General features: G+C 42.1%; 1 protein-coding gene across 1 annotated transcript; it reads left to right on the top strand.

The window, feature by feature from the left end:
• The first annotated feature begins 21,178 nt into the window (after positions 1 to 21,178).
• On the top strand, positions 21,179 to 56,417 carry LOC122564357 (uncharacterized). Its single transcript, XM_087978438.1, has 7 exons — positions 21,179 to 21,208; positions 23,731 to 24,110; positions 32,905 to 33,001; positions 38,723 to 39,141; positions 53,975 to 54,153; positions 55,738 to 55,834; positions 55,944 to 56,417. Exons 1-7 carry the CDS (start codon positions 21,179 to 21,181, stop codon positions 56,098 to 56,100), a joined length of 1,359 nt encoding a protein of 452 aa, XP_087834564.1. The 3' UTR covers positions 56,101 to 56,417.
• Positions 56,418 to 72,089: the final 15,672 nt, after the last annotated feature.

Below are 72,089 nucleotides of genomic sequence, written 5' to 3' on the forward strand. Positions count from 1 at the left end.
GCTCTCCACCGCACCTCCGCCCTTGAACCCCCCCTCCAATTGCCACCAGGACAGAATCCCACTGGTCCTTACCTTCCACCCCACCAACTCCGGATACATCGTATCATCCACCGTCATTTTCGCCACCTCCAAACAGACCCCACCACCAGGAATATATTTCTCTCCCCACCCCTCTCAGCGTTCCGGAGAGACCACTCCCTCGTCAGGTCCACACCCCCCACCAACCCCACCTCCACTCCCGGCACCTTCCCTGCAACCGCAAGAAGTGCAAAACTTGTGCCCACACCTCCCCCCGTCACCTCCCTCCAAGGCCTCAGTGGATCCTTCCATATCCGTCGCAAATTCACCTGCACCTCCACACACATCATTTACTTGTATCCGTTGCACCCAATGTGGTCTCCTCTACATTGAGGAGACAAGCCGCCTACTTGCGGAACGTTTCATGGAACACCTCTGGGACACCCGCACCAACCAACCCAACCGCCCCGTGGCTGAACACTTTAGCTCCTACTCCCACTCTGCCAATGACATGCAGGTCCTTGGCCTCCTCCATCGCTAGACCCTGGCCACACAACGCCTGGAGGAAGAGCGCCTCATCTTCCGCCTCGGAACCCTCCAACCACACAGGATGAATGTAGATTTCTCCAGCTTCCTCATTTCGCCTCCACCCACCTTATCTCAGTCCCAACCCTCAGATTCAGCTCCGCCCTCTTGACCTACAATCTTCTTCCCGACCTCTCCGTCCCCATCCCCACCCCCTCTCCGGCCTATCACCCTCACCCTCACCTCATTCCACCTATCGTATTCCCAGCACCCCTCCCCCAAATTCCCTACCCCCTACCCATTATCTCAACCCGCTTGGCACACCAGCCTCATTCCTGAAGAAGGGCTTATGCCTGAAACGTCGATTCTCCTGCTCCTCGGATGTTGCCTGGCCTGCTGTGTTTCCAGCACCACATTTTTCAACTCTGGTCTCCAGCATCTGCAGTCCTCACTTTCTCCGAGGAGAAATATAGACTCTAATTTCAGCCTTCCATACCCTCCCTATCTCTCCCACCACAGCGCTCCAATAAGCACTGAGCCTGTGGCAAGTCCAGAAACAGTGAGTAAGAGTACTTACACTTTTGGGGCACATTGGAGATGCCCCTTTTTTTAAACTTTGCCAGATAGTCCAGTTCCAAGTGAATCCTGTGCAGAACTTTTAACTGCATAGCACGTGTCCTATTACAGATTGAGATCTTTCGCGCATTCTCCCATGTGCAGAAGAGATCTCCACTCCTAGCTCTTGCTCCCAGTCCTCACATAACAGGTTAATATCCTGCCAGGCCCTGCCACCCAGCAGGCAATAGAGGGCACTAACCAAAAGGGTGCTTGTGGAATGTAGCAACAACCTCTCTGTATCGGGCTTTTAGGGCTTAGTGAGAGGCATAGTCTTCTGGTTGAAATCCCTAACCTGACAAAAATAGAAAAGATCTCTGCTGGGCAACCCATATTTACGACTCAATTGCACGAAAGGCATCATAACGTCCTCCTCAAACAAGTCTCCCAAACTGGGAAACTCCTCTCGCTGCCCATAGTTTGAACCCTGAGTCCATCACTTCTGGTCGAAAACCTGGCATACCAACTATAGGCATAAGTGGCAAAGTTTCGGATAAGCAACCCTCACTGATGCATCACCCTCCATTGCATGACCGCACTAATAACAACGGGGTTCCAACAGTGGTCCATAACTGTCCTCATCTTATCCATGGACAACAGGTGAATAAGAGGGCACTTTGCCAGGGACGCCTCGATAGACAACCATATAGAGCCCGGATCGTTACCTACCCAATCGCAGACAACGGACAGCAGGGAACTCGGTTGATACCTCCTGGTGTCAGGGAAATCAATTCCTCCCCATCCTTGAGGCAACTGCAATTTAGTAAGTTTGAGGGGCCATCCACGATGCCAGATAAAGGAACCAAACCACCCCATAAGCTTCCACAGCGTTGACCTGGGAAACATTATAGGGAGCATACGCATGGGATAAAGCAAACGAGGAAGGATGTTCATCTTAATGAGAGATATTCGGTCTAACTGTGAAACTGGAAGAGCCTCCCATTTCTGGAGATCCCGCCTAATATTGTCGAGCAGGTGAGCAAAATTAGTCTGAAATAACCGATCAAGCTTGGGGGTAATAAAACTGCTTGAGTATCGGAACCCTGCCCGTGACCACTTAAAAGGGAACCTAGGGCCATCTTCAACCTCCGGCACTTCCTTGCGGTTCCCCAAAGACATAGCCTCCAATTTTTGCAAAGTTGATCTTCTATCCTGGAATTGTCCCAAATGAATTGATACATTATCAGATGGGGTATGGAGGTCAGCGGGTTCGATTTAAAAGCAGCAGGACATCATCCGCATACAGTGTAATCTTGTGTGCTCTCGATCCCACTTCTGGAGCGGTTATGTGGATGTTCTGACTAATGGCCTCTGGTGATGGAACCGCTGGCATTGTAAACCACAACGGTGAGAGGGGGCAGCCTTGCCAACTACCCCTACCAATCCTAAAGTTCCCAGCCTTCACCCCGTTGGTGATGACCGCGGCCAGATGGTGGTGATATAAAACCTTCATCCAACTAGCAAAGACCCTACCCAACCCAAACCGTTCTAAGACATAAAAAGATACGGCCATTCCACCCAGTCAGATCCATCCTCTGCATCTAAGGAAATCACCAACCCCTGAATCGATTGTTGCTGACAAACTTGGACCATTTTCAGCAACCTTCTAATATTATTAGAGGACCTACAGCCACTTATAAAATCTTTCTTGTCCTCTTTAACAATATGGGGCAACACCTTTTTCCAATCTCAGCGCCAAGATCTTAGACAGAATCTTGAAATCTGAATTTAATAGAGAGATGGGCCTGTATGAGGCACAATCCTCAAGAACCTTCCCCTTTCTTAAGAATCAAGGAAATATTAGTTTCTCTCAAAGATGGTGGTAAGCATTCATGCGTGTAGGAGTGATTTTACATCTCCAACATCAGCCCTGACAGAATCCCTATCAACCCCTTATAAAACTCCCATGGGAGACCATCAAGATCAGGTGCTTTCCCACTCTGACATTGCCTAGCTGCCTCCTGTATTTCCTGAACTGTCAAGGCGGCATTAAGGAGAGAGGCCTGTTCCAAGGTTACCCCTATGAGGTCCAGGTTCTTAAATGTCACCATTTTAGCCTTCCTGTCCTTGCAACTTCAGACCAAGACAATTCAGAGTTTAAAACCTCTGAAAAGCCTCATTAATCATTTTTGCATCGTGTGTAAGGACCCCAGCGTGATCTCTGATTGCAGTAATGGATTAGGGAGCACACTTTTTCCTAGTCAAGTGTCTAAACACTGCCCTGGCCTATCCCCATACTCGAACAGCCTTGTCTAGCAAAAACAAGTTCATCCTTTGCGTTTGTCAGTATTGAATTCAAGACAGCCTGGAGGGCCATGATCAGCTGCAGCTTGGTTGCCGAAAGCTGTGAAAAATGTGCTGCCTCGGCGGCTTTGAACTGCGCCTCAAGTAGACACTGCTGTTACCCCTTCTGTCGTTTCTGGCCAGCTGAATAGGAAGTAGCTCATCCCCAGCAAAGACCTTAGCAGTGTCTCTTAGCACAGACTGACTATTAGCCATGTCTAAGTTGATAGTCAAGAATTCCTGAATGTTGTACAATTTAAAAAGCATCTGGATGAGTATATGACTAGGCAGGGTTTGAAGGGGTATGGGCCGGGTGCTGGCAGGTGGGACTAGATTGGTTGGGTTATCTGATCAGCATGGACGAGTTGGACCAAAGGGTCTGTTTCTGTGTTGTACATCTGACTCTATGACTCTGCTCTTGGGGTAAGTGTCATCATTACCACCTTTCTATGAAGTTTGCACCATTTTTGTTTATAATAGATGTTAACCAAGCCATATTTGTTTTATCTATAGTTTACAAAGAAACATTCATAGTGAAAATGTACTGGGAATATTTATTGATTTGAGGTGGGTAAAAATTCCATTTTTTTTTGTAAAATAAAAAGGTTCGAGGTACCTTCTCATTTCCCAGCAAGTCATGGATAATGTTCCTCCAGTGGTCTTTGTTAAAGACCAACAGCAAGCAGTGATAGCTGAAGTGGGTAATAAATGAAATGCAAATAAAAGCCAAAATGGCAGAAAATAAGTCTTCATATTTTATTCCAGCTGTATAATCTGTCCTGAACAAACTTGTACCTACAGTTCAACAATAACCTAATAGGTTTTTCATAAATGATTTGACAAGACAGTTTTAAAAAAGTTAAAATGCTTAATTCACTTGTATTCCTTTTAATATACAGAGTTTTAAGGTACACCATATCTAAACCTATTTTACTTGGTATTACAGGTTGAAAGATTGTTAGAAATTGCTGATTATGGGGGACGGGTTGGACCGAAAGGTCTATTTCCATGCTGTACATCTCTGACTCTATGGCTCTGAGGAAGGGACTGTGGACATTAAGCGATTTGGAACTCAGTCTTCTGGGTAACTGCCATTATGACATTATGAAGAAAGGTATTTCTGTCCTGAAAATTTGCGTGACGATCTTTTAAACAAACATGATGCAACGACAAGGGTATTCATAGTGAATGATGTATAAACTTAATCACATCAATGGGTTTTTGTAAGGTTCACAAATGCAATGAACACTGGCATGTGACAAATTTATTTTGGGCACGATATTTGCAACAATTAAACAGTTTTGCCAGGTTGACCTAATCAGTATTACGCTATACCATGTTGGCAGTGCAGCATTTCATTCTTGGTGAAAGGGAATACCCTTTAAAAACTTCCCAAAGCACTTATCTTCGACAGTGATCAGAGCAGATCTCTAGTGGGACTTATTTTCCTTCATGCCATGTGCTCGAGGTAAAAGTGTGCATATTGCCTTATCACTGCCCCAAATGCTTTACAAGTGAATGGCTTCCTCGTGCCATTTCAAAGGGCATTTAAGAGTCCACTACATTTTGTTTTATTCAAATCATCTGTACGCACATTACAAAACAGTTTAAGTATGAAGTGTGGACTAAAGTCAGAGTCAGATGTACAGCTCAGAAATACACCCTTCTGTCAAACTTGTCCATGCTGACCACATGTCTAGTCCCATTGCCAGCATATCCCTCTATACCTTTACTATTCATATACCCATCCAGATGCTGTTTAAATGCTGTAAATGTGCCAGTCTCCACCACTTCCTCTGGCAGCTCATTCCATACACACACCACCCTCAAAGTGAAAATGGTCCCCCTTAGGTCCCTTTTATTTCTTTAACCTCTCAACCTAAACCTAAGCCCTCTACTTCTGAACTCCATCCACTCCGAGAAAAGACTTTTTATTGATCCTATCCATGCCCCTCATGATTTTATAAACCTCTATAAGGTCACCCCTCAGCAAGGATCTAGCACACCTTTAGGTGATTACAGGCTTGGCAGAAAGGAGCTCAGAAATAGACTGAGGAGAGCCAGGATGGGGCACGAAAAAGGCTTTGCAAGAAGGATTAGGGAGAACCAAAAACATTTTACTCATATGTGAGGAATAAGAGAATGATCAGGGAGAAGGTAGAGCTGATCAGGGATAGCAGAGTGAACTTGTGTGTGGAGTCTGAGCAGATAGATTAGATTAAATTCCCTACAGTATGGAAACAGGCCCTTCGGCCCAACCAGTCCACACCGACCCTCTAAAGAGTAACTCACCCAGACCCATTTCCCTCTGACTAATGTGCCTAACACTACAGGCAATTTAGCATGGCCAATTCACCTGACCCGCACATCTTTGGACTGTGGGAGGAAACTGGAGCAAACCCATGCAGACACGGGGAGAATGTGCAAACTCCACACAGACAGTCGCCCGAGGCTGGAATCGAACCTAGGACCCTGGTGCTGTGAGGCAGCAGTGCTAACCACTGAGCCACTGTGCTGCCCTCAGCCCTAAATGAGTTTTTTGCTTTGGTTTTCACCAAGGAAAGGGAACTTGTTGTGAATGAAAACTTTGAGGAGCTGGGATACAGTCTTGACCAGATCAAGATTGATTAAGTTGATGTGCTGGAAATTTGGGAAAACGTTAAGATTGAAAAGTCCCCAGGGCCAGACCAGATTTATCCTAGGCTGCTCCAGGAAGTGAGAAAGGAGGTTGCTGAGCTGTTGGCGACGTTATTTGCCTCATCATTCTCCATGGGAGTAGTACCAGAAGATTGGAAGGATGCAAATGTTGTTCCTCTTTTCAAGGAGAGTAATAGGGAAATCCCTGGCAATTACAGACCAGTTAGTCTTACACCTGTGGTTAGCCAAGTTTTGAAAAGAATTCTGAGTGACAGGATTTATGATTATTTGGCAAAGCAGAGTGTGATTTAAAGGCTGTCAGCATGGCTTTGTGAGGGGCAGGTCATGCCTCACAAATCTTATTGAGTTTTTTGAGGAGGTGTCAAGACTGGCCGAGCAGTGGATGTGGTGTATGTGGACTTCAGCAAGGCATTTGATAAGGTTCCCCATGGTAGCTCATTCATAAAGTATGAGATACACTGAGATTTGGCTATTTGGATTCAGAATTGGCTGGCTGACAGAAGGCAGAGAGTGTTTGTTTGTAGATGGGAAGTATTCTGCCTGCAGGTCAGTGTTGAGTGGGGTCCCGCAGGCCTCTGTTCTTCGGCCTCAACTCTTTGTAGTTTTTATAAATGACTTTGAGGGGGTTGAGGGGTAGGTTAGTAAATGTGCAGATAACACAAAGGTTGGAGGTGTCGTCTATATTATAGAGGGCTACTGCAGGTTGCAGTGCGACATTGACAGGATGCAGAGCTGGGCTGAGAAATGGCAGATGGAGTTCAACCTGGATAAATGCGAAGTGATGCATTTTGGAAGGTTGAACTCAAATGCTGAATATAGGATTAAAGACAAGATTCTTGGCAGTGTGGAGGAACAGAGGGATCTTCATGTGTGAGTACATAGATCCCTCAAAGTTGGCACCAAAGTGGATAAGGTTGTTAAGAAAGCATATGGTGTTTTGGCTTTCATTGACAAGGAGATCGAGTTTAAGAGCCATGAGGTTTTGCTGCAGCTGTACAAGTCCCTGGTGAGACCACACTTGGAATATTGTGTCCAGTTCTGGCCGCCCTATTACAGAGGCTTTGGAGAGGGTGCAAAGAAGGTCTACCAGGATGCTGCCTGGACTGGAGGGCTTGCCTTATGAAGAAAGGTTGAATAAGCTTGGACTTTTCTCTCTGGAGAGGAGGAGGAAGAGAGGAGACTTGATTGAGGCATACAAGATAATGAGTGGAATAGATAGTCAATAGCCAGAGACTTTTCCCCAGGGCAGGATTGGCTGGTACAAGGAGGCATAGTTTTAAGATATTAGGAGGAAGGGATAAAGGAGACATCAGAGGTAGGTTCTTTACGCAGAGAGTTGTGAATGCATGGAATGTGTTGCCAGTTGTGGTGGTGGAAGCAGAGTCATTGGGGACATTTAAGTGACTGCTGGACATGCATGTGGATAGCAGTGAGTTGAGGGGTGCGTAGGTTGTTACTATATTTTATATTTGGATTAAACCTCGGCACAACATCGTGGGCCAAAGGGCCTGTTCTGTGCTGTACTTTTCTATGTTCTATGTAACCTTCGCTGTCTACTACACATCCAATTTGGTGCCATCTGCAAACTTACTAACTGTACTTCCTATGATCACATCCAAATCATTTGTATAAATGACGAAAAGCAATGGACCCAGCACCGATCCTTGTGGCTCATCACTGGTCAGAGGCCTCCAATGTGAAAAGCAACCCTCCATCACCACTGTCTGACCTTCGTGCCAATTCTGTATCCAAATAGCTAATTCTGCCTGTATTCCATGAGATCCAACCTTGCTAACCTGTCTCCCAAGGGGCACCTTTATTGAACACCTGTGTGAAGTCGATATAGATCACGTCTATCGCTCTGCCCTTGTCTATCCGTTTTGTTACTACTTCAAAAAACTCAATCAAGTTTGAGAGACATAATTTCCCACACGCAAAGCCATGTTGACTATCCCTCATCAGTCCTTGCCTTTACAAATACATGTAAATCCTGTCCCTCAGGATTCCCTCCAACAACTTGCCCATCACCAGTGTCAGGCTCACTGGTCATCAGTTCCCTGGCTTTTCCTTACCCTCTTTCTTAAATAGTGGCACCACGTTAGCCAACATCCAGTCTTCCGGCACTTTACCTGTGACTATCTATGATACAAATATCTCATTAAGGGGCCCAGTAATTCCTTTCCTAGCTTCCCACAGAGTTCTAGGGACACCTGATCAGGTCCTGGGGATTTATCCACTCTTATGCATTTCAAGACATCCAGCACCTTCACCACTGTAAGGTGGACATTTTCTAAGATGTCACTGTCTATTTCACCACATTTTATGTTTTCCATGTCCTTTTTCACAGTAAACACTGATGCAAAATACTCATTTATTATCTCCCCCATCTCCTGTGGTTCCACACATAGGCTGCCTTGCTGATCTTTGAGGGGTCCTATTCTCTCCCTAGTTGCCCTTTTGTCCTTCATATATTTTTAATATTTGTTTGGCAAATAGAATCCAAAGCTATCTCATGCCCCCTTTTTTGCCCTCCTGACTTCCCATTGGAATATACTCCTACTACCTTTATACTCTGTGGGTTCCTTTTGATCTCTGCTGTCTGTACCTGACATATGCTTCCTTCTTTTCTTAACCAAAAGCTCAATTTCTCTTAGTGGGTGGTGTTGTCGAACAGTGGGACCGAGGGGTTTCAGGTACATAGTTCTTTGAAGTTTGTATCACGTGTATACTGGGTGGTTAAAAAGGCATTTAGCATGCTAGCGTTCGTTGCTCAGACCTTTTAACATGACATTCTGACTCCTTTACATAATGTTGTACAGGATATTTGTGAGGCCTCTTCTGGAGTACTGTATCCAATTGTGGTTGCCCTGTTACAGGAAGGATATTATTAAGCTGGGAGCGGTGAAGAAAAGATATACCAGGATGTTGCCAGGTATGGACGGTTTGTTTTATAAAGGTTGAGAGCAATATAGAATGATAAACAGCAAAGATACTGAAAGCTCTTCTCCACTCAATTTTAGAAAACAGCATCAGTGAAAAATCAACTTGGAATAATCTCTTAATTTCTTGAACATTGGTTATCTCTAAGTTTAGGAGAAAGTGAGGACTGCAGATGTTGGAGATCAGAGCTGAAAATGTGTTGCTGGAAAAGTGCAGCAGGTCAGGCAGCATCCAAGAAGCAGGAGAATCGACGTTTTGGTCATGAGCCCTTCTTCAGGAATGAGGAAAGTGTGCCAAGCAGGCTAAGATAAAAGGTAGGGAGGAGGGACTAGGGGGAGGGGCATTGGAAATGCGATAGGTGGAAGGAGGTTAAGGTGAGGGTGATAGGCCAGAGTGGGGGTGGGGGCGGAGAGGTCAGGAAGAAAATTGCAGGTTAGGAAGGTGGTGCTGAGTTCGAGGGTTGGGACTGAGACAAGGTGGGGAGGGGAAATGAGGAAACTGGAGAAATCTGAGTTCATCCCTTGTGGTTGGAGGGTTCCTAGGCGGAAGATGAAGCGCTCTTCCTCCAGCCATCGTGTCCTTGTAGAGGGAGGAAGAGATGTACAGCATGAAAACAGATCCTTTGGTCTGAGTCATCCGCACCGACCAGATATCCTCACTTAATCTCTAGTCCCATTTGGCCCAGATCCTTTCCAATTCATATATCAATCTAGATGCCTTTTAAATGTTGGAATTGTACCAGCCTCCTCCATTTCCTCTGGCAGCTTATTCCATATATGCACCAATCGTGATTTGGTGCAAACTGCCCTGGTGTGAGTCCGGCTGCAGCATTTAAACACTCAGCCCAGACTATCAAGTAGTGCTTTTAAACGGAGGGCCATACTGCCCTTTCTTAAATTATAAAAATAAAGGGGGGTGGGGCAGCATGCTGGCTCAGTGGTTAACACTACTGCCTCACAGCACCAGGGACCCGGGTTCGATTCCAACCTCTGGTGGCTGTCTGTGTAGGGTTTGCACATTCTCCCCCGTGTCTGCATGCGTTTCCTCTGTGTGTTATGGTTTCCTCTCGCAGTCCAAAGATGTGCAGGTCAGGTGAATTGGCAATGCTAAATTGCCCATAGTGTTCAGAGATGTGTAGGTTAGGTTCGTTACTCTACAATTACCCCTGACTAATAGGGTATCTGAATGGGTCAGGATAGATTACTCTTTGGATGGTCAATGTGGACTTGTTTGACTGAAGGGCCTGTTTCCACACAATAGGGATTCTATCAAACAATCAACCCTCTGTGTGAAAAAGTTGCCCCTAAGCTCCCTTTTAAATTCTTCTCCTCTCACCCTAAACTTATGCCTGCTAATTCTGGATTTCCCCCACCCCAGGTAAAAGACCTTGTCTATTTCCCCTATTCATACACTTCATAATCCTATAAACCTCTATAAGATCACCCCTCAGCCTCTGACACTGGAGGGAAAACAGCCCCAGCCTATTCAGCCTCTCCCTATAGTTCAAATTCCCTAACCCTGCCAAAACCCTTGTAAATCTTTCCTCAATCCTTTCAAGTTTCACGACATCCTAGGAGGGAGACCAAAATTGCACACAGTATTCCAAAGTCCCCGAAGCAACATCTTGTACAGCTGCAACTTAACCTCCCAACTCCTACACTCAGTGCTCTGACCAATAAAGGAAGGCATACTAAACTGTGTTGCTCTTTCTTTGTGAACCTTTTTTGTAGCCATAACTTTGGGTGATTGAATAGTGCAAGAAATACAATGCTCTTTGTATGTTATGATCTGCCTGTGCTGCACACAAAACAAACTTTGTCATATGTACCTACGTGAAATAAATCAAATGAAAGATAAATATTTGAAACTTCACAGCATACAAGGCTAAGGGCCAAGTGCTGGGAAGTGGGATTAGAGTCGTTAAATGCTTGATGTCCTGTATGGATCAAAGGCTGCCTTTTCATGGTCTAAATACTCTGACTAAATGTATTTACAAAAAGAACACTGACTAAAAATATTAATGCTGTTTAATAAATCCATGTATTTTCTCTCTGAATCTCTGACCCAACCTAATTATTACACTTTGCAAGTTTTGCTGCAAGGCATGACTATTAATTGTGCAAAAAGATCAGTTTCCATAAATGTGTGATTAACTATTATGCAACTGCACATCACATAAGACAAATTGTCGAAATGGTGAGCTACCTTCTTTAACTACCATAGCCCAGTCGGTGTAGGCAGAGCCAGAATGCCATTATGAAAGGAGTTTCAGCATTTGTGGCACTGAAGGAACAGTGATATTTCCATGTCAGGATGGTGACTGACTTGGAGAGAAATGTATAGATAGCGGGTTCCCATGTATCTGCTGCCCTTGTCCTTCTAGATGGTTGAGTTTGGAAGGTGCTATCCAAGGAACCTTGATGAATTTCAGCAGTGCATCTATAGACAGGGCACTACTGCTACGAAGCATCAGTGGTAGAGGGAGTGAATAGTTCTGGATGTGGTGCCAATCAAGGGGGCTGCTTTGTCATGCTTCCTGAGTATTGTTGAAGTTCCACTCATCCAGGCAAAATGGGGAGTATTCCATCATAATCTTGACTTCTGCCTTGTAGATGGTGAGCAGAATCACTGAAGTGTTATGCCACAGAAGGAAGTGATTTAGACTATTTTATTAAACAATACAGTTTACAGAACAATTAACATTTATAGTTGTGAGAAACAGCAATTTTACAAGGGAGAGGAATGGCAAAGCCAAGCCCCAAACCCTGACATTCAACCAGTTTTCAGGGAAATGAGGACAAACCTCAAATCCCAAGTTATTTGGACTATTGTGCTTGCACTGGGTCATTAAACAAGTATAATTACCTCGTGCCAATTTCCTAGTTTTTCCCCATAGCCTTGCATTTAGCGTCATAGAGATGTACAGCATGGAAATAGTCCCTTCGGTCCAACCCGTCCATGCCGACCAGATATCCCAACCCAATCTAGTCCCATTTGCCAGCACTTGGCCCTCTAAACCCTTCCTATTCATATACTCATCCAAATGCCTCTTAAATGTTGCAAGTGTATCAGCCTCCACCACATCCTCTGGCAGCTCATTCCATACACGTACCACCCTCTGCGTGAAAATGTTGTCCCTTCGGTCTCTTTTATATCTTTCCCCTCTCACCCTAAACCTATGCCCTCTAGTTCTGGATTCCCCGACCACAGGGAAAATACTTTGTCTAATTACCCTATCCATGCCCCTCATAATTTTGTGAACCTCTATAAGGTCACCCCTCAGCCTCCGATGTTCCAGGGAAAACAACCCCAGCCTGTTCAGCCTCTCCCTGCAGCTCAGATCCTCTAAACTTGGCAACATCCTTGTAAATCCTTTCTGAACCCTTTCAAGTTTCACAACATCTTTCCGATAGGAAGGAGACCAGAATTGCATGCAATATTTCAACAGTGGCCTAACCAATGTCCTGCACAGCCGCAACATGACCTCCCAATGACCTCCCAGCCCTAACTCCTCACATACGTCAGTCACCGGCTTGGGCTGCAAAGAAATAGTTGGTGGCCCACAAGGCATCCTGTCCACTGTTGCATCCAAAAGACAATTAAAATCCTCCCCTATAATAATGTGCCGTGTTCCAAGGGCACTCAGCTTCGAGAAAGCACTAATCAAAAATTTGAGGGGATGCACCAGAGGACAGTAGACATTTAAAATACCATATTCCTCCCCATGTATCAGGGCTTTAAGTATCACAAACCATCCCTGCTCATCTTTCACCTTCTCTAATAATGTGAATGGAAGATTTTTCTGGATAAGTACTGCTACTCCCCTACTTTTAGTAGTGAAAGATGAAAAGAATACCCGGTCATAACCCCCCTGTTGTAGCTTCAGGTATTCCCCATCATCAAGACGGGTTTCCTACAACAAAGCGATATCACCCCTTTTTCCCTCTTAAGGCTAGAAAGCACTTTTTTCATTTTAACAGGCGAATGACTTCCCTTGAAATTCCAGGTGCACCATTTAATAAGACACTTAGCCATATCCCCTTTCAGAGACCCTTGAACCCATGGGAGGGAGAACCCTGCTTACAAAGTGCCGAGCACAAGTAAATAAAGACTCATAGAGTCAAAGAATTATGTTTACAAAAACTACTCTATCATAACTGAACACAAGTAATTTTAATAGATTCCCTTAATAGAATCCACTATAACATCCGTTTCATCCAGTCATCCTTGAAAACCCTAAAAATTCATTCCCCGACAGATTTAAAAGTCCAACCTGAAAGAACATCTTCAGTACAAATACCCTAACAGACAAAGTTGGTTGCCATGAATAGTGCCTCAGAATAAATTGCAAACTCTGTCCAAATATCAAATTTACTCTATTCTCAAGTTTATTGGCAGCCACCAAACTCTGATAATTGTGAGGAGTACTGATTTTAGTTCTGTTTCCTGATTTTTCTGTGGCCTTTATTTCTTATCTAATTGATTCAAGTTGCAGCTTATACTCGCATTTCTAGACCTGTTGAAGTTCCTTCATCCTCATTCTTATGGTATTGAGGTTTCTTTCTCAAGTTTGTGATCGTTTTCTAATGTAAGGTCATTTCCAGATTTACTTTCTCATCTTCACTCAGCTTCTTATTCCCACTGTTTCATGCCATTTTACTAATCCATTGGCCTCATTTCTTGTCCATCATTCTGAACACTCAACGAATATTTCAATTTATTCATAGGTTCTTCTGCAAGTCCTCTGCCATATCCATCTCTTTATTGGATCCCTCTGGAATATGTATGTCACCTGAATTAATTTACAGTTGCAGAATCTTTTAATGTGATTTCTTGTCTGTTTACAAATCTAATAGATACTTAAAGGATCAGGATTTTTCTTTTTCCTTAAGTTTTATTTTGGTCCATATCAATGATAGTGAATTTGAATTCAGGGTTTTCTGAGATTGTTAGAGGTTTATAATGTTAAAGTAATTGTTATTACTGTCACATACTTCCTAAGAACAGCAAATGATGCAGAGATTCTTGAAAACTGCACAAACGAGGTGGAGGAAAGATGGGCACAGAGGTGGCCTGAGATGGCATAGATAATATGAGGTGGCAAGGAACCCTCAAGATAGTTGAGAACTATTTGGATGAACACTTGAAATACCGTAGTATACAAGACGATGGGCCAAGTTCAGGAAAATGGGATTAGAATAGATGGATGTTTGATGACGTGGACCTGATGGGCCAAAGGGCTCTTTCAGTAAAAAAAAAAACTATATGACGCTATTACATGGGGACAGAGGTGACATGGGGGAATAGCAGAGGACATGGGTTTCCTGGGGAAATGTGGCAGAGTAGAGGTTTGCACTGAGGCATAGAGGGGTTGCACAGACGTTGGACAGAGAGGTGAAGGGGCATGAGGTGAGGCTTAGGTGGCCTTTAAACAATATTGTGTGGAAAAACAAAGCCAGACCTCTAACTGGCCCGCCTACCAAACAACATTCCTCACCCACTTCATCATTACCTATAAAACACACTACAAGCAAATACACCTTTGTGCAAAAAGACACAAAAGTGCACAGGTTGAGTTTTTCCAAGTCAGGGCAAAAGTTTGCCCATCAATGTAATTACAATGTCTCTCATCATTTAAGGCAAGTTCCCTTCAAATAAAATTAGGAACTTAGAAATAGTACATCAACACGCCCCAAGCATTGCATTCCAAATATTACACATTTTTGAGATGAAAACTCTTGTAAAAAGGGGAAATTCATTTTATTTAATGCTGGGTATTCTTTGCTCAGAGCCAAAATTGTTATGCACTTCACTATTTTTAAAGATCCCAGGAAAAAAAAATCATAATGTTCTCTCAATAACCAAATAACTTGACATAATTGCATCTGAGGTACAGAGTTCTACTTCAGCAGAATAAACTGCACCACAGTGTAAAATAACGCATTAATATATTTGAAACATAGTTGAAGGGGAGGAAAACTCTTCCAAAAGAATCTTTAAGGCCCAAAAAAACAGAATGAGTATTGGGAACAGTGAAAGAACTGCTTTTATTTGAGCAAGGGATCTACACATTACTTGTTACACCTCATTCACTCAGCAAATATTCAGCCAGTAACACTCTCAAGACCAACCTGCCGATGTTCAGTCTCTTTTCCATGAAGGCCTTGTTAGCATCTGAATTCTGTTTAAGAAGGTACTTGAAGGAAAAAAAAACCTCCTGTCCAAATATTTTATCTCAAGCATCATTGTCGGCATGGACGAGATACTGAGAATGAACTCAGCAGAGAGAGGATTACATTATTTTCCAGTTATGCTGAGCAGGACAGAGATGGATTTCAGTTTTATATAAAAATGCAAGCTACTTACCTAACAAAGCAGACAAGTTACTGGGATTCCTGTCAACAAATTTCAGCACCATGTTGCAAAGTTTGAGTCATTTTCTAATTTGCATGGTGTAATTTCCATGAGTTTGCATTCTGCCCTGAAGAATCTGACCAGCTCCAAGGATGCTGCAGCTGATCTTTCACAGGAAGATTCAATTTTACTCACTTTCCCAGCTTTGGTAGAAGCTCAAGTGGTGGAAATGTAAGTTTTGGGCTTCATTTTGGTGAGAAATCATGTCCTTGGATAAATTGGTTGACAAAGTTAATAGGGGCTTTCAAGGAATCACAAAACTTCTGCAGTTGCACAATGAGAATGACACGGGTTACCCCTTGCAAGAGTCAAAACATTTATGCCTTTCTCATCTCCCAGCAACATCCTTCTTTGTAGCAATATCACAAAGGTGCCTGCCTGCTTTGATAGCAGCTGAGGAAGAACAGTGTGCAGCTGAGCTTCAATCGACTTTACCATCTAAAAATCGCTGGTGATGAGCAGGAGGAACAGTATTTATCCACAAGTTTTGTTGAATCAGGAGAGCATCTCACAAAACTGGTGGACCAGGGAAATCACTTTTAGGAATGGATAATCTTTGGGTAAGAAATGAATTAAAGACAAGGTTGGCAAGAAAAAGGTGTGATGACACAATGGTTTTGAGAGGTCTACTTTGTCTTTTTTTTTACTGAAGGTTGTAACAGGGGTGTTAACCGGTATGCTTCAAAGCCCATAAAGTAACAATTTGTGAAGCCTTGGGGTTCTTTTCTAAGACTGGGACAATACAACCAGTCTGAGTGGGTGGAGTCATGCACCCACAGAACCAGGATTTTTAGTTTTAAGTGATAGCAGTTGCTGGGGTCTTGAAGATGGGTTTAGAACCTGCAGTACATCTCTCCCTGCTACTCCCTCCCTCTCTCTTACTCACAAAATATATTAAGAGGGTAGCCCAAACACACACATTCTCTTGATGTTTTTTCCTCCTGAACTGGAGATTTGCCTATGAGACAACCTATTTTACTTAATTTGTCTTTGCCAAGGATGTATTCACAGGATGTTACATTTTTGGAAGAGTTACTGTTTAGTCGTTAAACAATTTATTATTCTGTTAAGTTTTCCAATTGAATTAAGTTATTCCCAATTTCTTCTATCTGTTTTTACAATTTAACTCTGTGTCTGCATAAAGTGTGTTTTGCTTTAAGACTGGAACTGAATCCAGAACACAACACCTGGCACTTGCCTTTAAAGTGTTTTGGGCTATCCTCTTAATATATTTTGAAGGGCTTTGGTTTGATCTATAACAGTGTGAGTAAAAACATTCATGGAAAGAAGCTCTTGTTTTAACAAGTTGTAGTTTATTGCATGAGATCATCTAAATTACATAAAATAGACATTATTACAAGTGATGGAGGTCTTGATAGGTTTTACTCCTCAGGAGAAAATCTAAAACACTATATAGGACAAAGAGGAAGACAGCTAACGATCCGCATCCACGAACATCAACTAGCCACGAAACGACACTACCAGCTATCCCTAGTAGCCACACACGCAGACGACAAGCAACATGAATTTGACTGGGAGAACAATACCATTATAGGGCAAGCCAAACAAAGAACAGCCAGGGAATTCCTAGAAGCATGGCACTCATCCACAAACTCCACCAACAAACACATCGACCTGGACCCAATATACTGGCCACTACAGCGGACAGCTGAAACTGACAACCGGAAGCGGCAGGGACAGGCCACTATAAATGCCAGAGGAAACACCACAGAAGCGCTTCACAAGAGGCTCCCAAGCACTGAGGATGTCACCTAGACAGGGGGCGAAACGTTTGCAACAAAAATTTCCAGCTCGGCAAACAGAACCACAGCAACGAGCACCCGAGCTACAAATCTTCTCACAAACTTTGTCTAGTATTATCTCTATTTCCTAGAACTGGTTCTGTTCCAGTTTCGAAGATTGGTAGGTCTAAGTGTCGAAGACTGTTGACTTTGATTCTGTTTATGATAGAACAAGGTCCAAGCCCTTTAAAATGAATGCCTTTTCTCGCTTTGGATTTTCTTCACTGAAAGTAGTTCCTGCTGAAAACAGGTGTTGGTTTACTGGAGACCATTAATCACGTGAATTTTCTTCAGAGGTCAGATATCCTCTTGGAGGTGGTACTCATGTTTTTCAAAACAAAAATAGAATCTGAGTTCTTGAGAACAGGGTTTTTTTTTGTTCTTAATAGTATCCTGGATCTTTGAGCTAGGAAATTTCTTCTTGAAAAGCTGTTCCGAATTGTTGGACACTGTTTCTCCCAGTCAGTGGTGACTTCTTTGGAGTTGTATGGACTACATCCTCAAATTGTGTGCGAACATTTTTATTATCAGCAAAGAACAAAGAAACTTTACAGCCTAGGAACAGGCCCTTTGGCCCTCCAAGCCTGAGCTGATCCAAATCCACTAACTAAACCTATCGCCCAATTCTTAAGCATCTGTATCCCTTTGCTCCTCACCTACTCATGCATCTGTCTAGACGCATCTTAAATGAATCTACCATGCCTACCTCTACTACCTCTGCTGGCAACGCGTTCCAGGCACCTACCATCCTCTGTGTAAAGTACTTGCGGCATGTATCCCTCTTAAACTTTTCACCTGTCACCTTGAAACCATGACCTCTCATTATTGAATCATTCACCCTGGGAGAAAGCTTATCTCTATCTACCCTGTCTCTCCCCTTCATGATCAAGGGTGTAATACGGATTGTATTTTAGGTGACCAAACAACTGTTTTGATTTTGTTGCAGGTAGAGGGGGATGAGTGAATTGTTAATAACTAATGACTTGGCATGAATGGAAGAAACTACTGAGTGGTGAAGCTCGGATGCTGTGGTTGCTCCGCATTCTGGAACATGAGGATTGGAGTTCAGTCAGAAATGTGTTTTTGCTTGTGGGTCTGTGCTATAGGAGATGACAAAGTCTGATTGTGTAGGTACCACTGAATAACAAATGCATACAGTAGGTAGTATTATTGTTGATTCACAATTAACTAATTAACCACAGTGGTGGCTGTGGAGGGAGATTGAAATGAAGGATCCTGCACAGTACATAGTCTTAGCTTTCATGACCACTGCAAAAATGGGTATACGAACAGGCAGGATTTACAGGAATATGGACCAACTGCTGGCAAATAGGACTAGATCAGATTGGGATGTCTGGTCAGCACAAACAAGTTGGACTGATGGGTCTGTCTCTATTCTATATTACTCTATGAATTCTCACTGTGCAATAAAGATTTTTCCCACCTCGCTTGTTTCATTTGCACTTCACTTTAAATCTATGTCCTCTTATTCTTTTTTATTTTGCAACACTATCTAGTTGGAGGCACAGATAGAAGTTTCTGCGGCCAACAACATGATAAAAAGAAATGTGTTGTCTCCCTGGTGCCAGGATCAAAGATGTCTTGGAGAGGGTGCAAAATATTCTCAAAAGGGAGCATGACTAGCAGGAAGACATTGTACACAGTGGTGTCAACATGGAAAGTGAAAGCAACTAGGTTCTTAAGGGAGAATACATGAAACTAGGCAGGAGCTTAAAAAGGTCCTCAAAAGATAGTAACATCTGGATTTCTCACAGTGACACATACTCGTGAGAGCACATAGAACATAGAACATTACAGCGCAGTACAGGCCTTTTGGCCCTCGATGTTGCGCCGCCCTGTCATACGAATCTGAAGCCTATCCCACCTACACTATTCCATGTACGTCCATATGCCTGTCCAATGACAACTTAAATGCACTTAAACTTGGCGAATCTACTACCGTTGCAGGCAAAGCATTCCATACCCTTACTACTCTCTAAGTAATGAAACTACCTCTGACATCCGTCTTATACCTATCTCCCCTCACTTTAAAGTTGTGTCCCCTTGTGTTTGCCATTCCCATACTTGGAAAAAGGCTCTCCCTGTCCACCCTATCTAATCCTCTGATTATCTTGTATGTCTCTATTAAGTCACCTCTCAACCTTCTTCTCTCTAACGAAAACAGCCTCAAGGCCCTCAGCCTTTCCTCATAAAACATTCCTTCCATACTAGGCAACATCCTAGTAAATCTCTGCACCCTTTCCAAAGCTTCCACATCCTTCTTATAATGCGGTGACCAGAACTGTACACAATACTCCAAGCGTGGCCGTACCAGAGGTTTGTACAGCTGCAGCATAACCTCATGGTTCCGGAACTCAATCCCTCTATTAATAAAGGCCAAAACACTGTATGTCTTCTTAACAACCCTGTCAATCTGAGTGGCAACTTTCAGGGATCTGTGTATATGGACACCGAGATCTCTTTGCTCATCTGCACTCCCAAGAATCTTACCATTAGCCCAGTACTTTGCATTCCGATTACTCCATCCAAAGTGTATCACCTCACACTTGTCCGCATTAAACTCCATTTGCCACCTCTCAGCCCAACTCTGCATCCTATCTATGTCTCTCTGTAACCTTCTATATCTTTCAGCCCAGCTCTGCATCCTATCTATGTCTCTCTGCAACTTACTATGTCCTTCGTCACTATCCACAACTCCACCGACCTTAGTGTCGTCCGCAAATTTACTAACCCACCCTTCTAAGCCTTCATCCAGGTCATTTATAAAAATGACGAACAGTATTGGACGCAACACCGACCCTTGCGGTACACCGCTAGTAACTGGACACCAAGATGAACATGTTCCATCAACTACAACCCTGTGTTTTCTTTCAGCAAGCCAATTACTGATCCAAACTGCTATGTCTCCCACAATCCCATTCCTCCGCATTTTGTATAATAGCCTACTGTGGGGAACCTTATCGAATGCCTTGCTGAAATCCATATACACCATATCAACCGGTTTACCCTCATCTACCTGTTTGGTCACTTTGTCAAAAAAGTCAATAAGATTCGTTAGGCACAACCTACCTTCACAAAACCGTGCTGACTGTCCCTGATCAGATTATTCTTTTCCAGATGGTTATAAATCCTATCTCTTATAACCTTTTCCAACACTTTACCAACAACTGAAGTGAGACTCACTGGTCTGTGATTACCAGGGTTGTCTCTACTACCCTTTTTGAACAAGGGAACCACATTTGCTATCCTGCAGTCCTCAGGCACTATTCCTGTAGACAATGATGATTTGAAGATCAATGCCAAAGGCTTGGCAATCTCTTCCCTTGCTTCCCAGAGGATCGTAGGATAGATCCCATCCGGCCCAGGGGACTTGTCTATTTTCACTCTCTGCAGTATTTCTAATATCTCTTCATTGTGAACCTCAATCTCTTCTAGTCTAGATGCAAGTATCTCTGTATCTTCCTCGCCAACATTTTCATTTTCTATAGTGAACATTGTCGAAAAATATTTATTTAGTGCTTCCCCTATCTCCTCTGACTCCACACACAACTTCCCACTATTATCCTTGATTGGCCCTAATTTAACTCTCGTCATTCTTTTATGCCTGACATACCTATGGAAAGCCTTAAGGTTAACCCTGATCCTATCCGCCAACAACTTCTCATGTCTCCTCCTGGCTCTTCTGAGCTCTCTTTTTAGGTAGGACAAGGAGGATAGAGCAGATGAATGCATTGTTGAGGAACTGGTGCAAAAGGCAGGCTTTTACATTTTTAGATCATTGGAATCTCTTCTGGGATAGAAGTGACCTGTTTCAGAAGGATGGTTTGCACCTGGACTGGAAGAGGACTAATGTCCCAGTGAGAGGTTTAGCACTACTCAGAAGGCTTTAAACCAATAAGGGGATGGGACCGAAAGAGATAGTCAGAAGAAAGGTAAGTCTGAGACTGGTTCAGCTGAGAAGAGGAGCAAGTCAAGTAGTCAAGGTAAGTAAGAGCAAGGCAGAGAATGAGGTAAGACTGATAAACTAAAATGCAAGAGGCCTGACAGGTAACGCAGATTAATTCAGGGCATGGTTGGGAACATGGAACTGGGATATCATAGCAATTACAGAAATGTGGCTCAGGGAATGGCATGGTGGCAGCTTTCCATGCAGGAAGGATAGAAAGGTGGCAAGAGAAAAAGGGGAGTGTTGTTTTAGTTTGAGATAACATTACAACTATACTTAGGGAGCATATTCCTGGAAGTACATTATTTGTGTGGAACTGAGAAATAAGAAAGGGATGATCACTTACCACGGTGTACTAAAGGCCCCCAATAATCAGCAGGAAATTGAGAAGCAAATTTGTAAGGAGATGTTAGATATCTGTGAGAATAATAGGGTTGAAACTTTATTGCTGGAACAGCACAGCAGGTCAGGCAGCATCTAGGGAACAGGAGATTCGACGTTTCGGGCACAGGCCCTTCTTCAGGAATCAAGGGCCTGTGCCCGAAACGTCGAATCTCCTGTTCCCTAGATGCTGCCTGACCTGCTGTGCTGTTCCAGCAATAAAGTTTCAACTTTGATCTCCAGCATCTGCAGACCTCACTTTCTCCCAGAATAATAGGGTTGTAATGGTAGGGAATTTTAAGGTTCCAAACATAGACTGGGTCAGCCATAGTGTTAAGGGCTTGGGTGGCAAGGAATTTGTTAAGTGTGTACAAGAGAATTTTATTATTCATTGTACAGATGTTGGTTAGGCCACTTTTGGAATACTGTGTTCGATTCTGGTCTCCCTACTGTGGGAGAGATGCTATTAAGCTTGAAAAGGTGCAGAAAAGATTTACAAGCATATTGCTAGGATTGGAGGGTTCCAATTAAGGATGGATAGTGTACCAGAGAGATGAACCATCCATAGAGATCCAGTTCAACTTCATTTTATTGCAACTACAAGTTTAAGCACAATCTTTACTTCACGCTTCCCAAACATTCCTCTGAGTGCCACTTAAATAGCCGATCTCGATAGAAACCATTGAAACAAATAAATGCTTTGATTTTCCTCAATTTATCTCCTCTTTCAAAGACCATAAACCTGGCAGCTGATTGCAGCAAGGCAGAAATTAGTAGCAACAATTCAGCAGTCTCTCCACCACCACCAGAACATGTCCTCTCCCTGTGGCGAATATGGTTGGGATGCAATTAAAACTTAGATCACTATCAGCTCACAATGTGGCTGCTTAATTTCACACATTACTGGCTTTATTTATTTAACTTTCATAATTTCTGAGATTTGATGGTTTCATTATTGCAGTTGCCGGATAGATTGTAAATCCATTAACAGCAGAGAACAGCCAGCAAAGCTACAAAACAACAGAAATCAAACTGTTGCTGTGGTGTGAAGTGACTTGCACCATGGATCAGGTGTGCTGTTTCCTTTCATTTTTCTAAAGTTTCATTTTAAAAATCCAAATTTGTGCAGAACATCAATCCTCCAGCATTATCCTGGAATTAAAAATGAATCTCATAAAGCCATTCCAACCAGCCTGGAGAAAAATCATTGAATTTTTTAAAAAATTGGTTTTCATTTTTCTTCGAATCTCCACCTTGTGGTTCTGTTCGAAAGTTACTTCTTTCCCCCCTTGCCCTGTATAGCGTTAAGAAAACAGAAAATGTACGTACACTAAATAGAAGTCGAAATAAACTGAATGAACAAAGCAGTGAAATTAAAATGGTAGTAAAACTAATTTACTTTGCAGGATTAGTTAGTTAATCCAGACACTCGTTGGACAGTATATTGTGGGAAAGAATTTTTCCATCACAGAGAAGGATTTGCCCTGAGCTGACTCACTTCATGTGTCATGAATTCAACAAATCAGTCACCAAATAACACATGTTGGACGGAATCACCTGCCTTTTGGAAAGTTTCATGAATAGAGTCCATTTCTGGCCCCCAACCCTGTTCAGGTCAGGGGTACTGGACAGTTGCAATCTTCTAGGAGGCTAATGAATAGGCTGCCTTCAAATTCAATATCTTGTGAAAGACGATGGGTGGGCTCCCAAGACAGGAAAGCCTTTAGGGAGGCTTGCAACAGTGGAAAATAGAAGTTCCACCAGCTGAGGTGGAGTTGTTGAGGTAGATGGGAGAGTGTGAGGTTGGCTCAAGATGCAGGCGCTCTCAGAATCTGTCCAATATTTTTAAAAATGGAAGACCTCTGTGACAATAGTGCTGCCTCTGGCAAGAGTGCTTGAGGGTGGAATTGTGCCAACCAGAGTTGCAAATTTCCAATTCTGCCCTTTGACTTGTCTCCAAACCTGTGTGTGTGTGACCCAGGAGGTTTCTACATGTTGGTGGCTCAATCCATTTTAACTCTATCCCTGGTGTTTGCCTACATGGTGCATCAGAAGTGAAGGATTATGAGAAGAAAATGTAGCAACAAATTTACAGAATAATGCTTTTTCATTTCTGCTCTTCCACAGACAATGAACAATCAGCCTCACGTTTTAGCTTATGCGCTTCATGAAACTGAAGGTATTCCAGAAAGGTTTGCAGAACTCACCAAGAAACATTTCAACATCATCTACTATGAAGAATTCCTGAAAAATGAAAAAGAACTTGCTGAGAAAATCCAGTTTATTTTTGATTGGAAACACTATCCCATAATAGATGAAAAGCTTCTGAAATCTCTACCTCATTTGAAGGCCATCACAAATTATGCAGTTGGTGTGGACCATCTCGACTTACCTCTGATCAACAATTCTGGGGTGAAGGTGGCCAACACTCCTCATGTGGTGGACAATGCTACTGCTGAAATGGGCATGGCTTTGATGTTGGCATTCTGCCAGGAATATATTGGAAGGTAAGATAGGGCTGAAAATGTAAACTATTTTGGCAAAACAGATGATGACTTGGAATCTATAACTTTGAACTTTAAAACCAAGGAAGGAATACAGCATGTGGTATTAAACATTCAAATTAACATATAATAATCAGAGTAAACAGAGGTTCAAATCATAAAATTATGCACCACAGAAACACGCTGTCAGATAGACTAACTGCATTTACTGACTGTTTGAATGACTAGATCAGTGTGCTGGAGTTGCTGAATTGAGGGACTTTAATCTCTTTCTAAAAATCTAAACTCGCTTATATCTAATATTTAGCTAAAAGTTATTCCGCAGATTTGCAGACCAGGGCCTAAGTAGATGTATGCAAGTTATCACTGTAGGATAGCTAGGTTAGTAAATTGAGGAAGCTAGTTTGAATTTTCTTTCAGTAACAGGGGCTCAGCTATCTGTTCAATTTCAGAATTATTACATATAGCACCTCAGTGCAACTTGAACGAAATGCTGGGAGTTTGGTGAATTGATGGAGTTAGATGAAGGAGGTGCTTCTTTGGCTTTTTTTCACATTTTCACCCTGTAGGAATTACTTAATTTCACTCATTTCTTGTGTATCCAATTTATAGGCAAAGGAAGAAGCACTGTAAGAATGGGTAATCCTACTTTGCACTCTCTAGTCTCCAGTTTACAGCAAATAATGCTGAAGTTCGAAAAGACACAGGTCAGACTTGGATTGGAATACTGTCTATAGTTCTGGGCATCAGGCTTCAGGAAGGATGTAAATACGTTAGAAAGTGTGCAGGACAGGTTTACAAGGATGGTTGCAGGGTGAAAAACGTGGTTTATGAAAAAAGACTGGAGAAATTGGAATCGTTTTCCTTGGACAAGAGAAGGCTTAGACAAGATTTAATCAAAGTTTTCAAAATCACAAATGTCAATAGGGAGAAATTTTCTACTGCTAGAAGGATCAAAATGAGAGGGCACAAATTTAATGTAATTTACAAAAGAATCAAATGTGATGTCAGAAAAAGGTTTTTTATACAGTAAATAGTTAGAGGGTATGAAATGCATTGTCTGGAAGTGTGGTCAGGTTCAAAGGAGGCATTGAAGCAAGGTTTAAAATGATTATTTAAACAGAAACAATAAATGAAGTCACAGTGCTATTCTCTTGCCTTTTTCAAAGTCCTAATTCTCAATCAGCGAGCTGGTCCAGATTCAATGGGCGAAAAAGCCTCCTTCTATTCATAACAATTCTGTGGCTCTCTGATCAACCTATGGGCAGAATTTAATGCCCTTCCAGGATGCAACTTCTGAAGTGAGTAGTGTTGTTTGATTGAACTCTGGACTGTAAGGTTTGATATCAGCTTTCCTGCTCAGAGTCCAATTAAGTGAGCAGTTTATACTCATAAGAGCCTCATCCAGCCACTGCGCCAAATGAAAGAAAAGACCTGTTGCTCAAATTGCAGCTTGGCAACTTCAACCCTGCTCGTTGTTGGAGGTGAAAGGAAAGGTGCTTTCTTTCCTGGTCTCTGCTGCCAAATGGAGGCCATTCCACCAAAGACAGTTTTCTCACCCCACATCCAGCTTTCTCCCATTGGTTATTAAAGAAGATCTTTCCACCCATTACCCCACACCCCCAACCCCACCCCCGATCATCGCAAGGGCCTGCCTGAAATCATTGGAGGTCAAGATGCATTATTGAACATTTTCTTGGTGGCCTAGCTGCAGTACTGGTAATACCCACCAATTGCATGACACCTCCAACACTGTAGAGCTCCTGGCCTTGATTGGCTGGCAACTCTGAGACATCTTCTTGGAAAGAGGCATGTTGGCTGAAAAAGCAGGATAGGCTGGCGAAGCCCAAACCCACTCCTGGCATTTACACTGCAAACAGTTTGACTCAGCGAATAATCCAGCCCATCATTCTGTTTTTAAACAAATGCTGAAAATCTGCATTCACAGTTATTTATTATCTCTGAGAACAACTGCTGTCAGCATTTCTTAAAGGTTTTGTTGGTCAATTATGAATTCCTACATGAGATACACTTTTTAAAAATATATTGTGTAATCATAATATATTACAAATCACACTCCTGACAGTGCTGAGTATGGTGGCCATCACAAAGGAGCAAGGTGCTTGAAAAACTGAATAGCCTAAGGTGAATAAATCTCCTGGACCAGATGGACTATACTCCAGAGTTTTAAGGGAGATAGCTGAAGAGATAGTGGTGATCTTTCAGGAATCACTTGAGTCAGGGAGGGTCCCAGAAGACTGGAAATTCACTAATGTGACACTCCAAGTTCAGAAGGAAATAAGGCAAAAGATAGAAAATTACAGACTGATTAGCCTAGCCTTGGTCATGGATGAGATCTGGGAGTCCATTGTGAAGGATGAGATTTCTGAATACTAGGAAGTGCATGGTAAAATAGGGCAAAGTCAGCATGGTTTCATCAAGGGAAGGTCATGCCTGACAAATTTGCTTGAATACTTTGAGGAAGTAACAAGCATGTTAGACCAAGGAAAGCAAATGGATATATCTATTTGGACTTCAAGAAGGCCTTTGACAAGGTGCCACACAGTAGGCTGAGTAAGGTAAGGGCTCATGGTGTTAGAGGCAAGGTTCGAACAAAAATAGAAGCCTGGCTGTCTGGCAGGAAGCAGAGAGTGGGGATAAAAACATCTTTCTCAGGATGGCAGCAAGTGACAAGTGGTGTTCCACAAGGCTCAGCATTGGGACTACAACTTTTCATTTTATGCATTAATGATCTAGTTGAAGGAACTGAGGGCATACTGGCTAAGTTTGCAGACAATACAAAAGTAGGTAGAGGGCCCGGCAGCATTGAGGAGATGGGGAGACTGCAGAAGATTTGGACAAGGGAGTGGACAAAGAAGTGGCATATGGAGTAAAACCTGGGAAAGTTTGAGGTCATGCGCGTTGGTAGGAAGATTAGAGGCATGGACTATTTTCTAAACAGGGAAAAAATTCAGAAATCTGAAGTGCAAAGAGAATTGGGAGTTCTAGTTCAGGATTCTTTTAAGTAAACTTGAGGATTGAGTCAGTAGGAAGGCAAATGCAATGATGGCACTTCGTTTGAGAGGACTTGACTGGAAAGACAGGGATGTACTTCTGGGGCTCACTAAGGCTCTGGTCAGGCCACATTTGGAGTATTGTATGTAGTTTGGGGTTCCATTTCTCAGGAAGATGTACTGGCTCTGGAGCATATTCAGAGGAGGTTCAGGAGAATGGTCCCAGGAATGAAAAGCTTAACACATGAGGAATGTTTGAGGACTCTGGCTCTATACGCAATGGAGTTTGGAAGGACGAGGGAGAATCTACCTGAAACTTGTAGAATACCGAATGGCTGAATAGAGTGGATGTTGGGAAGTTGTTTCTACTGGTAGGAGAGATTAGGACCCGAGGGCACAGCCTTTTATAATGGAGATAAGGAGAAACTTCTTTAGCCAGAGAGTGTGAATCTATGGAATTCACTGCCACAGAAGGCTGTGGAGGTCAGATCATTGAGTATATTTAAGACAGAGATAGATAGGGTCTTGATGTCAAGGGGGTCAAGGGTTATGGGGAGAAAGCCGGAGAATGGGGTTGAGAAACGTATCAACCATGATTGAGTGGTGGAGCAAACGCGATGGGCTGAATGGTCTAATTTCTGCTCCTATGTCATATGGTCTTATGGACAGGAAAAGGAATATACCTTGTAAAAATGTATAAACCATGAGAAGATTGGGTTGCTTATCTGATTAAAATTATTAACTTCTGAATGTTCCAGTCTTCATAAAAATAACATCTGAAAACTGAATTCAACAGAATTGATCTCAATTTAACCATGCAGTTCACTCAGGGACTCCACGTCTTACCATATGGGGATACTACATTTCACAATATGAATTGTTTCTCTTGTGGATGTGGTATTATATACAGTAGGCATTTATGATGTATGGGTTATAAAAGGAAAGTCTTTACATAAGCCCCCCACCAAAATTACTGAAAATTGATTTTCAATTTCGCACATGAACCTATAGGTTATCGATTGGTAATATCAGATCTGTGCACACTTCCTCCCTGGGTTTCATATGAAACCAACTGATGTTTGGAGGATGAGGTTTGCTGGTGCTAAGGTGCTGAAGATTTGCACTAAGCTTCTTAGTTTAATTGTTGCAGGTTTAAAAGTTAATTAACTTCAAACTGCACTGTAGCGAAATCCTGCGAGCAGTACTGCAACAGATTGTTGACCTATTTATTGCCAGGCGATGAGAATGTTGTACAATATTGGCCTTCAATTATCACCTTCTTCCAGCTTCTGAAAAACATTCTGTTTGAACGTCATCGCCTTGAAATGATAACTCTGTTTCTCTCTCCACAGATGCTGTCCGACCTGCTGAATATTTCCAGCAGTTTTATATTTTTATTTCTGAAAGCATTTATTTGTCTGCTCCTGACGAGTTTGCTCTGATTTACATTTGGGACACATTGGAGATGCTCCTGCCCTAAATTTTGCCAATCGTTCCGGTGCTATATGTGCCCGATGGAGTATCTTTAACTGAATGGCCTGGGTTCTGTTACAAATGGAGATTTTTCTGGCATTTTCGCAGATGTCATCCCACAATTCCTGATCCCATGTTCTAAGCAATAAATGATTATGTAATAAATGAAGAGTGCTGACCGAGGTACACCCATTGGCCACAACACTCTACGTTCTCTGTCTGATTTATAAAGGCTATCTAATAGCGTATTCTACTTCTGTATGTAATCTCGAATCTTGAAAGAGGTCTACATTAGGTAGTCCAAATTTCTGATGCAGCTGTTCAAAAGACATCAGGACCCCCTCCTCAAACAGATCCCCTAAACAGGAGATACCCCTGGACCTCCAGGATTTGAATGTGGCGTCTGTGAGCCCCGGTTGAAAACCCCATGCCCCACTATAGGAGTATAGGGGGATGTTTTATGTGAATTACCCTTGTTTTGCCGCATTATATTCCAGGCTTTAATTGTGTTTAATACTATAGGGTTTTTACAGTGGTCCATAATGATTTTCATCTTATCTAAAAATAAGAGGTTAATAAGAGGGCACTTTACTTGAGAAGCCTCGATGTCCAGCCAGATTGATTGCAGGTCAGACGAGACCCTGTCTCATCTTAACAGGGAACTCAGCTAATACTTCCTAAATTCTGGAAAATGTAGCCCTCCCCTTGCATGTGGAAGCTGTAGCTTCCTTAACTTAATGAGGGGCCGTCTATAATATCAGATGAAAGAACCCAGCCAACCATACAGTTTGTGCAGTGTCGGCCTCGGCAGCATCACTGGGAGCATTCTCATAGGGTATAAGAGATGGGGCAAGACATTCATTTTAATTAGGGCTATTCTACCTAGCCAAGAAACTGGAAGATCCCCCGAACGTTGACGGTCCTGCCTTATCCTTTCCAGTAGATGCACAAAATTGACCTTGTATGGCTAGCCAAATACTGGGGTGATAAAAATGCCTAAATATAAGAAACCCTCTCGAGACCACTGAAAGGGAACGTGAGATCCGTCCAATAAGTGGGACATACTAGCAAGGCCACCCATTGGCATGGCCTCTGATTTTGAGAAATTAATTTTGTAGTCTGAGAATGCACTAAATATATTAATATCTTGGATTATGCGAGGCATGGACATCAGAGGATTACTAAGGAAAAGGAGAATATCTGCATCTGCATAAAGGGTAATATTATGTTTACTTGAACCAACCTTCGGGGCCGTTATGTTAGAGTCAGCCCATATAGCTTCCGCTAGTGGTTCAATTTTTAGCATGAATAGCAATGGTGAGAGAGGACATCCCTAATGGCAGCCCCTACCCACACTGAAGCTAGCGGAGCCTAATCCATTGGTGATCACAACTGCTTTGGGATCATTATACAATGTTGAGACCCATTTAGCAAATACCTTTCCAATGCCAGACCTTTCCAATGTATAGAACAGGTATGACCATTCAACCCTGTCGAATGCCTTCTCTGCGTCCAATGAGACAACTATTCCCGGTACTTTTTCCTGATGACAGACTTGAATCACATTCAAACCCTTCTAATATTATTAGATGATCTACGGCCCTTGATAAACCCCGTCTGATCCTCTTTTATGATATATGGCAATACCCTCAATGCTAATGTTTTTAGAAAGAACTTTAAAATCTACATTTAGCAAGGATATTGGTCTGTATGATGTGCAATCTTCTGGGTCCTTTCCTTTTTAGAGAATAAAGGAGATATTCGGCTCTTTCAGCGAAGGCAGGAGGCAGCCCTGACTATATGAGTAATTGTACATGTCCATAAGTGGACCAGCTAATACTCCTATAAACTCTTTGTAGAATTCAACCTGAAATCCATCTGGGTCAGGTGCCTTTCTGCTCTGAAGCTGCCTGATTGTGTCAAGTATTTCCTGGGTTGTTAGGAGAGCATTCAGGACCGATACCTGTTCCGGGGTTAAGTCTGGAAAGGCCAGGCTTTTAAAAAAGGACTGCATCCTCCTGGCTCTATCATCACTATCCTGTGATTTATACAAATCAGTATAAAACTTTCTGAAGATTGTGTTGATCCTTTGAGGATCGTGAGTCAGAATACCAGCATTTTCACTGATGGGCATGATAGCTTGAGGGGCCTTTTTTTTCCTTGCGAGAAATGCTAAGTATCTACCAGGTTTATCACAAAATTCATATAATCTTTGCTTTGCAAATAGTATTTCCCTCTTTGCCGTTTGGGAAATTGCGATATGCAGGGCTGTCCTAAGGGCCGCAATCCTTTGTAATTTTGTAATAGAATGTCTATCAACATACGTTGTTTCAGCTGCTTTTAAGCGAGCCTCAAGTAGACGCTGTTGTTCTCCCTTTAGTTTTTTCTGGGTCGCCAAGTATGAAATGATCAGACCTCGCGCATAAGCCTTAATGGTCTCCCACATCATTGATGGGTTACTAGCCGTACCTGAATTAATTTCCAAAAAAGTTTTAAATTCTTGAGAAAAATATTCATTAAGAAGGAATCCATACGCCAATGTCGGGGGGATGTCTCATTGTTCCGAGCCTTGATTTCCATATACACAGGAGTGTGATCAGAAATTATTATATTACCTATTTTGCAGGATGATATGGAATTCAAAAAAGTCGAGGGGGCAAACAACATATCAATTCTAGTGTGACATTAAAAAGAGAAATCTCTACCTTGCGGGTGAAAGCACCTCCACACAAACCCACCAACACTCTCAAACAAAAACTAACAAACTTAAAAGACCCAGTACAACCCATGGACAAAACCAACGTCATCTACAAAATTCCATGCAAGGACTGCCACAAACACTACGTAGGACAAACAGGAAGAAAGTTAGCCACCAGGATACACGAGCACCAGCTAGCCACAAAAAGACACGACCTCTCTCCCTCGTAGCCCTACACACGGATGAAATAAACCACCAATTCGACTGGGACAACACATCTGTCCTGGGACAGGCTAAGCAAAGACATGCCAGAGAATTCCTAGAGGCCTGGCACTCCAACCACAACGTCATTAACAAACACATAGATCTAGATACTATCTATCAACTCCTCAGAAAACGAACAGGAAATGACATCACCACAAACCCCAGGAACCTATCCAGGACAAACATATAAATAGAAAGCAGGAGACAACAGCTTCGCTTCACTTGGAGGTCACCACTGATGATGTTACCTAGCCAGATAATGAAACGTCTGGATATCAAACCTACAGCTCAGCGACCAAAGCTACACCCTAAATATTTGGTAATGTTAGTACCACGTATAAACATATAAAACTATAAAATTACAGTCTCAGCAGATAATAATTAAGTATAGTAACACAAAATAATAGGGGGAAACAATCCCGCTCTAAAAGAAAGATAAGGTGAGACAAGGCAGACACCCCTCCTCATCTGAATCAACTAGACCACCCGGCCTATATATTAAAAAAAAAGGAAAATTGCAAAGTGGAGAACAAATAAGCCCCCCTCCCTATCCACCCCACCCCCCCCCCGAGATAATAAGCAATAAAGGTAATAAGATAAAAAAAAAGATAAACTGGGGAAGGGGGGGGGGGGGGGGGGCGGGGGCGGTGGTTGCAGAACAACATCATTCACCACACGAATTAACTCTTACAATTTTTTTAAGAGAATCCAAAAATTCCTTGGCCTTCTCCAGAGATCCGAAGTTATAGATGGACCCTTTGTGGCTAAAACGTACCATCGCTGGGTAGCACAGGGAGTATTGAATGTTTAAATCCCTTAAATGCTTCTTTGTTTCATCAAACACCCTTCTCTTGTGGACCAAAGCTGGGGAAAAATCTTGAAACAGCATTATGTTGGATCCTTTGTGAGTCATGTCTTGGGGATCTTTCCCGAGATTTCTGGAGGCTTCCAGGAGCATTTGCTTATCTCTATAGCACTACAGCTGGAACAGGACCAGGCAGGTGCGCTGATCCGACCCGGGCCTGTGTATTGCAACCCAGTGGGCCCATTCTACCCTTACCTGGCCTGATCCAGCCTCCAGCTTCAACATCTGAGGAAGCCACTGCTCCAGAAACACTGCAAGCTGGCCTTCCTCTTCCCATTCGGGAAGGCCCAGCAAACGAATATTTTTTCGATGACCTCGAGAATCGAGGTTGTCGATGTGATCGTCTGAGGCCCGGACTCGCTGTTCGAGAGTCCGGACCCGACCCACAGCTGATTCTGCAGTAGCCTCAGAGGCCGCGGCCTTTAGCTCTGCCCCTCCGACTCGATGTTCAATCTTTTCTATGTCTCAGTCGTGATTTTGCAGCACGACCGACAACGATTCCCATCTGCTCCTGGACTCTTATATAAATGCGTCGATCTTCTCTTCAAGCCTGGAAATCACTGCAACAAGGCTCGCCAAGGTAGGTGAGTCCCCCGGGGTGGCTGCGGACGCCTCTCCTGCAGCTGGGGAGGGTGGGGGAGGGGTTCCTGTGTGCTGCGAACTGCGGGCATTCTTTCCCTTAGTCATTTTAACAGAATAGTTTGGTGCAAAATGACTAGCTGTATTAAATAAAAGTCATTTTAAATGATTTGGCAGGTGTAGTGGAGGTGGGCAGCCCACTTTGCCTGAGTCTTGGGCAGAGCACCACAGACTCAGACTTGCTGAGTCGCCGCCATCTTGGATCTCTCGGCCAATATTCTTTTGAACTTTTCCAATCCACGTATTTGTCAAAATGCCTTTTAAATGTTGTTAATGTACTTGCCTCAACCACTTCCACTGCAGCTCATTCCATTTGTGTACCAATCTCTATGTATAAAAGTTGTCCTTCAGGTTCCCATTATTCTTTTGCCTCTTCCTCAATTCCCCAACCCTGGTAAAAAGACTGAATACATTCACCCCATTCATGCCTTTCATGATCTTACACACTTCTATAAGATCCCCTCTCAGTCTCCTAAGCTCTGAAGAAAAATGTTCTAGTTTGTCCAACCTCTCCTTATAACTCAGTCTCTTGTGTTCTGGCAACATCCTTGCAAACTTCTTCTGCACTCTTTCCAGTTTAATAACATCCTTCCTATAACAAGGTGACCAAAACTGAACACAATACTCCAGTGCGCTCATCAAGGTCCTGTACAACTGCAACATAACTTCCCAATTTCTATACTCAATGCTCTGACTGATGAAACCCAGTGCGCCAAAAGCCTCCTTCACTGCACTGTGTACCCGTCGTGCACCTGATCTCCAAGATCCTTCTGTTCCACTACACTCCTTCAGGCCCTGGTTCAATTCCCGACTCAGGCGACTGACTGTGTGGAGTTTGCACATTCTCCCCGTGTCTGCGTGGGTTTCCTCCGGGTGCTCCGGTTTCCTCCCACAGTCCAAAGATGTGCAGGTTAAGCGAATTGGCCATGCTAAATTGCCCGTAGTGTTAGGTAAAGGGGTAAATGTAAGGGTATGGGTGGGTTGCGCTTTGGCGGGTCGGTGTGGACTTGTTGGGCCAAAGTGCCTGTTTCCACACTGTAAGTAATCTAATCTAATCTAATCTCACATTTATCTACATTAAACGCTACTTGCCATTTCTCGGTCCACTTCCCCATTTGATCAAGATTCTGCTGAAATTTCTGAAAACCTTCCTCACTGTCCATGAAACTGCCTATTTTAGTGTCATCTGCAAACTTACTAATCATGCCTTGTATATTCTCATTTAAATAATTGACATAGATATCAAACAGCAATGAGCCCAGCATCGAATCCCGAGGCATACCACAGGCCTCCAGCCCGACAAGCAATCTTTCACTTTTACCCTCTACTTCCTACCATCAAACCAATTGTGTCTCCAATTTGCCAGCTCCCCCTGGATTCCATGCGATCTGACCTTCTAGTGCAGCTTACCACGTGGAACCTTAGCAAAGTCCTTACTGAAATCCATACAGACTACATCTACCGCCCTGCCTTCGTCAACCTTCCTGATCACTTCAAAGAACTCTAACAAATTTGTGAGGCATGCTCAACCATGCACAAAGCCATGTTGACGATTCTTCATCAAACCCTGTCTTTCCAAATGCACATACATCTTATCCCTCAAAATCTTCTCAAGTTATTTACCTACCACAGATATTAGACTTACTGGTCTATAGTTCCCAGGTTGATTCCCGTTGACTATTTAGGGGCCTATAGTACAGCCCCAATAACATTATCATCCCCTTTTTTCTTCTTAGCTCCACCCACAAAATCTTACTGGATGATCCCTCAGTTATTTCATCTCTGACGACTGCTGTGATACTCGACTTTGTCAAAAATGCAACTCCCCCTCCCCTCTTTCCTCCACCTCTATCCCTCCTAAAGTACCTGTTCCCAGCACATTAAGTTGCCAGCCCTGTCTCTCCCTTAGCAATGCTTCTGTAATGACTATATGATCCCACGTACCTATCCATACCTAAGTTAATTGGCCTTACCTGTCAGGCCTCTTGCATTGAAATAGATGCAATTTAATCCAAGAGGCATTCCTCACTCCCTGTCATGTTCCACCCTGAAGTGTCTCTTCAGCTTGCTATTTCTGATTACTATATCTCCTTCCAGCCTCGCACTTGCCTCCCAGCTGTTGAGGATCCCACCCCACTACCTGGCCAATCTAGTTTAAACCCTCCCTTGCAGCATGAGCAAATCTGCCTGGCAGAATATTGCTCCCACTTCAGTTTAAGTGCAACCCATCCCTCTTGAACAGGTCTCCTGTGCCCCAGAAAAACTCCCAATGATCTAAAAATCCAAACCCCTGCGCCCTGCACCAAGTCTTTAGCCACACCTTCACCTGCCATATCCTTTTGTTCTAAACCTCACTAGCACATGACACGGTTTATGGGCTTCAAGAAATTTTTGAAATTATGCTTTTATAAGAGCTGCAAAGACACTAATTGACACCTTTTATATGTTTGAAGAATGCATAATCTATGAGAAAGCTAACCATTATGTAGTACATCAATGAAACTTAAAATGGTCATACAGCTTTTTTTAAAGTAATTTTCTGTCTTTTTAAATAGATTTTTTATTGAAAAAGAAGATTTTTAAGATTTTTTACAAAGTTACAAAAATAATACAAACTAGTATATTCTAACAACACCAATATAAAATGAAAAAACTACTAATCTATTCTACAAACAACCAAAACCTAAAATAGGGTATCATACATTACTAACAATAAACAAATATGTAAATAACTAACTAAATACATACTCAAAATAGATTTATATCAAGTTATAACAAAGCCCGAATTCATACGTGATTCCTCCTCTCAGGGGCCCCCGAATCAGCCAGAATCATTACCACGGCTAAACAAAGGCCCTGAATAATGTGACCAAAATATATATTCGTATAGTTCAAAAGGGGCTGCCATGTTCTATAAAATAATTCCGTTTTTGGTGCACAATATTCATAAGAAAGTCAAGGAGGATATATTCCATGACTATCCTGTACCAGTTTGAAAGTCCTGGGGGACCTTCCAATACCCAATTCACTGAAATATTTTTCCTCGCACAAAAGGAAAGCATAGTGAATAATTTCCTCCCATATACATCCAAAGAGGGGAAATTTGGGGAGCCCAAGAGTAGGGACACTGGGTCCAATCCAATCTCCATACCCAAAATCTTTGTTAAGGCATTCGCTACTCTGTCCCAATACCTGCAGATCTTATGGCAAGTCCACAGACAATGCATGAGTACCATCTTCGATTTTGCATTTAGGACACATCAGATTTGCTCCTGCCTTGAACTTTGCAAGTTGTTCAGGTGCCATGTGAGCCCTGCGAAGTATCTTCAATTGAATAGCCTGAGTTCTGTTACAGATAGAGATCTTCCTGGCATTTTCCCAGATGTCCTCCCACATTTCTAAGGAGATTTCCAACACTAATTCTTGACTCCAGGTTTTATATAACTGTTCCATGTCTTTCAATATCTTATTGCATAGTAGGTAGTAGAGAGTACTGACCGAGGGTGGACCCTCGGTCCTTTCTCTATCCGATTTATAAGGATTGATTATCAGTGTGGTCTTCTTTTGGATAAAGTCTCGTATTTGAAAATACCGAAAGAGGTCCCTGCTGGGCAGCCCAAACTTCTGGTGTAACTACTCAAAGGACATCATGACCTTCCCATCGAACAGATCTCCTAAACAGGAGATACCTCTGGACTCTCAGATTTTGAATAAAGCATCGGTCAGCTCTGGCTGGAATCCTAATATTCCCACTATAGGATATAAGGGGAGGTTTTTTTGCAGGTTATCCACATCTTGTCGCATTATCCTCCAGGCTTCGATTGTATTTTAGACAATAGGATTTTTACAATAATCCGTAATAACTCTCACCTTGTCCATAAATAGTAAATTGGTGAGGAGACATTTTGCTTGGGAGGCCTCAATATCTAACCAGATTGATTGTGGGTCACAAGAGACCCAATCAGCTACATAAGATAATAGGGAGCTCAATTGATACCTCCTGAAATCCAGAAAGTCCAGCCCTCCCCTTACTTGTGGAAGCGGCAGCTTTTCTAATTTGATAAGGGGCTGTCTATGACTCCAAATAAAGGAGCCAAGCCAACCATAAAGCTAATGCAGCGCCTGTCTCAGCAGCATCAAAAGGGAGTACTCTCATAGGGTAAAAAAATGAGGTAAAATATTCATCTTAACTAAGGCTACTCTACCTAACCAAGATATAGGGAGATCTTCCCAGCATTGAAGGTCCTGTCTTATTTTCTCTAATAAGTGTGTGTAATTGGCTTTATATAGCTGACCAAATGCTGAATAATGAAAATATCGAAGTACAGAAAACCTTCTAGTGACCACCGAAAGGGAAAACAGGATCCATCCAGAAAATTGGATATACTGGCAAAGTCTCCCAACGGTGTGACCTCCGATTTCACAAAACTGATTTTGTAGTCTGAGAACATACCAAATAAATTGACCACTTGAATTAGGCAGGGCACAGATGTCAAAGGATCACTTAAGAAAAGGAGGACATCATCCGCATAGAGAGTAATTTTGTGCTCGCCCAATCCAACCTCCGGAGCCATTATGTTAGGATCAGTTCGTATAGCTTCCTCCAGCGGCTCAATCACTAGCATAAATAATAATGGTGAGAGAGGACATCCCTGACGGCAGCCTCTGCCAACGCTAAAGCCATCCGAACTTAAACTGTTGGTGATAACCACTACTTTGGGATCATTATATCATACTGAAACCCATTTAGCAAAGACCTCGCCAACATCGAACCGTTCCAGCGTATAAAAGAGATATGGCCATTCGACCCGATCAAATGCCTTCTCTGCATCAAGGGAGACAACTAAACTCGGGATCACTCCCTGCTGGCAAGCGTGTACCATATTTAAGACTCTTCTAATGTTAGATTTACCCCTTTACTCACAGGGGGCACCACTACCTTCCAATAACCCCGCCATAAACTCTCCCAGCGAGGGCCCTGCCCTCGGCCGGCATTACAAAATAAAATAAAGAAATTCCAGTATATTATTAAACAGAAGTTAAAAGTGGGCGACCCACCTCCCCCCCCACCCCACCCGACACTATCACCTAGATATACTTACGAAACCAAAACAAGATAAAAATATACAAGATTACAAAATTACAATTCCAGCAAGTATTAAGCAACTAAATTAAAAAAAACACTCAGAGACATCCGCCAATAATCAAATAAACTGTACGAGCAATAGATAAGAGACCAAATAAAGCCTAAGGAATGAACATACCCCTCCCACCCCACCTCCCAAAAGGGGAAATGGAGAAAAGAAAGAGAAAGAGAGGAAGAAGGAAAGACAAAGGGGGTGGGATGGGGGAGCAAATTAAAATGTTGTCCATACACTTCCAAGTCCCACAGTCAATTTGAGAGCGTCCAGGAATTCTTTTACTTTTTCCGATGATCCTCTATGACTGAAGCTTAGCGTTGCCGGATAATATTGAATACTTAATTCTCTCAGATGCTTCTTTGCCTCGTCAAATGCCCTCCTCTTGCGATCGCAACCGGAGAAAAGTCCTGAAACAACATTATCTTGGAACCCTTGTACATCATGCCATGGGGATCCTTCCCCAAGACTCTGGAGGCCTCCAGCAGTGTTTGTGTTTCCCTGTAGTGTTGAAGTCGGACTAGAACCAGGCGGGGGCGCTGTTCCGACCCAGGCCTGCATACAGTGACCCAGTGGGCCCACTCAATCCGTATCCAGCCCAGCTCCGACTCCAGTTTCAACAGCTGTGGGAGCCATTGCTCCAGGAAATCCATAAGCTGGTCTTCCTCCTCCCGTCAGGAAGGCCCAGCAACCGAATAGTTTTCCGAGACCTCGATTCACGAGGTTGTCGATATGTTCCTCCAGGATCCAGACTTGCCGCTCCAGAGCCCGACCTGATTCATGGAGGACTCAGCAGCAGTCTCCGAGGCTGCAGCCCATTGCTCCGCCTCTCTGACACGCTGCCTGATTTTCTCGATCTCCCACCTGGACCGGGTCTCCTCAATGGATGCATCAATCTTCTCTCGGAATTTAACGAACTCCGAGATCAGGCTCGCTTCTGCAGGTAAGTCCCTCAAGACAGCCGCGGACGTCCGTGCTGCTGCGTGAGGGGGGAGCAGTCCTTGCCTGTTGCGAACTACGGGTGCCTTTGCCCTTAGTCGTTTTAAAAAAAGCACGAAAGTGTTAAAGTTTGATGCAAAATGCTGGGCAAAAACCATTTTAAATAATTTAACAGGTAAAGTGAGGGTGGGCACCCTATCCAGCCTGAGTCTTGAGCAGAGTTCTGCAGACTCAGACCTGCTGGGTCACTGCCAGCTTGGGTCTCCCATTTTCTGTCTTTTAAAGTTGACCTATTCATGGATGGTAGAATAGACACTCTTAGTAAAAATCTTTATTTTTGAAGAAAACTCATTGTCAGCTGTTTTAATTATTTGATAGGGAGTGAGATAGAAAACAGGAAACACAAACCAGTCAGATTGACATCTGTCATAGGGAAAATGGAAGAAGCTATGACAAAAAAACATTATAGCAGATTATTTCGATAAATTCAACAATAATCTGGCAGCAGCAATATGATGTTGTGAAAGAGAAATCATGTTTGACCAATTTCTTGGATTTCTTGGAACAGTTTACACATGCTTTGGATAATGGGAAGCCAATGGATGTTTAGATTAGATTACATTACATTACAGTGTGGAAACAGGCCCTTCGGCCCAACAAGTCCACACTGACCCGCCGAAGCGCAACCCACCCATACCCCTACATTTACCCCTTAACTAACACTACGGGCAATTTAGTAAGGCCAATTCACCTGACCTGCATATCTTTGGACTGTGGGAGGAAACCGGAGCACCAGGAGGAAACCCACGCAGTCACGGGGAGAACGTGCAAACTCCACACAGTCAGTCGTCTGAGGCGGGAAGTGAACCCGGGTCTCTGGCGCTGTGAGGCAGCAGTGCCAACCACTGTGCCACCGTGCCACCCACCAAGTCTAGATATGTCTAGACTTATGATTTCCAGAAGGTATTTGATAAGGTATCACATATAAGTGAATTCAGAAAATAAAAGCTCACGGTGTAGTGGGTTACATATTGGTATAGACAGAAGATTGGCTAACAGGAAGCAGAAAGTAGGTGTAAATAGGAAGGATGTAACCTTAGGGACTGGTGCTGAGACCTCAACTGTTTACCATTGATGTACATGACTTGGATGTAGGGACCAAAAATATGGTTGACAAATTTACTGATGACACAATGATATGTAGGACAGTAAGTTGTGAAGATGCCATGAGGAAACTATAACAAGTTATACAGGTTGAGCGAGTGGGCAAGAATGTGACAAGTGGAGTACCATGTGGGAAAATGCAACAGTGTTCATTTTGTCACGAAGAATGAAAAGTAGAAATGATGCAAAGGGACCTACGTGACCTCATGTATGATTAATCGTTTGCTAATGTGCAGATACAGCAAGTCATTAAAAATAGAATGTTATAATTTATCATGAGGGAAATTGAATACAAAAGTAGGGAGGTTATCCTTCAGTTCTACAGGACACTGGTGAGACTGCATCTGGAGTACTGATCCAATATTGGGAAATTTTTTTTAAGGCAGGATGTAAATGCATTAGAGACAGTAAAGAGGTGATTTAACAGACTCATAGCTGGAATGGGGGGTTGTCTTATGACAAAAGGTTGACAAGTTGAACTTGCACTGGAGTTTAGAAGAGTAAGGAAGGATTGATTAAAATGTATAATATGCCGGGGGGTGTTGACCTGGTGGAGATAGAGAGAATGCTTCTTCTTAATGGGGGAAACTGTTTAAAACTCAGGGGTCACCCTTTTAAAACGGAATTGAGACAAAATTTATTCTCACAGAGGGTCATGAGTCTTTGGAAATCTTTCCCCGAGAAGGTGGTGGAAATGGAGTTATAGGGGAATACAGCACATCAAAAACAATCACATAACTATTCTAATCCCATTCACCAGAACGTGGCCTAAAGCATTCTGTGCCTTGGTATTGCAAGTGCATATCTAAATGCCTTTTAAATGGTTTGAGGATTTCTGCTTCTACCATCCTTACAGGCAGTGAGTTTCAGATTCCCACCACTGATATTTTACTCACATCTCCTCAAAATCTCCTGGCCCTTACCGTAAATCTATGTCCCTGGTCATTGATCCCTTCACGAAGGAGAGATGTTCCTTCAAGTCTAACCTATCTATGTTCCTCATAATTTTATACATCTCAATCATGTCCCACCAGTCTCCTCTCCCCAAGAAGACAACCCAGTCTAACCATTTAGAACTATAAGTCTTGAGCCCAGGCAACATCCTGGTCAATCTCCTCTGCATCCTCTCCAGTGCAATCCAGTGGATTCCACAACTGCACACAATACTCTATCTGTAGCCTAAGCAACGTTTAAGATAGTTCCAGTAGAAACCCCCTCCCCCTCCTCAATACTTCAGCTAATAAAGGAAAGTCATAGAGTCAGGGGGTTGTACAGCACAGAAACCAACTTGTCGGTCCAAATCATTCTTGCTGATCAGATATCCTGAATTAATCTAGTTTCATTTGCCAACATTTGTCTCATATCCCTCTAAACCCTTCCTATTCATATACTGATCCAGGTGGCTTTTAAATGTTATAATTGTACCAGCATCCACTACTTCCTCTGGCAGCTCATTCCATACATGCACCACCCTCTGCATGGAAAAATTGCCCCTTAGCTCACTTTTAAATCTTTCCCCTCTCACCTTAAACCGATGCCATCTACTTTTTGACTCCCTCACCCCAGGGGAAAGACCTTGTCTATCACACTATCCATGCCCCTAATTATTTTATAAGCCTCGATAAGGTCACCTCTTAGCCTCCCACACTCCAATGAAAATAGCCCCAGTTTATTCAGCCTCTCCTGATAGCTCAAACCCTCCAACCCTGGCAATATCCTTGTAAATCTTTTCTGAAGCCTTTCAAGTTTCACAACATCCTTCCAACAGGAAGGAGACCAAAATTGAACACAGTATTCAAAAAGTGGCCGAACCAATGTCCTGTACAGCCAGAATATGACTTCCCAACTCCAATACTCAATGCAGGCAAGTGTGCCAAGTATCTTCTTCCCTGCCCTGTCTACCTGAGACTCCATCTTCAAGGAAATATGAACCTGCACCCCAAGGTCTCTTTGTTCAGCAACCCTCTCCAGGACCTTACCATTAATGTATAAATTCTGCCTTACTGAAATGCAACACATCACAGTTCCCTCAATGAATCTGCATCTGCCACTCCTCAGCCCATCAGCCCATTTGATTGTTCTCTGTGATAACCTTCTTGGCTGTCCGCTGTATCGTCAATTTTGGGGTCATCTGCAAACTTACAAACCATTCCTCCTATATTTCCATCCTAATCATTTATATAAATGAGGAAAAGCAGTGGACCCAGCACTGATCCTTGCCATACATCACTGGTCACAGGCCTCCAGTCCAAAATATAACCTTCCACCACCAGCCTCATATGCCTTCTTAACCGCTTTGTCTTCCTGTCCCATGACCTTGGTCATGCACACCAAGGTCCTACTGATGGTTGATACTTCCCAGGGTCCTAATGTTCATTATGTATTTCCTTGCTTTGTTTGTCCCGCCCAAGTTCATCACCTCACACTTGTCCTGATTGAACTCCCTTTGCCACTGATCAGCCCATTTGACTCGCCCATCTGCATCCTTCTGCAATCTAAGGCTAACCTCTTCACTATTTCCCACCTCATCAATTTTCATATCATCTGTGAACTTAGTGATTGACCGTCCTATATTCATCTAAGTCATGTAAATATGTCACAAACAACAAGGGTCCCAACACTGATTCGTGTGGAACCCCATTGAACACAGGCTTTCAGTCATAATGACGTCCCTCAACCATCACTGTTTCCTGACACTCATTTCTGGATCCAATTAGCCAAACGACTTTGTATCCAATGGGCTCTTACCTTTGCTATCAGTCTCCCATGTAGTACTTTATCAGAAGACTTGCTGAAGCCAAAAAAGACTACATCAAATGTAATTCCCACATCTGTACAACCGGTTATTGCTTCGAAAATTTAAATCAAATTGGTCAAACATAACCTTAGCGTACCAAAATCATGTTGACAGTTCTTGATTAATCTCTGCCTTTCTGAATGCAGATTAATTCTGTTCCTCAGAATTACTTCAATAGTTTTCCCACCTTTCAGGTTGTACTGACTGGCCTATAGTTTTCTGGTTTATCCCTTGCTCCCTTCTTCAATAACTGTATCACACTGATGTTCTCTAGTCCTCTGGCTCCTCTCATGAGTTCTTGAATTTTTTTAAGGCAGAGGTAGATAGAACATAGTTATAGGTTATCTCCTGGAGCTGGGAATGTGGATTTGTGGTTACCATTAGATCAAGTATGATTGAATTGGCAGAGCAGGCATGAGGGCCTACTCTTGCTTCTAACTTGTGTGTTTGTACATTCATAAATATATTTATAAGTTTGAGATTATAATTCTTAAATGTATCAAAGAATGTTCTCAATGGAAGAATACTATGGCTGCTCTGAAACACTGTCCAATTGTGCTTATTAATTTAAGATTTTAAATTTTTCATTATGAAAATGTCCTTGACTGGAAAATGATCCATAAAATCAATCCAGAGTATATTGACAATTCCAGTGAAAGTGCAACTTTCTGGACAGCTCGTCAATTACTGTAGTAACTACAATACCTTAACTGTTGTATTATTGTACACACTGCCGTGTTCATTTAACATGATTTCAATTTTGATCCTCTTTTGTTGAGTTAGTTTTATGTTAAACAATATTTATACATTTGGCATTTGCTAAGGAAATGATCTTCAAAGGATTGTAACATTAACTGCAATTCTTGTCAAGTTTGTATTCATCATTCAAGGTTCTCTTCACATCTTCTAATCATTTTCCCCTCTCACCCTAAACCTATGCCCTCTAGTTCTGGACAACCTCACCAGGGAATAGGCGTTACCTATTTACCCTATCCATGCCCTCATGATTTTATATACCCCTCTACGGTCAACCCTCAGCCTCCGATGCTCCAGGGAAAGCAGCCTCAGCCAATTCAGGCTCTCCCTGTAGCTCAAATCCTTGGCAACATCCTTGTAAATTTTTTTCTGAACCCTTTCAAGTTTCATAACATCTTTCTGACAGGAGGGAGACCAGAATTGCACACAATATTCCAAAAGTGGCCTCACCAATGTCCTGTACAGTTGCAACATGACCTCCCAACTCCTATACTCAATGCTCTGACCAATAAAGGAAAGCATACCAAACACCGCCTTCACTATCCTATCTATGTGCAACTGAAACTGCAGTCCAAGGTCTCTTTGTTCAGCAACACTCCCCAGGACTTTACCATTAAGTGTATAAGTCCTGCTCTGATTTGCCTTTCCAAAATGTAGCACCTCACATTTACTAAAATTAAACTCAATCTGCCACTCCTCAACCCATTGGCCCATATGGTCAAGATCCCACTGTACTCTGAGGTAACTTTCTTTGCTGTCCACTACACCTGCAATTTTGGTGTCATCTGCAAACTTACTAACTATACTTCCTACGTTCACTCCAAATCATTTATATGAATGACAAAACACGTAGACCCAACACTGATCCTTGTGGCACACCACCAGTCACAGGCCTCCAGTCTGAAAAGCAAGCTTCCACCACCATCCTCTGCCTTCTGTGTTCAAGCCAGTTTTGTATCCAAATGGCTAGTTCTCTTTGTATTCTAACTTCGGTAACCAGTCTACCATAAGGAACCTTGTCGAATGCCTTTCTGAAGGCCATATAGATCACGTCCACTGCTCTGCCCTCATGAATCCTCCTCATTACTTCTTCAAAAAGCTCCATCAGTTTCATGAGACATAATTTCCCATGCACAAAGCCAGGCTGGCTATCCTTAATCAGTCCTTGCCTTTCCAAATACATGTAAATCCTGTCCCTCAGGATTCCCTCCAACAACTTGTCCACCACCAATGTCAGGCTCACTGGTCTATAGTTCCCTGGCTTTTCCTTCCCACCTTTTTAAAATAGTGACACCACGTTAGCCAACCTCCAGTCTCCCAACACCTCACCTATGACTATCTTTGATACAAATATCTCAGCAAGGGGCCCAGCAATCACCTCCCTAGCTTCCCAGAGTTCCAGGGTACATCTGATCAGGTCCTGGGGATTTACATACTTTTATGCACCTGCTCTTCTGTAATATGGACACTTTTCAAGATGTCACTATCTGTTTCTGCACATTGTAAGATATACAAGTCCTTCTCCACAGTAATCACTGATACAAAATACTCATTTAGTATCTCCCCTGTGTCCTGTGGTTCCAGACGTAGGGTACCCTGCTGATCTTTAAGGGGGCCATATTTTCTCCCTAGTTACTCTTTTACCCTTCATATATTTATAAAATCCCTTTGGATTCTCCTTAACCCTAATGGCCAAAGCTATCTCATGTCCCCTTTTTGCCCTCCTGATTTCCATAAGGCCATAAGACATAGGAGCGGAAGTAAGGCCATTCGGCCCATCGAGTCCACTCCTTGTGACATCAAGAATTTATCAATTTCTGCCTTGAAGACATTTAGCGTCCCAGCCTCCACTGCACTCTGTGGCAATGAATTCCACAGGCCCACCACTCTCTGGCTGAAGAAATGTCTCCGCATTTCTGTTCTGAATTTACCCCCTCTAATTCTAAGGCTGTGTCCACGGGTCCTAGTCTCACCGCCTCACGGAAACAATTTCCTAGCGTCCACCATTTCCAAGCCATGTATACTCCTCCTCTTAAGTATACTTCTCCTGCCATTATACTTTTCCAAGGATTGACTCGATCTCTTGTCTTTACCTCACAAATGCTTCCTTGTTTTTCTTAACCAAAACCTCAATTTCTGTCGTCATCCAGCATTCCCTACACCTACCAGCCTCTCCTTTCACCTTAACAGGAACATAAGGTTTCTGGAATTTCCTTATTTCATTTTTGAAGCCTTCCCATTTTCCAGCTGTCCCTTTACCTGCGGAAATCTGCCCTCAATCAACTTTTGAATGTTCTTGTCTAATACTGTCAAAATTGGCCTTACTCCAATTTAGAACTTCAACTTTTACATCCAGTCTATCCTTTTCCATCACTATTTAAAAACTAATAGAATTATGGTCGCTGGCCCCAAAGTGCTCCCTGACTGACACCTCAGTCACTTGCCCTGCCTTATTTCCCAACAGTAGGTCAAGTTTTGCGCCTTTTTTAGAAGGTACATCCACATACTGAATCAGAAAATTTTGTTGTACACAATTAATAAATTCCTCTCCCTCTAAACCCTTAACACTATGGCTGTCCCAGTCTATGACTGGAAAGTAAAAATCTCCTACCATAGACACCCTATTTCTTTTGCAGATAACTGAGACCCCCTTCCAAGTTTGTTTCTCAATTTCCCGCTTACGTTTGGAGGTTCTACAATACAATCACAACAGGTGATTATCCCTTTCCTATTTCTCAGTTCCACCCAAATAACTTCCCTAGATGTATTCCCAGGAATATCCTCCCTAAGTATAGCCACAATGTTATTCCTTATCAAAAACGCTACTCCCCCTCCTCTCTTGCCCCCCTTTCTATTCTTCCTACAGCATTTGACTCCTGGGTCATTAAGCTGCCAATCCTGTTCATCCCTGAGCCCATATCTCTATAATTGCTAGATATCCCAGTTCCATGTTCCTAACTATGCTCCGAGTTCATCTGCCTTACCAGTTAGACCTCTTGTATTGAAATAAATGCAGTTTAATTTGTCAGCTCTACCTTGTTCTCTGCTTTGTTCTTGCCTTGCCTGCCTGTTTGGCTCACTCATTTTCCCAACTGTACCAGTCTCAGATTGACCTCTTTCCTCATAACTTCCCTGTGTTCCACCACACTCCCCAAAACCACATCCCCCCAAAACCTTACTATTTTAAATACTTCCAAACAGCTCGAGCAAATCTGCCTGCCAGTACATTAGACCCCTTCCAATTCAGGTGCAATCTGTCCTTCTTGTACTGGTCACTTCTAACCCAGAAGACATTCCAATGATCCAAAAATGTGAACCCTTCTCTTCTGGACCAGCTCCTCAACCACACATTCATCAGCTCTATCATCCTATTCCTACCCTCACTAGCTGAGGATCTGAAACCTGAATACAGGCTGAGGTAACTAGCTGGTGTAAGGAACAACCGCTTAACAGATATTCTTAATAACTTAGGTGGCAATAAAATGGCTTCGCGATGCAAATAACATGACAAAATGGCTTCTCAGCTGCAAATTGACAATTCTGCTATTATAGCTGCATAATTGACTAACCACAGTCTGTTTCAGTAGCAGACAATGCTCCCTTGACAGCATAGAAATAACTAGACTAGATAAGACATTACTGGACATCCTAACTGACTTTCAGATGCAGGTACAATGGCTTGGTTAGTGAATTAAGGGTGGCCTGAGTGTTGGAAAACAAAGTTGGTTCCCAGGAAATATCACTGGACCAAGTAACTATCAAATAAAGCAGTATCATGTATTGATTGCTAATTGTCTGAATGTACTATGTGATCATGGCCTGTACCTTTCTTTAAGAAAAGTATAAAAATACCTTTATTTTAACCATGTACGCAGCTCCTCTGAGGAACACGGAAGTGTATAACCTCTGTGTTTCCAGATGCTCTGCACCAGGTCGACTGAAGAAATAAAGAATGAAGTCTTAAAGAACCAGACTGATAATGAGTGCTTATTGACGGATCACGGAACAGAGAAACACACCCCACCCCCCCGGCTCAGTGACTCGAACCCAGTACGGACAGATTGTGGGCAGTGGTGTAAGAGTCTTGAGTCCTCCACTGTTGAATGTCGAGGAATCAGCTGGCCAGACGTGAGTATTTTCTCTGTTTGGTTTTCCTCTCACTCAAATCGTGGTTGACTCGATCCCTCAGTCCAGCCAGAGAAGGATCGGCCTTCTAAGAATTCATTCAGAAAAGATTCGAAGGGAGTTGGAGACTCTCACTAACAGGCTGGGGACATGCGGATCGGGGAATGAATAGAGTCGGGGACTCCCACTAACTGATCGGGGACCTGAATAGAGACAGGGTCTCTTAACAAAAAAAAAGAGTGGGGGGATTTCACTAACAGGTCAGGGATCTGCGTGAGGAAATACTTCAAATGGGTCGGGGATTGAAATTCGGTCAAACTGGCGTTGTCTAAATTGGTTTTCAAATTATTCTGTGAAAGACGAAATAAAGGAGTATCGTGATATATTATAACATGACTGTCAGGGTTTAAGAATGTCAAGAATATTTTGCAGAAAGCATTCGTCTTGTTGTTCATTGTCGGGTTGTTGATTAGTGGAAATATTAGGTTGAGATTATCTTCTCTGTTGTATCTGTTTGGCTTGGCTTGTCTTGCTTTTGCTGCTTTGTCTTGTTTGTCTGCTATGGTTTTGTTCTGTTTGTTTTGGTGTTTGTTCTTTATTTATGAAGTATTGCTGCTTTTGTCACATTAAAAAAGAAAGCTGGCTAGTGATACAATTCTCGCACACTGAGTTAAGCAGCTATGTGCCACAGCAAAGATTTATAAGGCTAAACTCCCTAACTTTGACTGTTCTGGAATCTCAGTGCCTCATTACCCTTAAAATGTTCATGTGTGTGTACCAGAGAGAGAGACTCAGTGCTGATTCCCTGCAGCTTGCGGAAAGTGTAACCCTTTGAGGTTCGATTTGAATGCATATTTGGTTGTTGGTGATTGAATGTTTGTGATCCCTGGAGCTCAAGATCCAGGACTGGTTTGAATTTGATTTGCATTCTGGGAATTTAACATGATTTCTTTGAAGGTTAAGGATCCATCAGTGATTATGAAATGAAACATTAACCGCTGTTCGTCTTACAGGCCATGATGCCCTATTGTCGATTTCTAACGAATCACTTTTATGCTTACATGAAAGCCAATCTTATTTAATTTCAAATCAGTTTAATATGGAGGAAGACGATATTATAATCTTTTTTAAAAAAGTCTTCTCCTTTAATTCTGTACCATTTAACATCAGTATAAACTTGCTCTCAAATTCCCCATTATTACATGCTACTGCCAAAGACAATTTTTACCCATCTCATCCCTACATGTTGTACAAATGAAAGAATTAAGTAAAGGAAGCAAAGCAGTAGCACGAAATCTGGGCCTCAGGTACAGAATCATTCTGTTGCAGGAGAGCAGGTCTCTGCTCAATTTTAGTTATGATCTAAACCTAACACTGAGGAAACTCACTTCAGATTTTAACATTTGCTCATTGAGGAGAGAAATTGCATGAAACTTATTTAATTTAGTTAAATTTTCTAAAACTGGAAGTATAAGAATAGATCCAATACATCCCAAACCAACAGCATTGTTTTCAGAAAATGATACTAGCAGATTTAATTTTGGTTTCAGACTCATTTGTTTCCACTTAATTTGAAGACTCCTGTGTTTCATTGGTGATTATCGTGTGCCAGTCGCAGCTTTACTTTATATCAAATCTCCTCCCTCAATGACAATTGAAGTTTCAGTTCAACATTATGTAACAAAATTAACATCCTATTGTTAATATCTGTGTCTTTGGATTTAGCCATTGTTTGTGCATTAGAAATTTTTTGTTACCATGTGAATAGACAAGACCTTTAAAGGCAGCTGCAGTCATTTCACCACCTATAGCATTGAAAATGAGCAAGGACTGGTCAGGACCGCTTCAGGAACCTAATCTGGATTTACATTTAGGGACTAGAATCAGATAATTATAATGGATTTCTGAGTTGGAAATTGTATACATTTTACATTTAAATATTAAATACTGAATAAACGAATTTCCAATTATATGATTTTTAAAATATGAGTCATTTGTTCAGTTTCCACCTCTGACTTACAGATAATGATTATTAAAAATTATAAATAAAATCATCAATTGTATTAGCCCTGAAGCACAAAATCAGAATTAATTGGCAGGATTACTTGGTTTTATTCCTTTACACATTGTCAGTGACTTGTCTCATTGCCTCATGATTAATTTGAAGCATGGCTGCATTAATTGGTTGCTAACTAAAGAATGGAAAGATACCTTACTGGCCAGTTGAAGGAATTCTGCATGTGACTGGGGGATAGAGGTATGTATAGCAGATGGAACTCCCACAAGCTGGAAGGTGTTCATAGCTGACTGTGAACGGGTGGATGAAAAAATAAAAGGTACATGAGATGAAAAAATAGAAGGGACATGAGAAACAGTGTAAAGCTACTAAGGCTGAGGAATATACAAACAGGGCTAAAGCAACAATGCTGTAACATAAAGAAAACAGCCCCAGCCTGTTCAGCCTCTCCCTATAGCTCAAATCCGCCAACCCTGGCAACATCCTGGTAAATCTTTTCTGAACCCTTTCAAGTTTCACAACATCTTTCCGATAGGAAGGAGACCAGAATTGCACGCAATATTCCAACAATGGCCTAACCAATGTCCTGTACAGCCGCAACATGACCTCCCAACTCCTGTACTCAATACTCTGACCAATAAAGGAAAGCATACCAAACGCCTTCTTCACTATCCTATCTACCTGCGACTCCACTTTCAAGGACCTATGAACCTGCACTCCAAGGTCTCTTTGTTCAGCAACAATCCCTAGGACCTTACCATTAAGTGTATAAGTCCTGCTAAGTACCTCGCATTTCTCTGAATTAAACTCCATCTGCCACTTCTCAGCCCATTAGTCCATCTGGTCAAGATCCTGTTGTAATCTGAGGTAACCCTCTCCGCTGTCTACTACACCTCCAATTTTGGTGTCAGCACCGATCCTTGTGGCACTCCACTGGTCACAGGCCTCCAGTCTGAAAAACAACCCTCCACCACTACCCTCTGTCTTCTACCCTTGAGCCAGTTCTGTATCTAAATGGCTAGTTCTCCTTGTATTCTGTGAGAACTAACCTTGCTAATCGGTCTCCCATGGGGAACCTTGTAGACCGCCTTACTGAATTCCATATAGATCACATCTACTGCTCTGCCCTCATCATTCCTCTTTGTTACTTCTTCAAAAACTCAATCAAGTTTGTAAGACATGATTTCCCACGCACAAAGCCATGTTGACTATCCCTAATCAGTCCTTGCTTTTCCAAATACATGTACATCCTGTCCCTCAGGATTCCCTCCAACAACTTGCCCACCACCGACGTCAGGCTCACTGGTCTATAATTCCCTGGCGGCTTGTCCTTACTACCCTTCTTAAAGAGTGACACCACGTTAGCCAACCTCCAGTCTTCCGGTACCTCACCTGTGACTATCGATGATACAAATATCTCAGCAAGAGGCCCAGCAATCACTTCTCCAGCTTCCCACAGAGTTCTAGGGTTCACCTGATCAGGTCCTGGGGATTTATCCACCTTTATGCATTTCAAGACATCCAGCATTTCCTCTTCTATAATATGGACATTTTGCAAGGTGTCACCATCTATTTCGCTACTTTCTAGATCTTCCATATCCTTTTCCACAGTAAATACTGATGCAAAAACGATTGGACTGATCTAATCTATGCCCTCCCATCCTATGATATGGTCATGGAATGATCAAAGAGGGGAGATGAGGATTGGAAACCTGAATACAGGCTGAGATAACTAGTTGTTGTCGTCAGGAATGACTGCTGAACCGATATTCTTAATAATTTAGGTGGCAATAAAATGGCTTCTCGATGCAAATAACATGACAAAATGGCTTCAGGCTGCAAATTGACAATTCTGCTATTATAGCTGCATAATTGAGTAACCACAGTCTGCTTCAATAGAGATTAGAAGACAATGCTCCCTTGACAGCATAGAAATAACTAGACGAGATAAGACATTACTGGACATCCAAATTGACCTTCAGATATAAGTGCAATGGCTTGGTTAGTGAGATAAGGGTGGCCTGACTGTTGGGAAACAAAGTTGGTTCCCAGAAAATATCATTGGACCAAATAAATAAAGCAGTATCATGTATTGATTGCTAATTGTCTGAATGTACTGTGATCATGGCCTGTACCTTTCTTTAAGAAAAGTATAAAAATGCCTTTATTTTAACCATGTACACAACTCCTCTGAGGAACACGGAAGTGTATAACCTCTGTGTTTCCAGATGCTGTGTACCTGACCGTATTAAGAAATAAAGAAGTCTTAAAGAACCAGACTGATTATGAGTGCTTCTTGACCGATCACGGAACTCATCATCCTGGCTCTATCTGTGGCTTTTCTCCTTCCTATAACTGTCATTGATCACACTCCCTAGCTTCTGAAAATTCCTTATTGCCTCTTACTGCTGCTCCAACCAACCCATGCGATCGGATAGGATTTGCAACCAAAGACACTTCCTGCAGACGTAGTCAGCAGTAACATGGCAACTCTCCCTCAACTCCCACAGCTGAGAAGAATAGCACATCACTCTACTGAAGGCCATCTTTGCTCCTTCACAATCTACCGACCCAAAAAATGGCACAGTCTTATTTTTCTTAAATAAAAACACTGGGTAAAACTGAGGGTACAGATACTGAAGATTAGCAACAAGATTAGAGTTGTGCTGGAAAGGCACAGCAGGTCATGCAGCATCCGAGGAGCAGGAAAATCAGGAATGATGAAGGGCTCCTGCCTGACACGTCGATTTTCCTGCTCCTTGGATGTTGCCTGAACTGCTGTGCTTTTCCAGCACCACTCTAATAAAAACACTCCTCCAGGCTAACTTAATACTTATAGCTCATATTTTTAAAATTTAATCAGGAGACAGATCTCAATTTAAAATGTGATCAAAAAATAACCCACTCTACTCACTGTTGTTGATTTACAGCAAGTCTACACTTAAAAACTAAGCACTTATGCATTCCTGTGCTTTGAGCTCTCCCACAGAGTTTCCTCCAGGGTCAGCTTTGAATTTTGCTGTTGGTTAGGAAGAGTAAAGGACTTGGTTCTGAGGAGAGAATATCGGAAATTAGGCAGGAATTTGAAAAGTAGGTCCTCAAAGGTAGTAAAATCTGGATTAACTCTCTACCATGAGCGAGTGAGAGTAGGAATATGAGGATAGAACAGATGAATGCGTGGCTCTGGAGCGGGTGTGGGAGAGAAGGATTCACATTTTTAGATCATTGTAATCTCTTCTGGTGTAGAAAAGTGACCTGTCTAAGAAGGACCATAGCACCTGAATTGGAAGGAGTCTAAAACATGTTGGGGAGATTTGCTAGAAATGCTCGGGAGGATTTACACCAGTAAGAGGTGGACCCATGGAGATAATGAGAAAAGAGATCAGTCTGAGACTGCTGCAATTGGAAAATGGAGTACCTCAGTTAAGGCAGGCAGGAATAAAGCAGAGTACAGGTTGGACTGATGAATTCAAATGCATTTATTTCAACGCAAGAAGCCCAACAGGTAAGGCAGATGAACTCAGGGCATGTTTGGGAACATAGGACTGGGATATCATAGCAATTACAGAAACGTGGCTCAGGGATGGACTGGCAGGACTAACTATGTTGTTAATTCCAATGTGTACAATGACCGGCAGGTCCCTCTCCCCTTTGAGATCATTCTGCACCCTCTCAGAGATGTCTTTGAACTTGGCACCAGAGAGGCAACACACCATACTGATTTCTTGCTGTCGGCTGCAGAAACGTCTGTCTGTGCCTCTGACTGCAGAGTCCCCTATCACAATCAATTGCTTGGAACCCAATGTCCCCTGATTACATTAGAGCCAATCTCGATACCAGAAACTTGGTTTTTCGTGCTACACTCTCCTGAGAGTCCATCACCCCTACAATTTCCAAAACAGCATACTGAACTAAAATGGATACCAGGTACTAAAAATTCACTATCTTTATAATAACATTTGCTCCATCTATTTTTAGGACTGAGGAAGAAGAGAGGCTGGTTGGGGCTTGTTACTGTGCAAAAATTGATGATCTCCTCCTGACGTCAGATTTTGTGATGATAGTGGTAAGCTTGACTCCTCAAACTTCCAAAATGGTTGGGGAAAGAGAGCTTCGCCTCATGAAACCCAACGCTACTCTCATTAATATCTCCCGTGGTAAGAAAATATATATATGTGTTTGCTTGTTTTACAAAAATTGATGTCGTTTGCAAAAATGTTTTCACCATTTGTTTGCTATGACTAAGTTCCTTATTTAAGAAGTTTCTAATTGTGTAATGTTATTAAATCTTTTAAAAAGTGACACATTTCTAACTCAGAAAATTATCAAAACTAATTTGTTTGGACGGGTTTTACAAGATTCCACAGTTCATACTCTTCTCCACAGGAGCACTTGTGGATTCCACTGATTGATGTTTTCAGCATTGCATCTCCAGGGAGCAGCCTAAATATTTATGTAATTATGTCAGCTAAATATGTTTCCTTTCAAAGGGGCAACATCTCCAACTAGTAAGGGTCAAACAGGACTGGGCAAGACACTTCTTGTATATAAGAACATATTACAGAGCTTTCCATGTAGTAGTTAAACTCATTCATCACCTCACAAAGTGGACTTCCATCTTCAACTTGAAGGTCAAGATTAGAGTAGTATTGCTGGTATTTCAACCGTCTGAAATTTTCATCGATTGTGCATGAAATATTGAGAAAAGGACTATAAATCAATACAAGAAAGCTTGGTTCTGGTGATGTGTGAGCAGGATCTGTTTCAGGATGACTTGAAGCTAAGTGGAGAATTGGAAGCCATTGAGAGAGTTTTAGAATGAGTGTGGAGAAAAATAAATCCTGCATAAGAGTTTCAGGAGAAGATGCAATGAAGTAGAGGCAGAGGCAAGTTATGATACTTGGTCACATCATCTAGCAGGAGTTCATAGTCAAACAAGGGGCTTCATGGATTGAAGTTTGTGCACAGAGCTGACAGCATCACTTATAATCAGAGGGAACAATGTGTACACATCGCTTTGTGTGCTGCTGACACCTTTGGCCCTTCTGGATAAAGATTCCAAATGTTTAAATACCTTTCTGCATGAAGTTTAGCAGTCAAAGAGTTGTCCATCAGTGGCAGTGCTAGAGAGGTGCCACCTTCAGAGACAGTCAATTTTGGAGCCTGGCCAGGGAGTATGCATCATACAGGCTTTTGCACTTGACCTTTCACATGCCTGTAACCTTTGTTGGTTCCCTCTAAAAGCCCTCTGACATGTATGCTGCAGTTTCCTCCCTCACAGGCCCAGTCACCTAGCCTGCACTTGCAATTTCCAGATGGAAGGCAATAGTAAGCACTCTTCCTCCTCGTCATTATTGCAACATTCTCCCGGCCACAACTCGACTGTGTTGGTAAGTACTCAAATATCCACAGCCATTTACTAGTGGTCTATCCATTCAACCTAGAAGGAATTACACTTGCACAAGTCTAAACCTAACCCATCTACATTTACCCACAGCAGCCACTTAGGCCCAGGCACATGAAGTGAACATGCCTGATGTTGTCATTCATGTCCCTATCTCTTCAAGCCACTACTGACTTGCTCTAACCAAGACTGCAATAAAACATTTTTGGGATAAATTTCCCCAAAATAAATTTTGCTAAAACGATATAACTTTTACTTTGCATGCATATTTCAAATCTATGTTCCACATACAGTAGACTATGAGACCAAGCTAACATAGTTTGCTTGATATCTCAAGGTGGAGTGATTGATCAGGATGCTTTAGTGAAAGCTCTTCAGAATGGGGTTATTCGTGCAGCAGCACTAGATGTCTCTGAACCAGAGCCCCTTCCGAGGTATGTTGTCACATTAATTTATTCATATTATCATTTCAAAAATAGCAATCAATGACCTTGGCACAGAAACCCATTTGACATCACAACCATCTTGTGCTTTTCCTAAAAGGAATCATCCTTTACTACACTTACCAAATGTCATCCTGCCTCCCCACATTGGAGCTGCTACTGAAAAGAAAAATCGTGAAATGCTGGAGAAAATGATTGAAACTGCTGTGGCTGCTGTTCGTGGATTTCCGATGCCTGACGAAGTGCTGCTGTCATGATGGGTATAAGCAGTAGAGATTTTGTGATGCTTTGATACTAATACATTGTAGGAATGACCACCTCAACATCAGTTCATTAAAAACAAGAATGTCAACATTTTAGTGAAGAAATAAGGTTTTATTTCCTGTTGTCAGCCAAAATAATACTGGGATTTTCCTTTTCCCTCCTTTCATATTAATTTATAAAATTCAGGCCAGCTCTCACACTGAAGCACAAGAATCTTCATGCAGATATGACAAGATGAATAATGAATTGACTTAACAAGTAAAACACTGTGATTCTACTTCTGCCCACCAACACTATATTCATCAGACCCAGCCCAGGAACAGGAGCTGATCAATACTGAGGCCCACCTCTGTTCATTGAAATAACAGCCCTGTCTGGTGATGTGTACAGCTCCTTGACATTCACTCCTTTACCACCCCACGCCCTCAACATACCCCTCATCTCTGTATATCCCCGAGCCCAGTCATCCAATATCCATTGTAAAAATAACTCACAAGCTCTGTACTCACATTTGCAAATCCTTGGGAAGGTGATAAATCTGACAAAATAAATAAACATTACTTGAATTTCACTTGAAAACCATGATCTCAGACCAAGTCAAAATCTGTCACAATAAGAAAGTTCATATTCTGTTTGACCACTATGTGAACTAACCTTCCAGAGCGGAATCAAATAGTTGTTTTGAAAGTCAGCCAACTATTCATAACAAGATTCAATTGAAGAACTGGGTCAACAAACTCTCCTTGGCTTAATTCAGTAAAGCATTTGAAGATAATCAGATGCCCAGCCTTCTGCCTAAGCTTGAAAACCAAGCAAATGGATGAACTAAACTTCAAGGAAACCATCAAAGCTATGGGTACATTTCACACTGTTAGATCCAAACTTCAACATTCTATATATGAAGCAGGAGCAAGAGTAGGCCCCTTAAAAGCTGCTTCACCATCCACTATATCATGAGGGATCTGATCATAGCCTCAATTCGAATGGATAACATTAGATTCCCTTGGTCAGTCAAGGGAGTAGAACTGTTGTACAAGCCAGATTAGCATTTTATCCAATACATCTAAAGACTTTCTATTTTCACAATCATTTCCATTCCTTTATCAGCTTGCCAGATATCAGAGATTGACAGGCTAGCAAACACAGTGTTTAGCAATCACTCACATTTCTGAAATAAATTAAAAATTACACAACACCAGGTTATAGTCCAACAGGTTTAATTGGAAGCACTAGCTTCCTGAGCGCTGCTTCTTCGTCAGGTGGTTGTCACAATCACCTGATGAAGGAGCAGTGCTCCAAGAGCTAGTGCTTCCAATTAAACCTGTTGGACTATAATCTGGTGTTGTGTGATTTTTAACTTTGTACACCCCAATCCAACACCGGCATCTCCAAACCATTTCTGAAATAAGCTGCATCCTCACTCACTGTATTCGAAACAGATGTAATTCTTTTGTTAGTTTTAAAATAGTTATGGAAAAGATAGACCTGATGTAAAAGTTAAAGTCCTAAATTGGAGTCAGGCCAATTTTGATAGGATTAGGCAAGAACTTTCACAAGTTGATTGGGAGAGGCTATTCACAGTAAAGGGATATGGCAGATGGAGTGTAATTTAGACAAATGTGAGGTGTTGCCTTTTGGTATGGCAAATCAGGGCAGAACTTATACAGTTAATGATACGGTTCTGGAGAGTGTGGCCGATAAAAAGAGATCGAAGGGTGCAGATGCACAGTTAGTGGAGCGGGAGGTAGACAGGATGGTGATGTGATGATAATATGGCTTTAATAAGTGTATATTGTCCAGGGATTGTTTTTTGAAAAGAGGTTTAAAGATGGAGACAACAAGCTGTCTATTTGAATCCAATAAAGTAAACAGCTTATGAACCCTTGGGTATTTTTTTTAAGCTGGAGCAATGGAGGCAGCCTAAATGAGTGGGGTCAGGCTTCAACAGAGCCAGCATTGTTTTTAGTGTTAATGCTTCAGTAGCAGTTGTTAGGTTCTTGAAGCTGGGTGGAAGCTACAATACATTTCTCCCTGCTACTCTCTCACACACACACAGTCTTCTTGATTTTTTCATTCCTCCTAGACTAGTCAATTGCCTGTAAGACAATTTATTTTGCTGAATTTGCCTTTATTGGGGTGTGTTTATGGGGTGTCACGATATTGGAACAGTTACTGTTTATTCATTAAGTAATCTATTGATCTGTTAAGTTTTCCATTAGAATTAAATTATTACAATTTGGTTTTCTAATGTATTTTAACTATAGTGTATAAGTTAAGTGCATTTTGCTTCAAGACTGGTAATTTGACCAATTGAAGGGTACAGTCTAGTCTACTTTCTTAATATATAAATTCAAAATATATTGTGGTCCATAACAAATTGGTGACTCTTGTTGGGATCAAAATCTCTATTTCTAGATTGGATTTAAGATTATTGGACTCAAAGGCAGTGAGTAGTAAGTGTTGACTTTTTTTCATTTCAAGCATTGTATTTCGTTGGTTTAAACAGGGTGTGCCTTGTGTAATAATGGCTCTTTCAGTCATTAAGGGTTTCCTCAGGGTGGAAGAAGTTACTTCAAACGTTTTACAAAAAGTGAGCAAGGCAAAGCTTCCAGAATTGGCTAAAAAGCTGGAGGTGGGGTTGCCTGTACCTGTGAGGAAAGTGGAGATAGTTGTGGCAATTGCACAGGATTTACAATTGTCAGGAATACAATCGGAATCTTTGGAAATAGCTAAAATTTGATTGCAAGTGAAGCAGCTGGAATTAAAGGCAATGGAAAGGGAAAAAGAAAGGAAAGAATAGCCAGATCAGAACAAAAGAAGAGAAAAGGAAATGGAACTTTGAATTATGATTAAAAGCAGAAGCTAAAGGAGAGGAAGGCCCCAACAGAAGAAAGGGGGAATTGGGACAGAGAGAGAGAGAAAGAGACAGAGAGAGAGAAGAAAGGGAGTGTAGTGATTGGAACCAGCAGGAATGCAAATGCAGGCCACCTGCTTACTTTAAGCAAGAGAGACAGTTTACTTCAGGGGATGATGTTAGGTGCCAGAACCACAGAAATGGCCCTGCACAATTTACTGTGACTGATAATGCTTATAATGTATAATCGACCAGTTTATGACAACCAACTGGTTTCTACTTGAAAAGCACTGCTCCTAAAACTGGAACTAAAGCCTCAGCTGCTGTAATGATTGGAAAGGCCAACTTGTATTAAGCTAGGACATCTATGACACAACATGCCCTTGATCCTGTGAAAAGCATTCAATTGATGCAGCCACAGTCTTGCACTTGCAGAATGTGCCAGGGTTCTGTGGTAGTTGCAAAGTGAGACAAAAGCAATCACCAACTGGTTTACCATCTTCTAAGATCTTGGGAGTCATGAACTGAGTTTGAAGAAGCAAAATCCTGAAAGGACTTTAGTCTTCTTTCGGTCTACCATCATTGTTGATTATGTTGCAAGAAGAAAATACATTCTTTTGAAAATAATACATGCTGTTTTGGATGAGCCCTTCCACAGGTAATTGCTTTAGGACTCTAATCATGTCCCTTTGTTTCCCAAGTATCAATATGTCAGCATGTGGCATATGAGTATTTGAAGACATTGGACATATTCCTTTGGAAAATGATGAGGACCAAAGTGATCCCAATGTTAATCAGGTGAACCAAAACTTTCCAAATGAATGTGGAAAGCAATCTTGATTGGTTGCCAATAGCGGGAGGAAGTGAGGATTGCAGATTCTGGCGACCAGAGTTGAAAGGCGTGGTGCTGGAAAAGCGCAGCAGGCCAGGCAGCATCCGAAGAGCAGGAGAATCAACGTTTCAGGCCTAAGCCATTCTTCAGGAATGAGGCCTCATTCCTGAAGAAGGGCTTATGCCCGAAACGTCGATTCTTCTGCTCCTCGGATGCTGCCTGGCCTGCTGCGCTTTTCCAGCACCACACTTTTCAACTCTGGTTACCAATAGCACCTGGCAAAATGCATTGAGATTCATGAGAAACACACTTTTGGATAATTTTCTTGAACTGTAGACATCGGGTGGATTCCTCTCATCACCTCTCTGTTGAGCAGTGAAAGATCAACACAAATTTGCTAGGTTTGGGTACAGCACTATGCATGAACATTGCTCATTTGGTTTCATAACTGGAGAAAAAACACTTTATTCTGGTCACCTCTACATATTGTTTCACTAAAGAATGCTGTGTCTTACATCTAGAGACAACATGTACCTCAGAAAACTCTCTAACCTTACCATTCTGAAAATAGACACCTCTCAAAAAGGCCTTGGTACGGGTCTGCTGCAGGACAACTAATGTGTCACATTCAGATCCAAAACCCATCACAATGGCACAGGAAAATAACTCCAATACTGAAAGTGGAATGCTGGCATGGGTATTTGGCATATTTGTTTGATAAATACTTTGCAGTCCAAACTGTTCAGAAGCCTGTGGAAACAATTTGCAGGGAGCAACTTACAGGTAAAGATAAAGTTGCCACAGTCCTACTGGACCACAGGACTGCTCTCTAATGAGAGAGAGATGACTGGTAATGGTATAACCTGAGGGTCACCACACCTCAGGCAAGGGGAGAGGTTGAGAAGGACAATCCTTTATCATAACCTCAGCTGGTGCAGCTGAACCCACACTGTTAGCATTATTATAAATTGTAAACCAGCTGTCCAACCAACTAAGTTATTCACCTCCCCCCACCCCGTTTCACCACTTACTTAATTTGAATCTGTCCACCTCTGCTCTGAAATATTCAAAGATTCCGCTTTCACTGTTTTTTTCCAGGGAGACATTTGCAAAGAATCATGACGCTCATAGAATCAGAATCCCAGCAGTGTGGAAGCAGGCCATTCAACCCATCAAGTCCACATTGCCCCTCTGAACATCATCCCTTCCAGACCCAATCTGCTACCCTATCACTGCTCCCCTATCCATCTTGCACATAACAGAAACATTTAGAAGCCTTAACAGTGAGAAAGAAATTTCATTAATTTAGTGCAAAGTGCTATGTTTGTGAAATACTTGATTCTACATAACATCGACAGCTGCACATCCAAAAGAAAATGGTAATGTTCTTTATTCTTTCTTTTCTTACTGCTACAGCTGGGTGTTACCTTGACAGCTGCAGCTAAGCTTGAGGAAGCCTGCTGACCACTTTGATAGAATGCCTCAGGTGACTGGTGTATGAATTCTAGTGGTTTAGGAGCTAGAGCAGTGAGGCCTGCTGTGGGAAGCCTGCACAGGTGTAATCTTCTTGGCCTACCCTTCTCGAGGTTATTAGGTCACAGGCAGATGAAGGTGGAGAGGCACTTCACTGCCGAAGTATCCTAGGATAACAATTCTTGGATGTCTGGCTGTCAGACCTCCTCCCTGTTGGGCCACAACGGCACCATCTTCACACTTTGAAGGAATGTGACACTTGCAGGGAGGCCTCACCTCGCCATTGAATGAATTCATCCATGCACCTATAGCTTGAATAATAGATTGAAGTTCCCTTTGTTTGCTCTGCTGGACCGAACTTCCCAGGGCAGCGGCCGTCACTATGGAGGCTGCCATGCCAGAACTACCAGGTCAGATTCCGAGGCATCTTGTTCCAGTCTGCACATAATCTCTGACACCTCTGCCTAACATTCCTCTGCTTCTCATGCATTCCATTGGTTCATTCATGTCCACATCCAGAGTCTCATCATCATAGTGTGCTGTTCTCCAGATGTCCTCTGGGTTTTAGAGAGCTTAGTCATGACCTCATCCACTAATTATAAGGCCCATGTCAGTGCCAAACTCACCAGCAGTTGTCCCTGAGCCTATTCAGGATAGATTACACACCCAAGTGACCATATCTGCACTTGTGGAAGATGGGAGGAACATTTTGATGGTGCATTCTCGGAGCTTTGCAGATATTCCTCCTCAGGGGTGTATCTGATACCTATACTACATTTGAGTATATCTTGTTAGAGATAAGAACCACTTCTGATTGGTCTACCTATTGGTTTTCTATAAATACTTTGAACAAAGTTGAGTGGCACAGTGGTTAGTACTGCTGTCTCACAACGCCAGGAACCCAGGTTCACCTTGGGTCACAGTGTGGAGTTTGCCCATTCTCCTGTGTGAATTTCAACCAAACTAGTTTCCTTCCACCTTCAAAAATTGATTGGCCATGGTAAATATGAAGCTGCAGAGGTAGGGTAGGGGGCTAGGTCTGGATGGGATGCTCTTCAGAGGGTTGGTGTGGACTCAACGAATGAGCTCTTGCCACACTGTAAGAATTCTATGATTCTGAACAAAACAGGTTTGTGGATCTCTACCTAAAATATGGTAGTAGCAGAGTTATGGGGACCCAAACTCCTGCTAGCTCATACAACATGATATGCACTCACTACACACACACACACACACACTTTCTCACACTCACAACCCCCACCCCAGACAGACACACAGACAGACAGACAAAGACCCACATACACACATATATTTTGTGTGGTGAATTTTTTTGGTACTTTCAGAGTTACATTGCACTTTGCTCAAAAACCACATACATTCATGTAGAACTCTGAGCTCAAAAACTGCATGAATTTATGTAAAACTCTGTTATCTCACTTTTTAGATTGGAATCAATCTAAACATCAGGTCATAGACAGAGAACACAGGGGGCTAACACCTTCAACATATTGTCTAGCTATCACCATTGTTAACAGCTAACCCGAGAATGCAACTTTAAAAAAAAGGGTTTTGTGATTTACACATGAAAGAAGTGAAACTATCACTGTATTCTAACAGATGAAAGGCTTAACCGACAATCAATTCTTCAATGTATAATTTCAGTTCCATCACACTGCAAATTTTTGCTATAAATTCTGTGTTACGATCGAGCCCTCCACAATCACCTGATGAAGGAGCGTCGCCCTGAAAGCTAGTGTGCTTCCAATTAAACCTGTTGGACTATAACCTGGTGTTGTGCGATTTTTAACTTTGTACACCCCAGTCCAACACCGGCATCTGCGAATCATGCTCTAAATAAATTAGCAATTGTACCTGTACTTAAGAAAAGAATAAAGGATATTAAACTGATTACCACAGCCGGTTTGTGAAATTTGTTTACTATTTGCTGGTGTGCCTTTCATTCATTCATGCAATTTCACATCAGCGCTGTTATGACAATTGGTTTCTTAATTACATAACAGCCAAGTTGAAAGGTATTTAACAGGTACATACTAATTGGAGGAAATGTTTGGTGTTCTGTAATCTTATCAGGTCTGAGAGACAGTTGGTAAGGGCTAATTAATATTATAATGTTTCATGGAGACTTGATGGTGGAGTTGGTATTGTTCTGAATATGCTACACTTATTCAGAGTTAAATAGGCCTAAACACTGCTTATAGCAAGGGCTGATAAGGTTTGAAAGGGTTATTTTGATTAGAATTTGGTCTATTTTAGGGTTTTAATTTGGTCTGTCTTATGATAGTAAAATTATAATACATATCTGCGGTTTTATGAACGAACAAATGAAATTGTGTTATAGGAGGGAGTTACAAATGAATGAAACGGGAACACTTGAGAGTGGGTAAGAAAGGGGTTACGAATGAATAAACTTAAGGCGCTTGTGAGTGGGTTAGTAATGAGATCTATAATACAATATTTCACAGTGGTGACAAATGAAAACTTTGTTATTGCATTCTGACTGTAAAATACATGTGACAATAAAATCAAAAAATTCTCCTCAGGAAGAGCTTTGCACTGAAATATCAGCATCAGCTTTGATTTTATGCCAGACTGGAACTGATGTGAATCATACATTCTCATGAATAGTTACCTTGACAAGGACTTTTTTTAACCAGTCTTGGTAACCGTCTTTTTTATTGAAGTCTATTGGTAGTTCAATATTCCAATGAAGGCCAGTCAACATTCATTCCTTCCTTTTTGCTGGTTTTATCATCAGTTTCAGGTGGCAGAAGCAATGAAATTTTGTTTTCTGAAACAGTAATAAATTGTGCCCACTCATGAACACTGTAACACCTGATACAAACCAGAAGGACATCTGAAATGGTGGGACATACCGGCAAGAGTGCCAGTTATCAGTAAATCCCAATATTTGGACAGCGCAGCGAGCTAATTTTTGAGGTCTCTTATTCCCAGAGCCACTGTCTAGATTCCCACATTGGGTGATGATTCTTTTTTAAAAATGCTTTTGTTTTAACACTTTTAGACAAAACACAAAACAATAATGATACATGCAGATAGTTTGGAGAGAGATAAATGGAGTCAAAATTGGAAGAAATTAATTTACTGGGGCAGGAAGGTTGTGTCCACCAGAGCAGAGCTAGTTATTAATCTTGGGAAGCAGGAAGAAGCTGTTCAGGGAAAATTCCAGAACCCCATGAAGATCATAAGAAATAGGAACAGGAGGAGCCCATTTGGTTCCTCAAACTTGCTTATGAAGAAATGAGGGAAGCATCTGTTTTCAAAATGGTGGCTTGATGGTCAGCGGTGAAGTCATAATCCTCATAAGAAGAGTTGGAGAACTGGTGTTCAGTGTGGATTCCCGGCCAACAAAGTGGGTATGGAGGTTGTGATGACAACAGATCATAACCACAAAATGCAGTTGAGAGCTTTAACCTTTAATTCCAGTAGCACACGTGCTCCAGACATTCTTTTGTTTTGTTTCTGTTCTTGCCCTACCACATTTCCCTTCTACCCCATGGAAGTAACTCTTTTTATCATTCAATCTCTCCTGTCCTCCATCTTATCACAGATCTTCATTTTGTCCTCACCTCTTAGAGTCATAGAGATGTACAACATGGAAACAGACCCTTTGGTCCAACCTGTCCATGCCGACCAGATATCCCAACCCAATCTAGTCCCACCTGTCAGCACCCGGCCCATATCCCTCTCATCCCTTCCTATTCATATACCCATCCAAATGCCTCTTAAATGTTGCAATTGTACCAGCCTCCATCACATCCTCTGGCAGCTCATTCCATACACATACCACCCTCTGCATGAAAAAGTTGCCCCTTAGGTCTCTTTTATATCTTGCCCCTCTCACCCTAAACCTATGCCCTCTAGTTCTGGACTCCCCGACCCCACGGAAAAGACTTTGTCTATTTATCCTATCCATGCCCCTCATAATTTTGTAAACCTCTATAAAGTCACCCCTCAGCCTCCGACGTTCCAGGGAAAACAGACCCAGCCTGTTCAGCCTCAAAGTCTATTAGCTCTTTAACTTTCCCCAGTTCTAATAAAAAGAAATTGATCTGGAATGTTAAATAATGTGTCACCAAGATATGGTTTCTTGGGTCAAGCACTGCTATCAATATGAGACTGGCATATATGTTAGCTCACGTAAAGTATATGATAAATATCACGTGCTTATTGAGACAAATGCCTTAAGCTTTAATTAACACAAAGCATTTCCATTGTTATAACATCACAAACTTCTACATAGTCTAGATTTGATGCTGAATGTTGCTGTACATTACACAGACATAATTGACTGACCAAACACACAACGCTGACTTTATTTTACCCAGAGTGTGACTGAAGAAAAGGTGGTTACCTTTATGTCACATATAATGGTCCTTGCAATTTTTTGAAATTACATTACCTGTCTGATCTGAAATTATGCGATAACTCTTCACAGATGCTGGTATATCCCGTCGTTTCTGATTTTATTGCAAATTTTCAGCACCAACATTTTTCTGCTATTCACAAACGAAATAACTTTAGGAGCTCAAATATAAGTCTTATACTAACTGCGGTACATTACAAATCCCATAAGAGCAATTGTCATCTCGGACAAGGGTTGCTGTCAGCAGCACGCGCACTTTGCCGGGAAACCCAACGGCTAAGAAGGCTCGTGCGCACCAACAACCGCGTGCCCATGAGGTGCTACTCGCACGTGCACCAATGTGACCATGTACCTGATCCAGACCGCGCATGAGCGGCAATGGCAGGGTGTCTTAGTGAAGAGCAGTTCAGGGATAGTTTTGTGTTTTTGATATAACGAGAGTTCTGGTTGGAAGTAAATGTCCTTTTTTACTCTCGCTCCCCTAGAGTCAGCGATGGAGGAGTGTCTATGGATGGAGGCTGAACCTTTTCCTGAGTTTTCCCAGTTGGCCTCATGGCAGCAGTTGGAGTTTTGAGCGCACTGCGCAGGTATGCGGTCCCTGGTGGTTGGTACAAATGGCAGGGTCTGTCTCTGACCGGAGGTCAGTGCAGGCAAGTGCACAGCACTGGCTGTCTGTATGCAAAGAAGAGCTTACTAAAGAAATTCCTCTCTAAATCAAAGTGAGTATTTGTACATAATCAATTTATAGTTACTAGTAAGTAAGAGGTATCAAACATACTAAGTGGTCAGATTTGCACGTTTAAATTTTTGAAGGCGGTTTAAAGTTCCTGTTACCACCGAGATAAGATCTCAACGTCGTACATGTCAAGCGGATGTTGCAATTATATTGTATGTCCTCCTTTAAATAGAATTTGTATTTATGCATCAAAATTGTATTGTAAAAACTAATGAACTAACAACCAATGCAGAGCTGAGTAGCAAGCCTTTGCTTTTTCGGGAGAAAAACGAGCGAACGATAATCAGTGACTCTAACTCCAGAGTTTTGTATTCTTGCGATTAGTGAACAAAACACGTGAGGATGAGTCGATAAAGGTTCACTGGACTGGAAATGTTAAGTGTTTCTCTTTACACACCATGCTGTCCGATGAGCTGAGTTTTAATGGGCAGTATACTTCTTTGTAGTGCTGCAGAATTGCACAAAAGCAATGAATTAAAATGGTAATATTAGGTGTGACTACGTGGTATAAAAATTTACATTAGATTAGATTACTTACAGTGTGGAAACAGGCCCTTCGTCCCAACAAGTCCACACCGACCCGCCGAAGCACAACCCACCCAGACCCATTCCCCTACATTTAGCCCTTCACTTAACGCTACGGGCAATTTAGCATGGCCAATCCACCTAACCTGCGCATTTTTGGACTGTGGGAGGAAACCAGAGCACCTAGAGGAAACCCACGCAGACACAGGGAGAATGTGCAAACTCCACACAGACAGTCGCCTGAGGCGGGAATTGAACCAGGGTCTCTGGTGCTTTGAGGCAGCAGTGCTAGTCACTGTGCCACCATGCCACCCCAACCACCATGCCGAGGCCACTCTGTGCATATCTTCACCCTGTTAACTGTTATTACAATACTCCAGCTGTTCCTTGAGGCTTTGTTTGTGCCTACTATCAAAGTCCTAGAGGACCATGGGGACATTCTCATTGGAGAGAGATAAAACCAGAAGTTAGGCCATTCAGCCCATTGAGTCTGCCCCACCATTCACTCATTGCTGATAAGTTTCTGAACTCTAGTCTCCTGCTTCTGCCTGTAACCCTTGGTGCCCTTGACAGTCAAGAGCCTATCTATCTCTATTTAAATTCACTCAATGACTTGGCCTCCACAGCCTTCTGTGGCAATGAATTCTGTAGATTCACCACTCTCTCAAAGTGAAACTTCTTCAGCCAAACTCCATTCTAAAAGGCCTTCCCTTTATGTTAAGGCTGTGTCCTTGGGTCCTGGTGTCTCATACCAATGCAAACATCTTCCCAATATCCACTGTCTAAACCATTCAGTAATTGAAACTTATATGATAACTCCTCATCCTTTTAAACTCAATTGAATATAGAGCCACAGACCTCAATTGTTCATTTCTGGGGCCATTCTCATGAATCTCCTCTGAACATGCTCCAGAGTGAGTATATGCTTCCTGAGGTATGGGGCCCAAAACTGTGCACAATTCACTCAAATGTGGTCTGAGTTTAGTGTTTTCATAGTAAAGTCCTCTGACTCAGTTGTTGGCACTGCTGCCTCACGACGCCAGGAACTCTGGTTCGCTTCCAGCTTCAGGCTACTGTGGAGTTTGCATATTCTCCCTGTGTTTATGTGGGTTTACTGCAGAAACCTGAGCCACTCTCCCCTACATCAAAGACATCTCAGAAATGACTGCCAGACTACTCAGACTTCTTGGCATCATGGTAGCCCACAAACCCACCAACAAACTAAAACAGTAGCTAATGAACTTGAAAGACCCTATACAGACAACAAGCAAAAGTAATGTAATTTACAAAATACCTTGCAAGAACTGTATCAAGCACTGCATTGGAAAAACTGGCAGAAAGCTAGCCACTAGGAATCATGAACATCAACTAGTCACAAAAAGACGTGACCCACTCTCGCTAATATCCTTGCATACAGATAAGGAAGGACACCACTTTGACTGGGACAGCACACCCATCCTAGGATAAGCCAAACAGACATGCACAAGAATTCCTGGAAGCATGACATTCTAACCAGCACTCTATCAACAAACACTTTGATCCGATTTACCGCCCCATGAGAAAAAGAACAGGAAATGACCTCACCAACCTAAGGAAACCTAAACATACAAATAGAAAGTGAACCATGCCACCAGTGCTTCATCTGGAGGCTCACTGATGTTACCTAATATGGTGACAAATATCTGAAAACAAACTTTCCAGCTCAGTGAGCAAACCTACAACGAGAACCTCAACCTGAGCTACAAATCTTCTCAAAGCTCTCGAATTAAGAACTTCATCAGTACTGAGCGTTGAGCTATAAGTACTACTTTGGTTTTTGTCATGACATGAAAGAATGAATAATATCCATTAACTGTGAAGATCAACATCAAAACTGGGTAATCACCAACAAATAAAGATGTCAAATCAATTAATCATTCAATTTTTCTTTACTGTTTTAATCCTTTAACAATCTAGGTTGCATCTTCTCTGGATCAGATGATTTTGTTTTCTCTCATGAGAACTTCCAACCATCTTGTTTTATCTATTTCTATCGTATCCTTTACTGTTACATTTGCAGCATCCTCTTCTGGAATGAAACTAATTTAAGGTACTCATTTAGAAACTCAGCCTCCATGTTTTTGGTCTTGAGTGGTGAAAAATTCCTTTTGACTAAGTTTTTCCTGTTTGCAAATTTCCGGAAGAGCTCCTTCGGTTTCCTATAATGATAGCAGCATATCTGGGCTCATGTAGTCTGTCTTGTGGGGTTTTTTTTTCAATTCCTCTATATGTATTCAGGTTGGTTTTCTACGAAATAATGTGTGTAACGTTCATTACACTCTGACTCCTTTCTCTTTTGTGTCTTAATCTCTGTCTTTGTCATTTAGGGAGCTGAATAATGATTTTAACATTTATCACTTTGACTCATCAAGTCATATGGCACGGAAACAGATCCTTCAGTCCAAGCAATCCATGCCAAATATAAATTAGTTGCACCTACCTGCTCCTGGCTCATATCCATCCAAACCAGTTGTATTCCATATACTTATCGAACTATCTTTTTAAACATTGTAACTATGCCTGCATCCACCCCTTCCTCAGGAAATTCATTCCACGTGCGAAACACCGCCTTTTAAGAAAGAAATTGCCCTCCATTTTTTTTTTCTTAAATCTCCTTCCTCTCATGTTAAAAATATACCTCCTAGTGTTGATATCCCCGCATCCTGGAAAAAGAAACCTACCATTTAATGCCAGAAGAGGCATCACCAATGTCCTGTACAATCTCAACATGTCCCAACTCCTATACTCTGTGGTCTGAGTAATGAAGGCAAGTGTGCTAAATGCTTTCTTAACCACCATGTCAACCTGTGACGCAAATTACAAAGAACTATGTACCTGAACCATGTGGTCTCTGTTCTTGTATAGTTAATGGTAGGGCCCTGGGTAGTGTTTCGAGACCTGTCCTTTTGTTTGTATTACCTAAATATAATACCTCACATTTATCCAATTAAACTCCATCAGCTACTCCTCAGCCCATTAACTCAATTGATCAAGATCTTTTTTGCTAATCTTAGATAACCTTCTTCACTGTTCACTATCCCACCAATTGTGGTGTCATCTGTAAACTTACTAACAATAGTCTCATCGAAATCATTGATTTAAATGTCAAACAAAAGTGGATTGAGTGCTAATCCTTGTGGAACACTGCTGGTCACAGGCCTCCTTTCTGAAAAGCAATCCACCCTCTGTCTCCCAGAATAAAGCCAATTTTGTAGCCAATTGGCAAGCTCACCATGAGTGTGTGTGATTCTGTTTTACTGATTAGTCTACCTTGCAGAACCTTGTCAAAGGCTTTAGTAAAGTCCATCTAAACAACATTGCTTTTTCTTTTGTGTCTTAATTTCTGTCTTTGTCATATAGGAAGTTGTATTCTCTTTCTTTCCCATTCATAGGAGTGTGACGAGCTAACCTGTATCCAAATCATCTTCTGTAGAAGCCCTCTCATTGTTCGTTCAGTGTTTTACCTGTGAAACTCTGTTCCAGTACACTAGGGGTCCCTTCTCACGTCATTGGAATTAGCTTGCTCCAGTTGAGTATTTTCAAATTTGCTATTTCCTGGTTCTTTTTCATGACAATCTAAACCTTAATAACATTGTGATCGTAATTCACCAACTTTTTTTTTCTTTATTTCCCTATTGAAACACAGAGCTAGATCCAATACTTCTTGCTTCCACCCCAACTAGAAAGGATTATGAACAAGGGAGTTTTCTGATAAACATTCCAGGAATTTGTAACTTCTGTGCTTTATGATTAGATTACTGAGTGTGAAAACAGGCCCTTCGGCCCAACAGGTCCACACCAACCCTCCGAAGAGCAGCCCACCCAGACCCATTTTCCTACATTTACCCCTTCGCCTAAAACTACAGGCAATTTAGCATGGCCATTTCACCTAACCTGCACATTTTTGGACTGTGGGAGGAAACCCATGCAGACATGGAGAGAACGTGCAAACTCCACACAGATAGTTGCCTGAGGCGGGAATTGAACCCGGGTCTCTGGCCCTGTGAAGCAGTAGTGCTAACCACTGTGCCAACATGCTGTTAATTTCTCAAGCAATTTAAGAGCTCCATTATCACGAGTCTCCAAATTCTTGCACCTTGTTGTGATTTGTCTAAAACTTTCTACAACTTGGTGCTCGACGTATTCATACAACATCATAACAGGTTCTCAATTATTCTTTAATTCTAAACAATCTATGTTAGAACACTTATCTATATCATCCCTTTCTGGTGCTGGAACAGTTTCTTTGATTAACTGGTCATCCACTTTCTATCCCTTCCCTCTTGTATTAAGAACTTATCCCTCCCCTTATTTATGCCAGACTTACCTTAGGATCTTTGCCTCTGCCAAATTAGTTTAAATCTTCTCTCTTGCCCTCTGGCCAGCACTAACCAGCCTATTAGAAAGGCTTTTGGATTTAGGTGGTGATGCTAAGACAATGCAAGATACAATTTTGGATCTCTTGACTACAAAATATTTTAACCTGCCTGCATTTGGAGTATTGTACCACATTATGGGTTCCAAGTGTTGTGCACATTATCATAGCCCTGGTGAAGGTACAAAGGAGTAACCAAAATATGTTCTTGGCTATCCTTATTTGTCAGGATACACTCCAGATTTGTGGTTTTCTTTTAAGAAAAAGCAATCTTGAGAGAATCTTTTCATTTTATCAACTGTAGACTAAGTTCAGTAGAATTGTTTTCTTTTTGTCTCATGGCTAGAGATGTATGACAAGGAATGAAAACTAAATCTTCAGGCAGATGATGATGATCTTAGATGCTAGAATTTCTTTTTGTCTTTTATTTCTGGAACAAACAAGGAAGCATTTACTGACTGTGGTTTTCACGCAGTCCTTCACGGTGAATATTGATGTGTTAATGAAAGAAGGATGGAAAACTATACTTATTATGAGAGACTTCTACTGAGGTGATTTTAATGGACTGAGGCTAAAGAGAGATTTAGTGTATGTTGTTTAAAATTATGAAGTTATCTTATGGTGAGTAGAAAAGACTTTCTTTTGGTTTAGGAGTTGAATGGCATTAGGTAGTTAATTTAAAAGTCTTTATTTAAAGCAATGTAAAAGGATAGGATAAATAAATTGGAATAACTTTAGAATAC

This window comes from Chiloscyllium plagiosum, unplaced genomic scaffold (assembly GCF_037043375.1).
Source record: "Chiloscyllium plagiosum isolate Xiang-an unplaced genomic scaffold, Cpla_swu_hap1 HiC_scaffold_34, whole genome shotgun sequence".
NCBI lineage: Eukaryota > Metazoa > Chordata > Chondrichthyes > Orectolobiformes > Hemiscylliidae > Chiloscyllium > Chiloscyllium plagiosum.

What these genes read in the sequence shown, in the direction of transcription:
- LOC122564357 (XM_087978438.1), top strand. Translation starts at nt 21,179, where the DNA reads ATGGGACCGAAAGAGATAGTCAGAAGAAAG. An exon ending in TGCCAGGAATATATTGGAAG is followed by an intron (nt 24,111 to 32,904) that starts GTAAGATAGGGC and finishes GTGATTTTGCAG; the next exon opens with CACGACCGACAACGATTCCC. An exon ending in TCTCATTAATATCTCCCGTG is followed by an intron (nt 54,154 to 55,737) that starts GTAAGAAAATAT and finishes TGATATCTCAAG; the next exon opens with GTGGAGTGATTGATCAGGAT.